The sequence below is a fragment of the Cotesia glomerata genome, linkage group LG8 (assembly GCF_020080835.1).
Source record: "Cotesia glomerata isolate CgM1 linkage group LG8, MPM_Cglom_v2.3, whole genome shotgun sequence".
Classification (NCBI taxonomy): domain Eukaryota; kingdom Metazoa; phylum Arthropoda; class Insecta; order Hymenoptera; family Braconidae; genus Cotesia; species Cotesia glomerata.
Genome location: NC_058165.1, coordinates 17892574 through 17961729, shown reverse-complemented (window position 1 = coordinate 17961729; position 69156 = coordinate 17892574). Strand labels below are relative to the sequence as shown.

The 69156-nt window shown below is 28.1% G+C and overlaps 5 protein-coding genes and 1 pseudogene across 7 annotated transcripts; 3 read left to right on the top strand and 3 right to left on the bottom strand.

The window, feature by feature from the left end:
• Positions 1-4729, bottom strand: part of LOC123270936 — a 22994-nt pseudogene extending 18265 nt beyond the window's left edge.
• Positions 4730-4856: 127 nt separating this feature from the next.
• On the bottom strand, positions 4857-18662 carry LOC123270939 (ADAM 17-like protease). Its single transcript, XM_044737125.1, has 5 exons — positions 18434-18662; positions 13990-14611; positions 9627-10774; positions 5835-5950; positions 4857-5512 (listed from the first exon to the last, which is right to left on the bottom strand). Exons 1-5 carry the CDS (start codon positions 18501-18503, stop codon positions 5210-5212), a joined length of 2259 nt encoding a protein of 752 aa, XP_044593060.1. The 5' UTR covers positions 18504-18662; the 3' UTR covers positions 4857-5209.
• A 149-nt stretch (positions 18663-18811) lies between these two features.
• On the top strand, positions 18812-28737 carry LOC123270938 (cysteine and histidine-rich domain-containing protein). The gene is made up of 4 exons (XM_044737124.1): positions 18812-19031; positions 21803-22365; positions 23178-23366; positions 28469-28737. The coding sequence occupies exons 1-4, from the start codon at positions 18959-18961 to the stop codon at positions 28658-28660; spliced, it is 1017 nt and encodes a 338-aa protein (XP_044593059.1). The 5' UTR covers positions 18812-18958; the 3' UTR covers positions 28661-28737.
• Positions 28738-28888: 151 nt separating this feature from the next.
• Positions 28889-38128, bottom strand: LOC123270934 (telomere length regulation protein TEL2 homolog). Of its 3 annotated transcripts, XM_044737122.1 has the most exons (3): positions 38080-38128; positions 30314-31822; positions 28889-30220 (listed from the first exon to the last, which is right to left on the bottom strand). In XM_044737122.1, the coding sequence occupies exons 2-3, from the start codon at positions 31817-31819 to the stop codon at positions 28916-28918; spliced, it is 2811 nt and encodes a 936-aa protein (XP_044593057.1). In that variant the 5' UTR covers positions 31820-31822; positions 38080-38128; the 3' UTR covers positions 28889-28915. The 3 variants fall into 3 exon arrangements, with proteins under 3 accessions (XP_044593057.1, XP_044593055.1, XP_044593056.1); XM_044737120.1 differs by having other exon boundaries at positions 28889-31822; XM_044737121.1 differs by lacking the exon at positions 38080-38128 and adding an exon at positions 37421-37461 and having other exon boundaries at positions 28889-31822.
• Positions 38129-45228: 7100 nt separating this feature from the next.
• LOC123270933 (BTB/POZ domain-containing protein 17-like) lies at positions 45229-58178 on the top strand. The gene is made up of 4 exons (XM_044737119.1): positions 45229-45694; positions 49663-49803; positions 51212-52024; positions 57711-58178. Exons 1-4 carry the CDS (start codon positions 45575-45577, stop codon positions 58161-58163), a joined length of 1527 nt encoding a protein of 508 aa, XP_044593054.1. The 5' UTR covers positions 45229-45574; the 3' UTR covers positions 58164-58178.
• Positions 58179-60647: 2469 nt separating this feature from the next.
• Positions 60648-64242, top strand: LOC123270677 (glutathione S-transferase 1). The gene is made up of 5 exons (XM_044736835.1): positions 60648-60925; positions 61057-61115; positions 61182-61323; positions 62766-62883; positions 63296-64242. The coding sequence occupies exons 1-5, from the start codon at positions 60791-60793 to the stop codon at positions 63535-63537; spliced, it is 696 nt and encodes a 231-aa protein (XP_044592770.1). The 5' UTR covers positions 60648-60790; the 3' UTR covers positions 63538-64242.
• The last annotated feature ends 4914 nt before the right edge of the window (positions 64243-69156 follow it).

The window sequence follows — 69156 nt, the reverse complement described above, 5'->3', positions numbered from 1 at the left end:
TTAGCGGGAAGTTGCACAGTTGGCCTTCAGGGTCTACCGTTTTTCTAATTTTTTTATTAATCATTAGCTTACGTAGATTAAATTTACAAATTTTCAGGAAGTTTTAAAAATTTGACTACTTTGCGTGGATCTTCTTAAATACTCAGATTTTAAAATTCTAACTATGAGAGCCGTAGCCACCTAGTGGAATTTTTAAAAATTATCTTTTTGATCTAATTTATTGTTTATTAATTAAAAAATTGTCAAGTGGCAGCTAAATTAAATATCATTGATTACCTGGATTGAAGAACTGTTGTGTTGGTGGATCTTTAAAGAGTAACTCTCTTTTGTGTCTAACTTCAAAGTTGTTCTGTTGTCACTCAGCCCCCTGATTTTTATTTCAAGGCTACAACCTTCATTTTGTTCTTGTTTGTTAACATTTCTTCCCAGTTTGTTGACATTTCTTCTCAGAGAATGGACAATAACCTTCAAAAGCTGGCCAATTTCTGAGTCTGGATGCGGCAAGTGGGAAAGTCTTATTTGTTTAGGGTTTATAACCCCCAGAGAATTACCTAGAGAGACATCTCCTGTGGGAATTGGTAACAAAGATCCTGTACCACAAAGAAGCTGACAAGCTTCTAGGGATCTTGGAGAACTAACTTCTGGAGTTAGTTCTGATTTTTTACACCGATTGTTTGTACATTGATAATGCCACGGTGAGCTGAAATTTTATTTGTTTTAATGAGAAGAAATATTTTTTTAATTTTATAAAAAAAAAATGACATTAAAGTTAGCGATCACTTAATCATTTTATAATAATAAGGTTAGCTGACATTTTTGATTTTTTTATTTTCCTTAATTTATTAAATTATAACTCAAAAATTTTTTTAAAAAATTGCACTTATAGTTTTTGAAGTTTTTAACAAATGAAAAAAAATTTTTTTTTTTTTTTGTTATAATTCTTTAATTAAAAAAGTAATACTAATTTTTAGATGTCGGCTAATTTTATTTTCATAATCATTTTTTATTTTATTTAACTTTTTTTTATTTATTTTTAATTTTTTTAAATTTTCTAAGTCAATTTTTTTGCAGTAGTTTATATCTTAAAAAATTATCAAATTTCTTTTCATGAAAAAAAAACTATTCATAATTATCAATTGAAGACCTGTCATTTTATAATTCTATTTTATAGTGCAGGTGTTTAATTGATAATTGCTAGATTTTGATTAATCACAAGTGATATTTGTAGTTATGTAGCTTACGTTAATTTACTTAGCTGGTAATGAGCATATTAAAATAGATTAAATACACATTTATTCTATTCATTAATAATTTTTTTGGTTCATTGTGAACAAAATCAAGGTTAAATCTGACAGATAATTTTATTTTGCGCCTAAAAGTTGTTCAAACAATCTTACCAGAAAATACTTACTATTTTTTATTTTTTTTTTATTTTTTTTATCAATCAGTAATCCACAGATTCGGTAGAATCTGGCGCCAAGTTCCGTGATTCGGTAGAATCTGGCGCCAAGTTCCGTTCAAATCTGCTGCAAACGGAGCGCCAGACTACCGACTGTGTTTACTGTAAGCAGAACGGTATTTTGAGGTTGCAAAATTTTATTTAATTCTACCGTACTTTTTTTTCCTAAATTGTATATTATAACAGTAATTCATACTTTATTTAACTGTTATTAATTAATTATATTCACTTATAACAATTAATCTAATTGAAATTATTAAATTTAATCAGCACAAACTATAGCAACGCAAAAATTTCGATCCTGACTTTTTTTCGATGGGCAAAGTGATCTGCCACAGACTAAATAATTTGAGAATGCATAGTAATCCTTCATTAGATGGGAAACTACAGTTAAAAAAAGATATTTCACAGCTTGCATCTACACCCGCCAGGGTGCGCTGGAATTATTTTTACATAAACTGTAGTTTCAAGGGGATAGTTTGCTATAAAAAATGCAACCAACGCCAGATTTAAGTTAGTACCAATTGTAAATTTTTATTATAATTATAAAAAATACTAAAATCCGAACAAAAACAGTTTCACTGTAAAAAAATCGCGCCAAGTCCACGTTCATAAGACTATTAAGAAAAAAAAAATTTGTTTTTTTCTTTACAAAAATATATAAAATAAAAAAATAAAAAAATTAGGAAAACGGTTGACCCTGAAGGCCATCCCTGCAACTTCCCGCTAATTCCATACTTAGGCGCTTAAAATTGCACCAATGATGTTTTTGAGCTCTTCGAGCTTAAAAATACAATTTATGGGTTATTTTGAGCTCTCCGAGCTCAAATAGATTGCTTTCCTATGCTTTTGAGCTTTTTGAGCTCAAAAGTCTGATAGAGATTTGATAAGACACTATTTTTTGAATTTTTAAACCGCAATAACTTTTGAATGAATAAACCAATTTTCACGCTGTTGACAGCATTCGACGCAGTTTTTTAAGCCTCACAAAGAATCTTAAATTTTAAATTGATTGCGCTAGGAATTTCGGAGTTATTCCGAAAAAACACTTTTTTCGGTTTTCTTTCGTTCACGATATCTCTCGAACGAATCAACGGATTTTGAGCGGACTGGTGGCGATCGACGTGGTTTTTCAAGCTTAAGGGCGGATTAGTTTTTGAAGTTTATCGATAAAGCCGTTTAAAAGTTATTCCAAAAAAACAACATTTAAAAAAAAATTTTTTTTCAGTTTTTTGAAGATTTCTCAAAATCTATTGATCTGAATCGGTCCAAATAGTTTTCAAAATCTGACAACCTCACGGGGATAGTCAGGGAAGCTTTCTGTGACCTTCAAACGTCGAGATCTGATGAAAACTCGATTTTTGCAAAACGGGGTGAAAACAATAACTTGCCAATTTTTGAAAATCTTCGATTTTCTTAGCGGGAAGTTAAAAATCCAAGTAACCGATATGATTGTTTATGATTTTCGGAAGTTAAAAAAAATTTTGTTATAAATTTAAAAATTAAGAAAAAAATTTTGGAACGTACTTGGTGTGCGTCATTGTGTATTTCAATTTTTTTAAAGTCCTAGTAAGGTAAACGCCCCAATAGATGATCATGTACCAGTATATGATCACTCCATGTATTTGTATACCTATATTTGTGAATATAGATATACAAATACATGGAGTGATCATATACTGGTACGTGATCATCTATTGGGGCTTTTACCTTAAATAGATTTTACGAATTTCATTAAAAGTAAAATATTTTGCAACCGAGCACACTAAATACGTTCCAAATTTTTTTTTTAATTTTTAAATTTGTAACAAAATTTTTTTTAACTTCCGAAAATCATAAACAATCATATCGGTTACTTGGATTTTTTTATTTTTTTATTTTATATATTTTTGTAAAGAAAAAAACAAATTTTTTTTTTCTTAATAATCTTATGAACGTGGACTTGGCGCGATTTTTTTACAGTGAAACTGTTTTTGTTCGGATTATAAAAACAATTTATGTTTTAAAATTTTTTAATGACAGTAAAGTCAACAGTCACTTGATAATTCTTTAATTTTATTTAATAGATAAATTTTTTCTAAAAAATTATTTTGAAAAAAATTTCATTTATAATTTTATCAAATTTCTAGATGTCAATTTTTTTTTCCATAATTTATTTGTTAAAAAATTCTAAAAATTATTAAATACCTGTTAAATTAATTTTCATATTCTTTTATTAAGATTTTTTGTTTAAAAAAATTCAATGTTTATATTGACATTATTAGATTAAGATTAAATTTCATTTAATGAAATAATTTTGACAGTTCTTATAATTAAATAAAATAAACTAAAAAATAATTTACAATTTATAAAAATTAAAAAAATTACAAGTGCTCATTTTTTTATATTACTAAAATTAGCAAGAAAATTAAATTAGCTGACATACAAATTTTTAGAATTTTTTTTATTGAAAAAAATTAATTAAAAAAATTGACCCAGAAAATTAAAAAAATTCTAGATGCAATTTTTTAAAAATATTTTTTTTTTCATGATACTGAAGTCAGCTGTCATTTTTTTTAATTAAAAAAAAAAATACTTGAAAAAATTTTTTCTAATTTTCTCTTGTGGAATTTTTTTTAAAAATTTTTTTCATAATAATTTAATTGTTATAAAATTATAAAAAAATTTCTTTCAGTTAACTAGAGCTTCATTTTTTTATGAAAATTAAATTAGCCTGTACCTAAAAATTTTTATAATTTTTTATACTACTATTGTTAATTTTTTTTTTAATTATTAAATTAGAACTAAATAATATTTTTAAAAAATTGCACTTAAATTTTTTAAAAATGAACTTTTTTTTTGTAATAATTTTTTTAATAAAAAAAAATTAGATGGCTAACTTAATTTTCATAATTTTGTTTATTTAAATTATTATCCAAAAAAAAAAAAATTTTAAATGTTAAGTACAATTTTTAATAAATATTTTTTTTTCTAATTTATAATAAAATAAAAAAAAAAGTTTTTAAGTCAGCTAATTTTAGTTTTATTATTTTTTTAATAATTAATTTCTAAAGTTAGTATCAAAAAATTTTAGTAATTAATTAAATAAAAAATTTACCTGAAGTGAGCTTCAACAAAACTTTGTAAAGCTAAAGTAATAATAATAAAATAAATCATTTTATGCAAAGATTTTTATTAGAAATATCTAAGACTTGTCGAGTAAACTAGCGTTTGCCGGTGTAGGGTATAATAAATACTTAGTCATATTTCTATAAATAATCTGAAAAATGGAGGGGATTTAAGTGAAGACAATTATAAAAAAAAAAAAAATAATTAGAGGCGGTGAAAATAATTTAATAGACAAAATAAAAATTTTAAAATGATTTATTCAATATATTATTTAAATATTTACACAGTTATTATATGAATATATTTTAAAATTTACAAAATTAAAAAATGAATTCTTAAAAAAAAAAGAAAAGTAACATTTGTTCTTCTGACTAGTTGAAGAAAATAACAATTACTAAGAGAGATCATGATTATTAATTCAGAATATTTAATTGGCAATTTGGAATGATGAGTCTGAAGGACAATTTTATCTGACTTGATCTTCAGATGGCAAGGAATGTTCTCTTATAATTTATAATAATAAATAGTAAATATAAAAAGAGTGAACACAATTATTTAATTAGGTAAAGAGAGAATACCTTGATCGAGTAAAGACTGACTAGATCTTGCTCTTATCTCTTTGTCAATGTAATAATAAAGTAACTAAGTAACTTTGGATTGCTCGAGGCGTCTTGGTAACCCGACATGAATCACTTGTCGCTGATCGTCTGGATGGATCAGTTGATCCGTGTTCTTCCATCTCCATTTTTTGTCGTTCTCTTTCGAGCGACGGCTGTCAATGTAACTGACCACGCAGCTCGCGGGGATCCATATTATAGCTGTGCAGATAATTACTGCTCCGACTATGTTGTCTTTTAGAAATCTTATCACTTTGTTGATGTTTATGTCTTCTATTATGTCCCAAAAACGCTCAACTACATCCTGGATTGTTTTTTCACAAATTCCCTGAAAAAAAAATTTTTTTTAATTTAGTTTTAAATTTTAATTGAGCCAAAAAAAATTATTATAAATAAAATTTTTAAAAATTTTTAAAAATAATATTTTAAAAAATTATTATAAATAATATTTTAAAAAATTATTATAAATAATATTTTAAAAAATTATTATAAATAATATTTTAAAAAATTATTATAAATAATATTTTAAAAAATTATTATAAATAATATTTTTTAAATTTAATATGAATAAAATTTAAAAAAAATTATAATTAAAATTGTTATGTATATTATATTAAATTTTATTTGATAGAAAATTAAAAATTTAATACCTTATTACAGAAACCTTGAATACATGGAGTACCATCAGGTAATAAATCTGGAGGATCAATTGGGAAGCACGTTTCATTAAGATTCATCCGACAGCACCTTTTACACGCATCACCAACTGCAAGTCAAAAATTAATTTTATTTATAAATAATTAAAAATAAATATTTTTATTAATAATATATATTATTAGAGAATAAGAAAAATTTTGTTTCTAATTATAATATGTATTTAGGCTGCATTTAAAAATCCTCTATCTCTAGATACATAATTAAGAAATGACCTTGTATCTTGTGAACTATTGATATTTTTAAAGATATAAGCTCATCCCGATATTACACTTATAGAGAGCTTTCATTTGAGTACCCACATCAATTTTTCATATATTTTATATATTTATATATTTCACAAATACCATATATAGAAAATATATAAAAATTGCCATGTGGGTACTTAAATGAAAGGTCTTGATGAGTGTGACATCGGGATGAGCTTATATCACTAAAAATGTCAATAATTAAGAAATGACCTGGCATCTTGTGAACTATTGATATTTTTAAAGAAATAAGCTCATCCCGATATTACACTTATCGAGAGCTTTCATTTGAGTACCCACATCAATTTTTCATATATTTTATATATTTATATATTTTACAAATACCATATATATAAAATATATAAAAATTGCCATGTGGGTACTTAAATGAAAGGTCTTGATGAGTGTGACATCGGGATCAGCTTATATCACTAAAAATGTCAATAATTAAAAAATGACCTGGCATCTTGTGAACTATTGATATTTTTAAAGACATAAGCTCATCCCGATATTATACTCATCGAGAGCTTTCATTTGAGTACCCACATCAATATTTCATATATTTTATATATTTACATATTTCACAAATACCATATATATAAAATATATAAAAATTGCCATGTGGGTACTTAAATGGTCTAGTAAGCTTATATGACCTGAAAATGTCAATAATTAAGAAATTACATTGTATCTTGTGAACTATTGACATTTTTAAAGATATAAGCTCATCCCGATATTACACTTATCGAGAGCTTTCATTTGAGTACCCACATCAATTTTTCATATATTTTATATATTTATATATTTCACAAATACCATATATATAAAATATATAAAAATGTGGGTACCTTAAATGAAAGCCCACTTAATGAACATCGGGATGAGCTTATATCTCTAAAAATGTCAATAATTAAGAAATTAGCTTGCATCTTGGGAACTATTGACATTTTTAAAGATATAAGCTCATCCCAATATTACACTTATCGAGAGCTTTCATTTGAGTACCCACATCAATTTTTCATATATTTTATATATTTACAAATTTCACAAATACCATATATATAAAATATATAAAAATTGCCATGTGGGTACTTAAATGAAAGGTCTTGATGAGTGTAACATCGGGATGAGCTTATATCTCTAAAAATGTCAATAATTAAGAAATTACATTGTATCTTGTGAACTATTGACATTTTTAAAGATATAAGCTCATCCCGATATTACACTTATCGAGAGCTTTCATTTGAGTACCCACATCAATTTTTCATATATTTTATATATTTATATATTTCACAAATACCATATATATAAAATATATAAAAATTGCCATGTGGGTACTTAAATGAAAGGTCTTGATGAGTGTAACATCGGGATGAGCTTATATCTCTAAAAATGTCAATAATTAAGAAATTAGCTTGCATCTTGGGAACTATTGACATTTTTAAAGATATAAGCTCATCCCAATATTACACTTATCGAGAGCTTTCATTTGAGTACCCACATCAATTTTTCATATATTTTATATATTTACATATTTCACACATACCATATATATAAAATATATAAAAATTGTCATGTGGGTACTTACATGAATGGTCTTGATGAGTGTAACATCGGGATGAGCTTATATCTCTAAAAATATCAATAATTAAGAAATTACCTTGTATCTTGTGAACTATTGACATTTTTAAAGATATAAGCTCATCCCGATATTATACTCATCGAGAGCTTTCATTTGAGTGCCCACATAAATTTTTCATATATTTTATATATTTACATATTTAACAAATACCATATATAAAATAAAGTTTGAAAAATCCAAAAGTACACGCCTCATAACGCTCATTCATTTTTAAGAAAAATAAATTGTGTAATTGATAAAAAAAAGAAAATTATAATTAAGTAATTTCTTACAGAGTATTTTTTTTTTTTAAATATCAGCGCCCTTTTTTCTTGTTATATGCGCACGCAGTCTAAAAAAATCTAGCTTTATCAATTGGCGCCATAGTTTTAACGTGACAAATAAGAAAAATTCGTTTGTCTTTGTACGGTTATATCGTAATAAATTTTAATAAAAATTCAATTAAAAAAAAAATACGTAAACTAGGCTACTGATATGAAATACGGACCCAGTTCATCGCATTCGTAAATTAATAAAAAAAGTCCGGTCTTGAAATATCAATTTGTTCGGGAGTAATCATTGGTACATCCAAAATGGGGTAACATCCGGACGTCCACGTAAAATTTTTTTCAAAACGTTTTTTTTTCAAAATAGCTACATGAAATGATTTTAGAAAGTAAAAGATGGTTTAATTTGAGTGTTTTCTCCGTGTACATCTACTTATATTATTGTATAAGTGTAATATGGTTGTGATAGAGACATTTAAAGATCACAAAATTGCTTGACCTTGACGAGTCGAGTATAAAGCACAACCTCATCGCGCTTCGCGCTATGAGGCGTGCAATAAAAATTTCGATGTGGGTACTCAAATGAAAGCTCTTGATGAGTGTAACATCGGAATGAACTTATATCATTAAAAACGTCAATATTTAAAAAAGTACATTGCAATTTAACAAAAGTGATTATTTAATAAAACAACATTTTAATTTCTTATAGTTCACAAGTCACATAGTGATTGCAAGGTTACTAGTAATTAATAAATTATTTTATCAGTGTTATAAAAAGTAAATTTGACAATAAATTAGATAAAAAGTTAGTTTAAAAAAATTCCACTAGGTGTCTATGGGTCTCATAGTTAAAATTCTAAAATCTGAGTATTTAAACCAATCAAAAAAAAATTCACAGAGGTCCAGAATTCGATTTGTAGACAAAGTAATTATTTTTTTTACGTATAAACACTGATACTATTTATTAAATTTTATGAATTTTTAATAAATAATTTCACTAGTATCATAAAAATTACATTTTATAATTAAAAATAAATTGGATCAAAAAGTTAGTTTTAAAAAAATCCACCAGGTGGCTACGGCTCTCACAGTTAGAATTCTAAAATCTGAGTATTTAAATTAACCAAAAGAATTTACAAAGGTCCAATGTTCGATTCCCAAACAAAGTAATTTTTTTTTAACTTCCCGCTATGAAAATCAATAATTTTTTTTTTCATAAACGCTGATATTTATTAATATATAATAAATTTTATGAATTTTTAATAAATAATTTTTTTACATTAAATCAAATAGGTCTACAAAATATTAAATTTATAATTCTTTAGAGCTTCTAAATATGAAATTTTTTAAATAAATTTTTCTTGCACCAATTTATTCCTCAAAAATTATTACAAAAAAAATTTTTTTTAATAATCAACTAGGTCTAAAAAATATTTTTAAAAAATTGCATAATTTATTAAAGCTTCTAAACACAAAATTTTTAAAATAAATTTTTTTTGCTCCAATTAATTACTCAAAAATTTTCAGTATCACAATAAAATAAATATAGAATAATTTAATGGATATACTTACTAATATCACACATGCAACTCTGCAACCCCTGAGTCTCGCAATAAGGAACACACTTCCCAAGCCTGCACTGTCCCCTCTCCAAGCAAGCAGTGCCATTCTTCATCGGCGGGGACCTAGGACACTCACTGGAAGCTCCAGTGCACCTGGACTCCTGCTCACAAGTAGCATACTGAGCATCCCTGCACTTAGTCCCGAGTCGCATGAACAGACAATTCTGACAACAAGGAGAATTCTTATCACTGCAAACAGCACCCTGGTTCCTCCTGAGCTTGCAATTTTTATCACAGCAAGCATCATTGTCCTCAGTGCCCAGCAACCCTGCATCACACTCTTCATCGCCTTCAACCCTCAAATTCCCACAGAAAGACTCCTCAGGCTCGCTGAAGCACCTTCCAGATTTAGCCTGGAGGACTTTCTTGATGGACCTCAAGCTACAAGGAGAGAATCTTTTATTGTTAACATCATACCCGCTGACACTGTAGGTGTACATTAAATAAGAGCCGCCTTGACTTGCACTGGGGCTGCATTCAGTGACATCTGGGTCGTGCTCGGAGCCCCAATTGTGTCCGAACTCATGAGCAGTCACTAAATCAGCTTCTCTGGTGATAACTCGCTGCCCGTAATGATTCCTGCTGGAGCTTAATCCGGAGTTTAAGTACAGAGTGTAGCCATTTTTAAAGTACTCCGGAGTGCAAATTCCTCCGACGGAATTCCTCCGGGGAGAGCCGACGTAAGCCAGCCCCAGAATTCCGCCCTCGAATTTTAAATCAGTGAACAAATGAGCCAAGCAGAAATCTTTGTGGCTGTACTCGCGGCTAAACACTTCCAACAAAGTACGGACGTCCCATTTTTCGCGGATCATGTTATAGTGGGTGTCTCCACCTCGGACTCGGGTCGGCTCGCTGTGGACTACTATCTTCTTTATCACAAACCCCATTCCCTTGAAGCCGTCCTGTTCTAATCTGTCCTGCCAGAGTGTGTCGTTGTAGATCTTGTGCACTCGGTCGATTAGGCTTATCAGGTAGTTTATGGTTGTCTTTGTGCTACTTGCGCCCATTTCTTGGTAGAATCTGTAGTCCGCTACTAGTAATAGAGGACAGCGGGTTTTTGTTGGGGTGTATTCGTAGGTTTCGGCTTGTCTTTTTGTTCTGAAATATTAATTTTGTGATAATAACAACGGTTGAATTAGATGAGGTTGAATAAAATAAAATTTCCTTTAAAATCATTACCCACATTAATAAATCGCCTTGAAAATAGAAACCCGCGAAAATCAAATTTTTTGCACGCCTCATAGCGCGAAGCGCGTGAGGTTGTGCTTTATACTCGACTCGTCAAGGTCAAGCAATTTTGTGATCTTTAAATGCCTCTATCACAACCATATTACACTTATACAATAATATAAGTAGATGTACACCGAAATAACACTTAAATTAAACCATATTTTACTTTCTAAAATCATTTCATGTTGCTATTTTGAAAAAAAAAACGTTTTGAAAAAAATTTTACGTGGACGTCCGGATGTCACCCCATTTTGGATGTACCAACGATTACTCCCGAACAAATTGATATTTCAAGACCGGACCTTTTTTATTAGTTTAAGAATTTGATGAACTGGGTCCGTATTTAATATCAGTGGCCTAGTTTACGTATTTTTTTTTTAAATTGGATTTTTATCAAAATTCACTAGAACCGTACAAAGCCAAACGAACTTTTCTTATTTGTCACGTAAAAACTATGGCGCCACTTGATCAAGCTAGATTTTTTTAGACTGCGTGCGCATATGACAAGAAAAAAAGGTGCCGATATTTAAAAAAAAGATAAAAGGCCATTCGGCAGCCGAAATGGAAGTAGATTTTTCAAATAAAGAAAATTGATTTTTAATAAAATAATATAATAACATCAATAATGTATAACTTATTTATGAATTAAAAACAAAATTCAATAATAAATTTAAAACTATTTAGAACAAATTTTGGAAAAAAAATTAACTTTTGAAGAAAAAGTTTCTCAAAGAATTGCAAAGATTATAAAATTTGAATTATAAATGACTAAATTTTAAATAACTGCTTAGGAACAACAATTTGCAAATCAATCAGATGTTTGAAACCGGATAAAATTTTAATTGAAGAAAACAATATATAGAACTAATTTGTGACATATTTACTGACGAATTACCTGAAAACTTTACACGAAAGACTAATCATTACCGTAATTATTGAATTTACATCATGATTAAGCTATGATGCAGACAATAATTCTAAAACGGCTGCAACAGTAAAACTGTTTTCTACGAATTCTAAAAGGAGTAATATTGAGACTATTACCACTTTTGAGTAGTGGAAATTGAAGCTTATTAAAAGAGCTTTACGATGCATTTTACCGAATTTTGATATCTTGTCTCGATCAGTAATTATATCAAGTTGAAGTAGTAAAACATCAATTTTACGATTTTCAAAATTTCAAAATCCTGTCATTTCCAAATTACTCGCCCGATTAAGCTCATCTTCGAACTTAACCTTGGTCTTGATCGATAGATAAAGCATGTTGAGTTTGAGAAGAATCGGTTATAAATTGAAAACGCTATCGTGCTGACAAGCCGCGTTATATCGTATAAATATATATATATATATATATATGTCGGAAAAAGCATTATTAGGGGCGTTATTACAGCAGTCCATTGAATTCGTTTATTCAATTATTTATTAATTTAGAATAATTAAAATATAACACATCTAAATTTTGAATTAAAATATACGCTAACTTGTATAAACAATACGACGATTAATTATCCAAATGTAATTAATATACAAGGTAAAAGTGCTGGGGAATGAGACCGAGAACGAATCCGGGGTCAGCAGGATATATTCGATGTCTTTACTTGATCAATGCTCAACGAGAACTGCTCGTCTCAGTACCCTAAGTACTCCTTCTCTCAAAAAATATTTCGACAGCCCTCATTGTCTGTCGATATCTTTAACTGTATACTTTTTACTTCTATCCTGTGACCTCAGCTACGTTTGGTGACCATTGTCACTCCGGACTCAAGCCCATTGCCATAACCATAAAAATTATAATCGGCTTAAGTTATAAATAATTATTAAATATTCTATACTTTACAATTTTGCTTAAAACTAACAGACAAACTAAAATATTGGGAATTTCTCTATCTCTAGGAAAACCTAGCTCGATATTATCTCCGACATATATATATATATATATATATATATATATATATATATATATATATATATATATATATATATATATATATACATATATAAACTTTTGAACTATATACATTTTCTGACTCAGCTCGACAAACTGAGTCAGAAAACGACTAAATTTTTTCAAAGTTGCGTCATGAGGACGGTTGCAATAGTTAGATTTTTATAAAATCTACTAAAAATACGTAAACTAGGCTACTGATATGAAATACGGACCCATTTAATCGAATCCTTAAACTAATAAAAAAAGTCCGGTCTTGAAATATCAATTAGTTCGGTAGTAATCGTTGGTACATTCAAAATGGGGTGACATCCGGACGTCCACGTAAAATTTTTTTCAAAACGTTTTTTCAAAAATAGCAGCATGAAATGATTTTAGAAAGTAAAAAGATGGTTTAATTTAAGTGTTTTTTCGGTGTACATCTACTTATATCATTGTATAAGTGTAATATGGTTGTGATAGAGGCATTTAAAGATCACAAAATTGCTTGACCTTGACGAGTCGAGTATAAAGCACAACCTCACGCGCTTCGCGCTATGAGGCGTGCAATATACATTTTACCAGTCCAAGCAAGTCAATAATTACAGTTTGATTTTTAGCGTTGCGTTTAAAATTTACCATTTTACTTTGTAAATATTGACGTTGCTTGTATTTGAAATTTACTAACTTTATTTTATACTTTTTACATATCATAAGATCATTTTTTAGGTACGAAATGATAAATATCAAAGTCTGAATTCTTAATTATTATACTTTAACATTTTAGATATTTATATAGCGAATATTACTGTTTGAAATAGTATTTTCTTCCATGTAAAGAGTAAATTGTAATGTTTAAATGGTAAATATTATAAAGTGAATAGTAATATCACGATTTTACTGTTTGAAATGGTAATTTTTAGCAGTTGATCATTACTTATTATAAATCGACTGTTATTTATTACAGTTTACTTTTTTCCGTGTAGAATTTCAAGAAAAATTTTTACTTCGGCCAATACAACTTCGGTCTTCCTTCAGACACCCGAAAATTTTCTTGAGCCAAGAATTTTGTTCTCCAGTCAAGAAATTTTTCTTTCTGTGCATAGTTACTACAGGTTGCTAATAATAATAATAATATTATTATAAATTATAATCAAACCTTGATAATTTATCCGAGTCGGTCTCATTATTATAATCCGTGTCTTCTTCTAACGTAATTTCAACCTTTTCAAAATCTTCACCCTGATCTTGATCATCATCCCCATCATCTACAACTTCTTTAATATACCCGCAAGTTTTTGGTACGCCATGAGTATGACCTTCTCCATTCTCGACGTGCTCCCAACTGAGCTTAACATCAGAAGCCTTATAAATAATCATCGAGTCGTTCCCGAGGTGTGGAAGATGTCTCCAGGATGGCTCAATGTGGTAAGTTTCATCTGAGATAGTAATACTGCCGGTAATAACACCCTCGTCAATATGAACCTGGGCATGGGAGTCCAGTTCTCCGAAGACGCGGCCGTGGTAGAAGCTCTCGTGGTCCAGGTGGACGGATTTTTCCTCTCCGTCGGCATTAACCTCGTAGGCTTTGAATTTTGAGTGGATCACTTCCTTCCGCGGGGTCAGAATCAGCCGAAAGTGACGACCGTGAGCGTAAAATTCTACCTGGTTTATTTTATTGTACGGGTGACTGCCGTGTTGGGTTCCTCGTTTGACTATGTTGTGCTCCAGGTGACGGACGTGCAATGTTTCATAATACTTTAGGTTTTGATGCAGTGTGTCTGGAAATTTTATTAATCTATATTATGAAGAGAATGAGCAAAATTTTGTGGCCAGTGTATTTATATGATAAAATGGGTTTTATGCCAAGTTAATTTTGCTCTCCAGTTGGAAGAAATTTTTCTTTCTGTGCATAGTTATCATATCAGGTTGCTCAATAATAATAATAATATTATTATAAATTATAATCAAACCTTGATAATTTATCTCGAGTCGGTCTCATTATTATAATGACCTTGTCTTCTTCTGAACGTAATTTCAACCTTTTCAAAATCTTCACCCTGATCTTGATCATCATCCCCATCATCTATATTTTCATTTAATATACCCGCATCAGTTTTTGGTACGCCATGAGTATGACCTTCTCCATTCTCGACGTGCTCCCAACTGAGCTTAACATCAGAAGCCTTATAAATAATCATCGAGTCGTTCCCGAGGTGTGGAAGATGTCTCCAGGATGGCTCAATGTGGTAAGTTTCATCTGAGATAGTAATACTGCCGGTAATAACACCCTCGTCAATATGAACCTGGGCATGGGAGTCCAGTTCTCCGAAGACGCGGCCGTGGTAGAAGCTCTCGTGGTCCAGGTGGACGGATTTTCCTCTCCGTCGGCATTAACCTCGTAGGCTTTGAATTTTGAGTGGATCACTTCCTTCCGCGGGGTCAGAATCAGCCGAAAGTGACGACCGTGAGCGTAAAATTCTACCTGGTTTATTTTATTGTACGGGTGACTGCCGTGTTGGGTTCCTCGTTTGACTATGTTGTGCTCCAGGTGACGGACGTGCAATGTTTCATAATACTTTAGGTTTTGATGCAGTGTGTCTGGAAATTTTATTAATCTATATTATGAAGAGAATGAGCAAAATTTTGTGGCCAGTGTATTTATATGATAAAATGGGTTTTTATGGTTAAATTTGGTATTGTTGGAAAAATCTTGACCTGGAGTAGGGTCTTTTCAAGGTATCATATCATTCTCACCAATAGTCAATTTATGATGATAGCTATTTATGCTGCATTCGAAAATTATCTCTAGATACATAATTAAGAAATGACCTTGTATCTTGTGAACCATTGACATTTTTTAAGATATAAGCTCATCCCGATGTTACACTCATCGAGACCTTTCATTTGAGTACCCACATCAATTTTTCATATATTTTATATATTTATATATATTATATATATGTATGTATAAAAAATATATCAAAAATTCATGTGGGTACTCAACTGAAAGCTCTCGATGAGCGTAACATCGGAATGAGCTTATAGCTTTAAAAATATTATAAGTTGACAAAATACAATATAATTTCTTAATTATTGACATTTTTAAAGATATAAACTCACCTTGAGATTACACTCATCGAGGCCTTTCATTTGAGTACCCACATCAATTTTTCATATATTTTATATACTATATATATCTCATAAATACCATATTTATGAAATATATAAAAAATGCCATGTGGGTATTCAAATGAAAGGTCTCAATGAGTGTAACATCGGGATGAGCTTATATCTTTAAAAATTTCAATAATTAAGAAATTACATTGTATCATGTCAACTATTGACATTTTTTAAGAGATAAGCACATCCCGACATTACACTCATCAAGACCTTTCATTTGAATACCCACATCAATTTTTCATATATTTATATATATTTTATATATGTATTTATGATAAATATATCAAAAATGCATGAGGATTCTCAAATGAAAGCTCTTGATGAGTGTAACATCGGAATGAGCTTATATCTTTAAAAATATCATGTTGACGAAATACAATATAATTTCTTAATTATTGACATTTTTAAAGATATAAGCTCACCCTGACATTACACTCAACGAGACCTTTCATTTGAGTACCCACATCAATTTTTCATATATTTTATATACTATATATATTTCATAAATACCATATTTATGAAATATATAAAAAATGCAATGTGGGTATTCAAATGAAAGGTCTCAATGAGTGTAACATCGGGATGAGCTTATATCTTTAAAAATTTCAATAATTAAGTAATTACATTGTATCATGTCAACTATTGACATTTTTTAAGAGATAAGCACATCCCGACATTACACTCATCAAGACCTTTAATTTGAACACCCACATTAATTTTTCATATATTTATATATATTTTATATATGTATTTATGATAAATATATCAAAAATGCATGAGGATACTCAAATGAAAGCTCTCGATGAGCGTAACATCGGAATGAGCTTATATCTTTAAAAATATTGTAAGTTGACAAAATACAATATAATTTCTTAATTATTGACATTTTTAAAGATATAAACTCACCTTGAGATTACACTCATCGAGGCCTTTCATTTGAGTACCCACATCAATTTTTCATATATTTATATATATTTTATATATGTATATATGATAAATATATCAAAAATGCATGTGGGTACTCAAATGAAAGCTCTTGATGAGTGTAACATCGGAATGAGCTTATATCTTAAAAAATATCATAAGTTGACAAAATACAGTATAATTACTTAATTATTGACATTTTCGGAGATATAAGCTCACCCTGACATTACACGCATCGAGACCTTTTATTTGAGTACCTACACCAATTTTTCATATATTTATATATATTATATATATGTATGCATGAAAAATATATCAAAAATGCATGTGGGTACTCAAATGAAAGCTCTTGATGAGTGTAACGTCAGGATTAACTTATATCTTTAAAAATCTCAATAGTTAAAAAAGTACAGTGCAATTTAACCAAAGTCATTATTTAATAAAGTAAAATTTTATTTACTTATGATTCATAAGTCACGGGACCACATAGTGATTGCAAGGTTGCTAGTTATAAATTATATTTAATAGAAAATAAAAAAATTATTTTTTGTAAGAAAACATGATACTAAAATAAGCAGATTTAAAAAAATTTTTTGATCTTTATTTTTTAAATTTATTAAAAAAATATTTTTGAAAAATTATAATTTTTCAAATTTTTTGGAAATAAAATTTTTATTAAATTTTTTTTTTTTCACGAGAAAAAAAAGTAAAAAATTTTGAAATTCTTCTTAAATTAATTTAAGAAAAAAAATAGATTTTTTAAAAATCAATATTAACTTTTTTTTTTTTATGCATGACAGGACTTTCTTCACAGAAATTTAAAGATCCTCTGAGTTCTAAGATATAAAATAAAATTATAAAACTAAAATATAAATTATAAAATAGAAATGAGACTAAAAATACTTATTTCTAAAAATTTGCACTTGTAATTTTTTTCAATTTCTAAATATAGAATTTTTTTTTTATTAAAATTTCACAATAATTTATAAAATCAAAATTAATTTAGCAGATATTGAATAATTTTAAGAATTTTTTTTCATAAATAAATATGAAAATAAAGTTAGCCGACATCTAAAATTTTTTATGATTTTTTTTATTGAAGAATTATTACAAAAGAATAAAAAAAAATTTTACATTTATTAAAAACTTCAAAAACTATAAGTGCAATTTTTTAAAAATATTTTTTAGTTGTAATTTAATAAATTGAGCAAAATAAAACAATTAAAAATGTCGGCTAACTTTATTATTATTAAATAAATTACTGCATAAAAAAAAAAATAAAAAAAATTGACATTTAGAAAATTTAATAAATTAAAAATGCAATTTTTTAAAAATAATTTTTTGGAACAAATTTTTTTGTTAAATAAAATAAAAAAATATTCAAGTGACAGCTAACTTTAATATTATTTTATTAAAAACTTGTAAAAAATTAGCAGTCTAGATAATTTTAGTGTCCTAAATAAAAATACAAATAATAATAATAAAAAATGACTCACGTGAAAATTGCAAAATCACAAAAAATTGCAATACACCATAAAAACAATAAATATTCCTCATCTTTAACATTATCTCTCAACTAGCCGCCTTAAATAAAAATTAAAACTAATAAATGCACATTGCGCTTAATAAATAAATAATTAATTAAAATTAAACAATAAAATCAAGCTAAAACACTTGACCCATTGTTTGGATTTTATATCGACAAATGACACATTATTATTACTATTATTGCACTATTATTATTATCAGCTGCCACTTTAAAACTTTCATATCCAGATGGCGCGTCGATCGTTTTTTCGAATCCCAAAAAAAATCTAATTCGCTGCTAAGTTCACTCTGCATGCTCTGCAGATTGAAAAAAATAAACTCGGAGCTAGAAAACGAGAAAATTCTAGAAAATTCTTTATTCTCAGAAAAACTATAAGAGCCGCTGTCTCGTTGATCACAAAAATTACTAAGTTTGCACTTGTGAAGTTTAATAACCTATAAATAATTTTTTTATTTTTATAAATATTGTAAATATGAGTGGAAAAAAATTATTGTGCTACCATCGAGGTTGTGGACAAGATTATGACCCAGATGACAACAAACCTGGTGAGTAAAAAAAATTATTAAAAATAATTTAGTACATATTTAATAATTTTAATGAAATTAAAGTTAGCAGTCACTTAACAATTTTTTAATTTTATTTATCAAAAAATTATTTTTAAAAAATTGCATTTTTTATTTTCAAAAATTTTTATGTCAATTTTTTTCCTGATTTTTTTTTTGACATAATTTATTTGCTATAAAATTTTTAAAATTGTTGAATGTATCCAAAATTAACTTTCATATAATTTTATTATAAATAAATTGTGGCGAAAAATTGACATTTAGAATTATTTAAATAAAAAAAAAAAAATGCAATTTTTTAAAATAATTTTATTGTTAAATAAAATATGAAAAAATTGTCAAGTGACTGCTAAAGTTTAATGTCAAAAAAATTAGTAAAATTTTAAATTAATAGTGTTAATTTAAATTTTAACTTGCTAAAATTTTTGATGAAAATTAAATTAGCTACCAGAAAATTTTTATAATTTTTTTTTTATTAAAAAGAATTTTTTGAAAAAAATTTGACAAGTTTTCAGTGCAATTTTTTAAAAATATTTTACTTATAATCTATGTTATTAAGAGAATAAGAAAAATTTTTGTGGCTAGTGTATTTATATGAAAAGTATTTAGGCTGCATTCGAAAATGCACAATTTCTAGTGCAAAATTTATAATTAAGAAATGACCTTGTATCTTGTGAACTATTGATATTTTTAAAGATATAAGCTCATCTCGATGTTACACTCATCAAAACCTTTCATTTGAATACCCACATTAATTTTTCATATATATATATATATATATATATGCATATATGAAAAATACATTAAAAATGTATGTGGGTATTCAAATGAAAGGTCTTAATGAGTGTAACATCATGATGAGCTTATATCTTTAAAAATATCATAAGTTGACAAAATACAATATAATTCCTTAATTGTTGACATTTTTAGAGATATAAGCTCACCTTGACATTACACTCATCAAGACCTTTCATTTGAGTACCCACATCAATTTTTCATATATTTATATATATTATATATATGTATATATGAAAAATATATCAAATATGCATGTGGGTACTTAAATGAAAGGTGTTGATGAGTGTAACATCGGGATGAGCTTATATCTTTAAAAACGTCAATAATTAAGGAATTACCTTGTATCTTGTCAACTATTGACATTTTTAAAGTTATAAGCTCATCCCGATGTTACACTCATCAAGACCTTTTATTTAAGTACCCACATCATTTTTTCATATTTTTATATTATATATATATATATTAGGGTGTGCCAAAATGTAACTCCCGTGGAGAACCTTTTAAAATTGGAATTTTTAGTTCCGCTTTTAACAGGGGCTGCGTTTGGGCATTTCCTGGATTTCCTGATATATTTTGGTGTGAGACAATGTATTTGATTTTCATATAATTTTTTAACAGAAGCTTAGTTTGGGTATTTCCGGTGAAAATTCAACATTTGGCCGGAAGTGCCCAATTAAATCTCCTGTTAAAAATCCTATAAATAATCAAATGAATTCTCTCAACCCGAAATATCTCAGGAAATGCCTAAACACAGCTGCTGTTAAAAGTGGAACTCAAAATTCCAATTTTAAAAGGTTCTCCACGGAAGTTACATTTTGGCACACCCTAATATATATATTATATATATGTATATGTGAAAAATATATCAAAAATGCATGTGGGTACTCAAATGAAAGCTATTCGTGATTGTAACATCGGGATGAGCTTATATCACCAAAAAAGTCAATAGTTAAAAAACTACAGTGCAATTTAACAAATATCTTGTGAAATACTGACATTTTCAAAGATATAAGCTCATCCCGACATTACACTCATCAAGACCTTTCATTTGAGTACCCACATCATATTTTCATATATTTATATATATTATATATATGTATATATGAAAAATATATTAAATATGCATGTGGGTACTTAAATGAAAGGTGTTGATGAGTGTAACATCAGGATGAGCTTGTATCTTTAAAAACGTCAATAATTAAGAAATTACCTTGTATCTTGTCAACTATTTACATTTTTAAAGATAAAAGCTTATCCCGATGTTAAACTCATCAAGATCTTTCATTTGAGTACCCACATCATTTTTTCTTATATTTATATATACTAGAAAATCGAACGCGCTTTGCGCGCTTCTGTCAAAATGTTTATTATCGACAATTTAATTAATCAATATTTTCACAAATTTTACTCATTCATATTTAACCGTTGCCATGGTAACTGTTGCTATGATAACCATTGCCAAAAAAGGTCACCATAGCAACGAAAAGCGACAACAATGAAAACGTCACATCAACTTTTTAATAAAAGTTATATGGTTATTTTCGTGGAAAAAATTTGCCATAGCAACGGTTATCATAGCAACGGTTACTATGGCGACGATTACTATAGCAACGGTTACTATGGCAACGGTTACTATAGCAGCGATTACCATGGCAACGAAAAGCGACAACAATGAAAACGTCACATCAACTTTTTACTAAAGGATTATATATATATATATATATATATATATATATATATATATATATATATATATATATATATATATATATATATATATATATATATATATATATATATATGTATATATTATATATATGGATATATGAAAAATATATCAAAAATGCATGTGGGTACTCAAATGAAAGGTACTTCAAAAATGTCACCAATTAAAAAAGTACAGTGCAATTTAACAAAATTCATTATTTAATAAAGCAAAATTTTATTTATTTAAGATTCATGTGTTCATCACCCGGGAGTTCCAGTGTTCCACGACGCCTACAAAGGCTGGTCGTGCTGCAACAAAAAGTGCACAGACTTCACTGAATTCCTGAACATCAAAGGTTGCACCAAGTCGGAGCACTCGAATGAAAAACCCCCGGAGCCAGAAAAGCCAGCTGTTGACAAATCTAAAGCTGCTGAGGTTATAGAGTACCGCGCGCCAGTAAACACTGAGCCGACGATAGAGAGACCACCTTTCGACACTCCACAGAAAACTATGCAGCCGGTGGTGTCCCAGGCGCTGATGGACCAGGTGAAAGGCTTCATCACGAATACTGAAAGTCTTCCTGAGAGCCAAATGGTTAAAGTAGGGCAGAGTTGTAAAAATAGGGGCTGTTCTGCTACCTTCACTGAGACTGACAGTGACAATACCAAATGTGTTCATCATCCAGGAGTTCCTGTTTTTCACGAGGGCTTGAAGTACTGGTCTTGCTGTCCCAGGAAGAAGATGACTGACTTTGACCAGTTTGAGAAACATCCTGGCTGCAGTGAGGGGACTCATGTTTGGATTGCTAAGGTATTGATTTTTATTTTTTTATTTATTTATATAATATTTTTATTATTTTGTTTATTGTAAAAATTATTATAAAAAAATTAAAAGAAAAAATTTCACATTAGAAAATTAACAAAAATTTTTTTTTAAGTATTTTTTTACTTGTAATTTAATTGTTGAAAAAAAATTTTATGTCGGCTAATTTTAGTTTTAGTAAAATTAACAATTTTTTGGATTTTTATAATTAAATTATTATAAAAAATTATCACATGTAGAAATTAAGAAAAATTACAAGTGTGATTTTAATGACATTTAAATTATCAGCTACTTGACCATTTTTTAATTTTATTTAACAAATTTTTTCCAAAAAGTTATTTAAAAAAAATTGAATTTTTAATTTTTTTCAATTTTTTTTTTCATTTTTATGTCATAATTTTCTGCTACAAAAATTTTTTCAATCATCAAATATTTTCTAAATTAATTTTTATCTAAATTATTACAAAAAAATTTCATAACTAGAAATTTACAAAAATTACAAGTTTTAATTTAAAAAAAAAAATTTTTTTTAACTAAAATAAAAAAAATTGTCAAGTGTCTGCTAATTTTACCGACATTATAGTCAATAGTTACTCGAACATTTTTTCAATAAACAAATTTGTTCCAAAAAATTACATTTTTAATTTTAAAAAGTTTCTACATGTCAATTTTTTATGCTATAATTTATTTATTACTAAAATGATTAAATATCATTTGAATAAATTTTTATTTGACTTTTGTACCATTTATTTAGCTCTAATATTTATCAATTAATCACAAAAATTATTTTATAATTTTAGAATACCGGTAACAAAGCTCCTTGCAGATTAGACTGGCACCAGACAGGTTCATTCGTCGTAGTATCAATTTTCGGCAAAAAATACCACCCAAATAAGTCTTACGTAAAACTGAGCCCTGTAAGACTGACAGTACAATTATTTTTCCCTGAAGATAACAAATATTACGACTTAGATATTGAATTACGTGGGGTAAGTTTAATTATTTTATCTTCAATTTTCAATCAAAGTCCTAAAGTAAATTACCCAGTACTTGAACACTTATTAAATAGAGCCAGTACTTGAACAGACTTTTCAAATTGTTGTAATACAAAAATCGTATATTTATTATGAATAATATGCGCATATTACAATTATTCAATGATACAATAATTGATATCTGTAAGTTTTTTCAATTATAAATAAAAACAATTATATTTTTGTTTACTTAAAAGTTGACATGTCGAGAATCGCCAATAGATGCTATTTTTTCATGAAAAAGGTATTAAACCGTGAACCGAACAATCAGTAAAAAAAACGGTATATCATTTTAAGTAAAAAAAAATTGTACCACCCAATGAAATAGTCTTTTCTGAATAATACATATTTTTTGCAAAGACATAAACTATCATTTTTATAATACTATAAATCTGAATTTTTTTGTTGGCTATCCAGTATATTGCACGAATTTTTTTATCTAATTATTTATCTAATAATTTATAATATCGCTCGCTTGTATTCCCTCCAGGCATAAACGATTTTAAAATTCGTATCCACAGATTCGGTAGAATCTGGCGCCAAGTTCCGTTCAAATCCGTTGTAAACGGAGCGCCAGACTACCGAGTGTGTTTACTGTTCCACAGATTCGGTAGAATCTGGCGCCAAGTTCCATTCAAATCCGTTGTAAACGGAGCGCCAGACTACCGAGTGTGTTTACTGTAAGCAGAACGGTATTTCGAGGTTGCAAAATTTTATTTAATTCTACGGTACATCTTGTTCCTAAATTTTATATTATAACAGTAATTCATACTTTATTTTACTGATATCAATTAATTATATTCAATTATAACAATTAATCTACTTGAAATTAATAAATTTTATCAGCACAAACTATAGCAAACTCAAAAATTTCGATCCTGACTTTTTTTCGACGGGCAAAGTGATCTGCCACAGACTAAATAATTCGAGAATGCATAGTAATCCTTCATTAGATGGGAAACTACAGTTAAAAAAGATATTTCACAGCTTGCATCTACACCCGCCAGGGTGCGCTGGAATTATTTTTACATAAACTGTAGTTTCAAGGGGATAGTTTGCTATAAAAAATGCAACCAACGCGAGATTTAAGTTGGTACCAATTGTAAATTTTTATTATAATTACAAAAAATACTGAAATCCGAACAAAAACAGTTTCACTGTAAAAAAATCGCGCCAAGTCCACGTTCATAAGACTATTAAGAAAAAAAATTTTTATTTCTTTACAAAAAGATATAAAATAAAAAATCCAAGTAACCGATATGGTTGTATATGATTTTTGGACATTAAAAAAAATTTTGTTGTAAATTTAAAAATTAAAAGAAACAATTTTGGAACGTACTTGGTGTGCGTCATTGTGTACTTCAATTTTTTTTAAAAGTCCTAGTAGATAGATTTTAGGAATTTCATAAAAAGTGAAATATTTCGTAACCACGCACACTAAATACGTTCCAAAATTGTTTCTTTTAATTTTTAAATTTACAACAAAATTTTTTTTAATTTCCGAAAATCATATACAACCATATCGGTTACTTGGATTTTTTAATTTTTTATTTTATATCTTTTTGTAAAGAAATAAAAATTTTTTTTCTTAATAGTCTTATGAACGTGGACTTGGCGCGATTTTTTTACAGTGAAACTGTTTTTGTTCGGATATAAATTTGTCATTAAAGGTAAATTTGACTGAAAAAATAATTCGGACGGCCCAGACTAGGACTCGAGCCTGGATCTTTTGGTATCGCGCCAACTGCTCTTCCCTTAAGCTATCCGAGACACTGTCCAGAATTACCATTCAGTCACCTCTTAAGACCAGGTTCGAGTCCTGGTCTGGGCCGTCCGAATTATTTTTTCAGTCAAATTTACCTTTAATGACAAATTTATATACGAATTTTAAAATCGTTTATACCTGGAGGGAATACAGGCGAGCGATATTATAAATTATTAGATAAATAATTAGATAAAAAAATTCGTGCAATAGACTGGATAGCCAACAAAAAAAATTCAGATTTATAGTATTATAAAAACCAGTGTTCAGAAAATATATTGTATAATTTTTATATTAAATTTTAGCGTCTAACTATACCTCGAAATTTTGAAAGCGGTACCCAGAACCTGAACAAGCTGAGGCCGTATAATTTTAACAGCACTCGAACCTCTAATAGGTTTATAGACTAGTGATCAGCATTGTCATTTGTATTAATTACTGCAAATTAAATAAGTTTTGAAGCTAAAAATTAGTGTAGTCAAAAATTATTGAACGTTTTGAATTGAGTTTTTTTGATTTATAATTGAAAATTTGCTTTGTCATTCATAAAAAATGTAATTAAAAAATTAAATACAAATATTTCTCATTTTTAAATGAACATATTAAATATTCACAGTATTATTTTTAATATTATTCAATAATATGTTATAATTCTTTAGATATTTCCATAAAACGTTGAAAATTTTTGGTGTGTTTGAAGTAAACTAGATGCTATTTTTTTCATGAAAAAGGTACTAAACCGTAAACCGAACAATCAGTAAAAAAAACGGTATATCATTTTAAGTAAAAAAAATTGTACCACCCAATCAACTAGTCTTTTCTAAATACAGTGTATACTCTATATAACGTTACTCTATATAACGACAAACTCCTAAAAGCGTCAAAATCACTTGTCTTTGGTTGGTTTAGCTTGTCTTTCATACAATGATACACTCAATATAGCGTTACACTCAATCTCAATAACGACAACAAGGAAGTGGCATCATGCATTCCGGACTTTCGAAGATATTCAGCTAAATTATCAGAAAAGTATCTCCTGTACGACCAAGATTCCTCAATATCGCAAGATATGAAAAAAATATCGACGTTCTAATTAACAAATTGTCTAACTCCATTTTAGACAATCTTCCATTTGTTCGAAGAAACAATTTGTGAAAATTTTATTATCACTTAAAAACCATTTAATATCTAATAGAGGTATAATATTTTGGTTTGGATCGTTCAAATAATTTATAATTGGACTATTGCAACATTAAAATGTTAAAAATTACCCTCTACAAAATAAGGAGTTAGACCAATTGCTAATTAGACTGTCGATATGTAAAAAAATACAACAAAATTATTGGAGCAGCAAAAGACGTCAGACAAAAATAACAGAATATACGCAATAGGGCTGTTAATAAATAAATAAATAAAATTGCTTTCTATGCACATAACTACAATAAAAATACGGTCTAAAGTAGCGGTATGATGGTCGAGCGGACTAAGTCATTATCCCGTTAGTTCGTTCGTGCATCATACCGTGAGGCGAGGGTTCGAGCCCCGACGGTTGTTCGAATAGTTCCAACACCAACCGTTGGGGGTCGCTCCGGTAGCCAAACTGTACTGGCATGGGCTTTCTCTGTGGTTTCCCCATCGCCACTATTCCAACACCGATAGAAAGGGGTGAGGAATAGGATGAATACAGTACAGAAAGCACAAGTCGGTCCGCAGCCGCATTGAGAATAAGGTTATGGGGGAAATGATATGTTGATGATAAAAAGTGGAAAACATGTTGGTGATTATAAAAACAGTGGAGGTTATGTTGATAATAAAAGAGTTGAAAGATTGTGTTGATAATATAGAGCGGAGTATATATTGATAATAAAGAGTTGAAAAAGAGACTACATGCGGAGATGCTGAGACAATTAGCCTTGTAAAACCATAAATCGGTATACAAGTGAAACTCATAATAATAATAATAATAATAATAATATGGTCTAAAGTAAACTTTTTTTTCTAATTCTAATTTTTTTCTCTCTATTTAACGTCAACTCTCTATAACGTCATAAAATTCACGGTCCCTTCAGTGTCGTTATATAGAGTTTACACTGTAATACATACTTTTTGCAGAGACATAAACTATAATTTTTATATTAAATTTTAGCGTCTAACTATACCTCGAAATTTTGAAAGCGGTACCCAGAACTTGAACAAGCTGGGGCCGTATAATTTTAACAGCACTCGAACCTCTAATAGGTTTATAGACTAGTGATCAGCATTCTCATTTGTATTAATTACTGCCAATTAAATAAGTTTTGAAGCTAAAATTAGTGTAGTTAAAAATTATTGAACGTTTTGAATTGAGTTTTTGATTTATAATTGAAAATTTGTTTTGTCATTCATAAAAATGTAATTAAAAAATTAAATACAAATATTTCTCATTTTTAAATGAACATATTAAATATTCACAGTATTATTTTTGATATTATTCAATAATATGTTATAAATCTTTAGATATTTCAATAAAACGTTGAAATTTTTGGTGTGCCTGAAGTCAAGTAGATGCTATTTTTTCATGAAAACGGTATTAAACCGTGAACCGAACGATCAGTAAAAACGGTATATCATTTTAAGCAACAAAAATTATAACACCCAATGAAATAGTCTTTTCTAAATAATACATATTTTTGCAAAGACATAAACTATAATTTTTATATTAAATTTTAGCGTCTAACTATACCTCGAAGTTTTGAAAGCGGTACCCAGAACCTAAACAAGCTGAGGCCGTATAATTTGACAGCACTTGAACCTCTAATAGGTTTACAGACTAGTGATCAGCATCGTCATTTGTATTAATTACTGCAAATTAAATAAGTTTTATAGCTAAAAATTAGTGTAGTTAAAAATTATTGAACGTTTTGAATTGAGTTTTTTTGATTTATAATTGAAAATTTGCTTTGTCATTCATAAAAAATGTAATTAAAAAATTAAATACAAATATTTCTCATTTTTAAATGAACATATTAAATATTCACAGTATTATTTTTGATATTATTCAATAATATGTTATAAATCTTTAGATATTTCAATAAAACGTTGAAATTTTTGGTGTGCCTATTGGCATATATTTTATTAGTTAAACTACTGCTCCTGGAGTGTTCAACTACTGCTTGTCAGAATTGATTGTTCAACTACTCCTTTGATAGTCTATCTTAAAAACGTTGTCAAAATATAAATATTCAATTATCTTTGTTATTTTGCGTTTCAATCAATTCAAAATTGTTTATATTTTCATGAAAATCACTAATTTCAGGTCGTTGATGTAGAGAACAGTGCAGTCCAAATGTTACCCACAAAAGTGGAGATAAAGTTAAAAAAAGCAGAGCCAGGTTCCTGGTCGAAGCTTGATATTCCCAAAGAAACTGCTTCTGCGAAGGAAGCGCCTAAAGAAGAAGACAACTCCATCACTGACAGAGTGGACGCAGTTGACCTAAATGACCTCTAATGTTCAAATAAAACCGCACAAATATTTTATACTTTCATTTCGTTAAAGTTTTACCAATAAAAAAATGTTGACACAAATTTTTTAATTTTCAATTAATCAATAATCATTAAAAATAAATTAGATCAAAAAGATAGTTTAAAAAAATTCCACTAGGTGGCTACGGCTCTCATAGTTAAATAATAATTTATTTAAAAATCAATTTCAAAATACATAACAAAAGTATTTTTACATATTATTTTATAGACATTATTTACACTAGAAGGCTCCTTGGACCTCCTTAAAGCTCTCTCCAACAACAGAATCAATAAGCGCCACAACATTCCTCGCCAAGTTCCTGCAGTTAGCATTAGGATCTCCCCTCACAGAATCCAGTGCCAGATCCACCAACCAGCTCCTGAACTCCAACATCAACTCCACAGTATCCCTCCCCAAGTTCTCTTTCTTCAAAGTAACAATTACAGCCGCTATGTTTTCAATCACACATAACCTAACCTTCGCTTCTTCATGGAACCTCAGCGTCCACACGAGTTCCATCAAATCCCGCGCAATCTTCCCCGCAGCTACACAATTTTCCGCCGCTACCATTATTACCGACAGAGTCTTCAAGAACTCTACCAACAAAATATTATCCGTGTCAACAAACTGGTCCGGGAGCTTATACAAGTACGCCCTCTTTTGCATCACGCCAAACAGTAACGGGTAGAAGAACCCAGTAGCGACATCATTGAATTTATTAGCAAAACCTTTAACTCTCTTAGACTCATGCGCAAATCTTCTAGTCTTAGACTCTATCCTTTTTTGCACTATTTCTTCCCAACCTCTGTTTTCTTCTTCTTCAACAACTTCAAAGTCTTCATCATACAAAGTCTCATTCTTTTTTCTTTCTATTATCAAAGAAATATTACAATTCTTTTTCTTTTTACCATTCCTAACCTCCTTAACCTCTTTATCGCCATTTTTATCATATTTATCATCTTCAAGCTTAACCTCAATCCTAGACAACCTTCTAGCGCCCTCTGCTAACACACTCAAAAAAAAAATCCTGTCGCTAATTGAAAACTCGCCCATACTCGCATGAAAACTCGCACAAAGAAATTCCGCAGCTTCTTTTGGATAAACAAGAACAATTCCCACGCATGCGCGGAACTTAAGCTTATAAAAATCCGCCGTATAGACTTCTTCTTTAAGAGTCATTAAAATTCTTAATAATTCAAGCCCTAGAGACTTATCATCGCTCGGAAGTTGTTTAAGAATTAATTCTTCTGCTACTTTCATTGATTCTGAAAATATATCCGGATCTTTGTTTGCCTGGTGGGTTATTAAATTGTCTCTTAAGTCTCTTAAATATGCTGGCTTTAATTTTTCTATTACTGGAGTGTCATTAGATAAATCATAAGGCTCTAAATCATCATCACTATCCAATTCTTCTTCTTTATCAACACTTTTTTCCATTTCATCTTTGTTTTCTTTAGAATTAACCTTAATTCTGTCTTTATTAAACGCTTTATCATCTTTTTTCATGGAAACCAGCCCTAATTTCTTAATTTCTTTAGAATTAACCTTAGTTTTGTTCTTATTAAGCGCTTTATCATCATCACTATCTAATTCTTCTTCTTTATCAACAATTTTTTCTATTTCTTCTTTAGAATTAACCTTAATTCTGTCTTTATTAACTACTTCATCATCTTCTTTCATGAAAACCAGCCCTAAATTCCCAGATTCTTTAGAATTAACCTTAATTATGTCTTTATTAGCCGCTTTATCATCTTCTTTCATGAAAACTAGGCTTAAGTTTTCTAGAATTTCATCTCCGTCGGTAAAACAGCTAGCTACTATATCATTAGTAGCTAAATTTCTAAATTTATCAACAAGTTGATGTTCAGGGTATTCATACTTTAATTTAGGGCCTTTTTCATTTAAAATTTCAAGGACTAACTCTCCAGTAATCATTCCTAAGATTCTGACCTCCAATAACATGGATTCTAAATGAACACTAGTCCCTTCAAATAGCAATCTTTGAAGTTGTTCTTTTTCTGCATTAGTCAGTTGATTTTGTAATTTTTTTATTGAAATTAAGATAAACTTGCTGATATATTCATGATGCTCTACTGAACAATGGTTTAAGGCGCTCCTGTCGCCCCAAATGTCCAAAAGTTTGAAGACTAAAGCTACTAAAGGCCGGTTTTCATGAATTGAAGATGATAAGTAGAACACTAAGTTCTTGATCAGCTGTTCGCTTTCTTGGAAAGACAACAAGGGGATTTTTGTGGTTAGGACGTAGCGCCACTGGTCAATTCTAAGGGAATCCCGGAGGATTGTTTCAATGTCGCTTGGATTATTTGTTTGCTTCAAAAGTAAAGTCGCAAAAGGTTCTACTGCAGATCTTTCCAAGTTTTCTAAAATTTTGTAAATAAATTCATTGATATTTAGGCTGTTTTTTAGCGACCAGGAGGAAAAAATGTCAACTAATGCCGAGAAATTAAAAGATCCTAAACTGTAGATGCTCTTGCTAATTAAAGAAGAAATAAGCTCGACATTAGGGCTGATATTCAATTCATTCTGGAGTTTATTTAGCAATTTTACCGCGCGGGAAATGTTATAGGTTATTATTTGCGCGTAATTGTTTAATTTAAAGCACTTCGGGACTTTTCCGAGGGTTTTATTCGCTAGAAGAGTCGGCAAAGATACTAGAAGCTGGGAAAATACTCTCCAGTTCTCCAAAAACTCGGATTGTTCGATTGCCGTTCGGGGAACGGGGCTACAAGCTGTTACTAGGGATAAGTACAAGGTGTCGCTACTGGTCAGTTCTTCTAAAAGGGTGATTAGAAGGCTGGTGAAAGGCTCCGAGGAGGTTTTTAGCTTTTCTATTATTACTTGGAGTGATTCGTTGATCATGGGGTACGCTGGGCCTTGGATGAGGTTGTGGGCTAGGGATATTAAGGACTGGTCTGGGCATTTTAAGAGGAGGTTTAGAGTATGCTCGATTATCTTGCTGTGGATAAAGCCGTCGACTTTTGGGAGGTTGGGGATAGTTTGAGGGGTTACAGTGGAAAATGGGGTTAGGTAGGCTTTGATGTTTGTTGATATTGTTTTTAGTGTGGTGGCGCTGGTTACTAGTTCTAGGTTTGATAAAATGGTTAGTAAATTTTGGGCTTCCATTTTCTGAAAAGTTAAAATTTTTTTTGGTTAAAAATTTAATGAGTATTTAGGAGATGTTTAAAAATTTTTAGAATTTTTTTTACAAGTGGCAAAAAAAATTGAAGAAATTTTAAAAAATTATAGGGTAAGTGTGGGTATTACTGCAGTTTTTTTTCGTAAGTCTCATTTCGAAAGCATTTTTATGAAATTTTCTCAAGATAATAATAACTTTTTTTTTTTTAAACAAAAGTTTGACTTATTATTAACCCAAAATGAAACCAACAATGAGAGAAACAAATATTTTCGTTAAATAATGAGCATTTAAAAAGAAGTCTAAATGCATGTATCACTGCAGGTCTTAAAGTAGCTTGCTCCTATTACTGCGTGTCCATTACTGCAACTGATCCAGTTACTGCGTACCTATTACTGCAGAACGACTATATTGTAGGATTTACTTAAAAATGAACAAAAACTTATCAAAAAGAAAATTTATTAGTTTAATGTAATAACAAGAATTCTTCATAATCTAAATAATAAGTAACACAGCCTTAACGTATTATTAATTGACCAGAATTCGTAAATTTTAATTGATGTAATCTTATAATCTACTGATTATTGCTTTCCTGGACTTGCCTCGACTTCTTATTTTTTTGTTTATTAACTTTTGATTTTTTATTAATTTTATCCATAGTTTATTTTTCACTTCGAGACAACTTGATTCACGCTAGGGATGGGCGATATACACGGAAAGAAAATTGAAGGAGTTTTTACTATTTTACTATTGTAATTTTTACTAAATAAAATAGTAACGGTGGACTATACTTCTCATTTAGTAATTTTTACGATCTACTATTGTAAATTTTATCCAGCAAATAAGACTAGCAAGAGTCTTAAAAAGTCGAATACTATAGAGCAAATTATACAATATGTGTTTGTGAACTTTACAATTCAACTATTGTAAAAATTCACAGTTGGTTTTTTTAAAAGAAATATTAGGGAGGGAGAGAGATAGAAGGTTGGACTAATTGGTACCTGTACAGTAATCGAAAAAAGAAACCGGCATTTTCGTCCTATCTGGGAATCGAACCCAGAACTCTGTGTTGGCAGCCAGAGACTCTCCCTCTACGCTATCCGAGGTAAACTAAGACCCATATCCTTTAACATTTACATAAACTCGGAGTCTAGCGCTGTGCACGGCCATCACTCACACTAATTGAGAAACATTCCAATTCAACTATTGTAAAATTTGCTATAGTTCTATTGGAAAGATACAGAGGCAGCACTGGAAATTTTCATCTCTTACTTTTTACAATAGTAATATCGTATTTTATCATGAATAAATAGTATTTCTTCTTCTAAAATATTTGACAATTAATAGTAATAAAAGTATAGTCCAGCTTTACAATAGTTGTATCGTAAATTTTCCCAGAAATTTTTTCCCGTGTACATCGATGTTTCGACTATCGATGTTTTTTGGAATCAAAACATCGATGGTCGATGTAGAATAATGAACCATCGACATCGAAATAAATTTCTACTAAAAAATTTTTAGCGCGCGCTAAAAATTTCAAAAAAAATCTGAAAATATCAAAAACAGATCGGAAAAATTACAGTTATAAATATGGGAAAAAAAATCTATTAAACACAATCGTTAATGACTTGCAAATGCATTTTCATAGCTGGAATATGATCTTAGAATTGAATTGACAAAATTTTTAAAAAATAGCATGTAAAGAGAAGGTACGAAATAACCATATTTTCGAATTTCAGACTGTCGTTCGATTGTATCGAATTTTTTTAATCTTTAAATGACCTACTCAGTGTTGAATAGATTTTTTTCTCTGATTTATAACTTTAATTTTCCCGATTTTTTTAAATTTTAATCATACTCAATCTGAATCCAAAAAATTTTTTTATCTCGATAATTTCGATTTTTCATGATTTATTGCCATTTTTTTGAGTTTTTTGCTATTTTTTCAAATTTTGACGGCTCAACGGACTAATTAACGTTCAAATTCAGATTCAGTGAATTGAAATACATAAAAATCATGCTTGATCTGGGTCCACAAAATTTTATTCATCGCTGTGGCTGCAGTTCTTCGCAATTTTTTTTGCCTTATTTAGGGTTTTTTGAATTTTAGCCAAAATTTTGAGGGTGTACGGGCAATAATAATTAAAATAATTAAAAATTATTTCTTTTTACGCCAAATTTGGTTGTAATTATAATTTTTTCGAATTTTCGCGCGCATTTTCAACATCGATGTCTACAATCGATGTTTCGATGTTTTTGTCAAAACATCGATGGTTCGATGGTGAAAAGTTTCGAAAATCGATATTCCGAAGTCGATTTTTTTGCGAAAATCGCCCATCCTTAATTCACGCACTTATTTACAGGTTAGAATAGCCGTGTTTATGTCCGCAGTAATAGGTACAGACATATACAAATAGAGGCGCTTCTATTACTGCAGTCGACTGAGAAAACTGCAGTAATACACGCACATGCGGTTTTCCGGTACCAATTACTGCATGCTTAATTAAATAAATTTTACTGATAAAAATGTAATTTTTATTAATTATTTGATTCTAAAAAAGGGTTATCTAACTTCTAAATGTAAAAGATATATTAATATATAAAAATATAATATTAATAATAAAATATTATTAAAATATAATTAAATATAATATTATTATTATAATATTATAATTAATATTATTATTATTAATAATAATAATATTATTATTAATAAAGATAGTCAAATCATCAAGGACGAAGCATTGGATGCTGAATTCAGCATGCTAGAGCTCAAGAGAATCCTTGGCACTCTAAAGAACTCCAAAGCCGCTGGAGAAGACAGTATAGCTGCAGAATTTATCAAGAACATTCCACGAGAAAGACGACCAGAGCTCCTAAACATAATAAACCAGATATGGACAACAGGTGACATACCGGAAGGCTGGAAAAACAAACACAGCGGTTATTGTCCCAATATATAAAACAGGAGATACTAATGACCCAGAAAATTACAGAGGCATATCTCTACTAGATACTGGATATAAGGTTGTAACTATGATGATGGAAAAAAGACTCAGTGCTTGGTTAGAAAATGAAGAAAAGATGAGAGAAAGCCAAGCAGGGTATAGAAGGAATAGAGGCACTAGAGACCATGTCTTTGTACTCAACTCACTAATAAATAACCAGTTAAAAAAGAAAAGTGGTAAGCTATATGTGTGCTTTGTAGACTACAAAAATGTCTTCGACGGAGTCAACAGGAAGACCTTAATGGAAAAGATACAAAAACTTGGAATATCAGGAAGGATGTACCTAATGATCGGCAGAATCTACGATAAAACACTAAACCAGGTACGAGTGGGTACAAAGCTTACAGAGAAGTTTGAATCTACAAGTGGGGTGAGACAAGGATGTGCTCTTAGCGCCATTCTTTACAATATATACACCGATGACGTCGACGACATCTGGAGTAAGTACAATATCGGCGGCACCACCATGGAGAAGCAAAGGTTCCATGTGATCAAATACGCAGATGATATGGCGATAGTTGCTGATACACCAGAGGGTCTCCAAAAAATATTAAACACATTAGAAACATACACTTTAAAGAACGACCTGGTAGTAAATAGGAAAAAAACAGTTGTGATGATAGTTAAGAAAGGGCGCCGAGATAATGAGACCATGAAGTGGACCTATGGAGGCTGTGTACTGGAGACAGTAAGTGAGTTCAAATACCTAGGGTATTGGTTTACCTGTGGCGGAAGCTTCAGGAAACATACCAGGTGGCTAACAGGCAAAACCCAACAAGCCTTAAACACAACCTGGGGTATAATCAAGAGATCTAAACGTTCAACACTAAAAGAGCGCCTCTATCTCTATAACTCGCTGTCGAATGCAGGTGCTATGTATGGCGTGGAGATCTGGGGGTGGGCCCCTAATGATATATACAGGAGACTTTATGCTAAAGCTCACAAACAAGCTCTGGGAGTTGCTAAAAACACACCAGAATACTTGTGGAGCACAGAAGCCGATGTGGAAAGTTATCTATATAACACTAGAAAAAGAGCTGCGAGATACCTGGTTGATATTATGAAGATGGACGCGAAAAGATGGCCCAAGATATGCCTACGCGAAGAATGCCGAGCAATCCTCAACAAAAATCCGTCAGCATGGGGAACTAAAATGATGGAAGCCTTCACAGACATGGAATGCCAGGATATCCTAACGATGGTCTGGAATAATGCAGACCAAGAAGCTATAGTCGAAAGATTGGAGACGGGACTGAAAATATATAAAGATAAAACAGCCAAAGAAAATCACAAGAAAATCATGGAATCTACATTCAGCCCGATTTTCAAATTCGTGAGAACATGTGATACAGTTGAGTCCTACTGGCATGACAAAACAATTGAAGGCTGGATGAAAGAAATCTAGACAAAGATAAGATGCGGAAATTTTGGAAAGAGCAACAAAAAAGGTTGTAAGAGCCAGTACTGCAGAGCCTGCGAAAGCGAACCTGAAACCTTGAATCATCTCATTTCCTGCAGGCAAGCTCTAAATTTATGCTCTAAAAAAATCCAGTCCGAGATTCAAACATTAACAGACGGAAAGTATGATGCGGATCTAGATGCACTTTGGAGAACACTCCTTACAGGCCCACCAGTAAGTGCTATCTGTGCCCTCTTTAAAAAAATCAACACGAAAGAAAACCAGTTGGTAGCTGAAAGAAATAACATCTAAACGAGTGTAGTAAGCAGTGCAATCTAGGTGACAAAGAATACTGTGATGTTTTTATACTTCCTAAGAAAAATGTTAAATGTAAAATGTTAGATTATAAACAAACTATCATTCCTTATTGAGTTCTTGATAAGTATATGAGATTGTCTATATAAACAAAAATGTAACAGAGTTTGTAGAACAGACTGTACATCTGGTAAAAATATAATAATAATATTATTATCAATATTATTATTATTATTAATAATATTATATTTATAAAAATATAATATTAATAATATATAAAAATATAATATAATATTATTAATTTATAAAAATATATTAATTAGGTCATTTATATAAAGAAAAATACTTTTTACGACCATCTCTTTTTACACTGAAGCTCTTAAAAAAGATAAAATTATTCACTTCTGTAACTACGTAATTTTTATTAATTAATAACAAATTGAATAATTGTCATACTTATAAAACCACTATGCAGTTATTTTCCGAAAGGTTTAAATTAACAGAAATAATTTTTTTTTAATCAAAAAAGTCATAACCAATTTATTGATAATTAAAACAAGAAAATCTGCAGTAATACCTACACCTGCAGTAATACCCACACTTACCTTAAATGCAATTTTTTAAAACAAATTTTTTTCTTAAATAAAATTTTTAAAATCTTTTGTCATGAAAAATTAATTAAAAGTGTCAATTTAAATTCTAACTTACTAAAATTATTGATGAAGAGATATTTAATAATTTTTTTAAGAAATAAATTAGTGCAAAAAAAAATAGAAAAAATAATTTTTCAGAAAAAATTTATTTGTTAAATAAAATTAAAAAATTATAGTGACTGCTAACTTTTTTATAAAAATTTATCAAACACTTACCGATCAAATTTTTGTATAATTATTCTTTCAATTTCCTGGAGAGTTTTTTATAAATTTCTGAAACAGAAAATTATTTATTAATATTTTTTAAATTTGAAATTTTAATTAGGTCAAAATTTATTTAATAAATTAGTGTGTAATTGTTTTTAATAATTAAAAACATAATTTTAATTATTTTATAATAAAAATTATAAAATTTTTATAATTTTTTTTGTTAAAAGCAACACAATGCTTTTAAAATATTTGAAAATTCTCAGTGCAATTTTTAAATAGTATATTACACACCTAGGGAAGTAAAGTAAGAAATGTCTCAGATCACATGTAATTGTTGGCCGAGGCGAAGCCGAGGTCAACAAACATGTGATCTGAGGCTTTCTTATTTACTTCCCAAGGAGTGTATACTATTTTTTTGTCCGACGAAGGCGGAAAGCGGCAACTTAGTTTAGCGCAGCGGGACGAAAGTTGCCACTTTCCGCCCGGAGGGCAAAAAAAATATTTTTTTACTTATAATTTTTATTAATTAAAAAAAAATCAAAATTTGTCAATTGTAAATTTTTTATTTTAAGATTCATGTGCTCATCACCCGGAAGTTCCAGTGTTAAAAAGATGTCAAATATTTTATAATAAAAATTTATAAAAAATTTTTACAAAACACTAACCTGTCAAATTTTTTATAAATTTTTTCAATAAGCTGAAACTCAATGCTGATAAATGCATCATTTTAACAATCACTCGAAATCAAAATCCTATTACTTTTAACTATAACATGTCCGGTAAAATTTTAAATAAAAGTACCTCAGTCAAAATACTTGGAGTAACGTTTGACAGTAAACTTACTTTTGCTATGCACATCAACAACATTATATCAGAAGCATGGAAAACCCTAGGGTTCATTACTCGAATTTCAAAAAATTTTAATAATCTTTATGCCATTAGAATATTGTATAATACCTTTGTTAGACCGAAACTCGAGTATGCTTCGTTGGTATGGTCTCCCACTCAGTCAGGACAGTCCACTAAAATTGAGAGAGTTCAAAGAAGATTTTTAAAATTTTTAATTTGGAAAAAAACTGGACATTATCCAGCTCGGGGAATCGCAAATCTAACGCTCTGTAATGAGTGCGAATATCTTACTCTTGAAGAAAGACGAGTATGTACAGAATTCTCCTTTGCAACTAAACTGTTCAATAACTTGGTAGACTGTCCTCAACTACTATCATTGTTTAAATTTAGGATACCAGTCTTAGGTATAAGAAGTCAAGTACCAATGTATATACCTATTGCTAAATCTAACTTATCTCAGGCAGCGCCGATCTATCGCATCTCTGGTGCAGTGAATCGTTTTTGTCAATTAGAAGCTTCACTCGATCCGTTTGATTGTCCTCATGGATATATAACAGCATTACTTGGCAAATTAGTAATTAAATGGAGTTGATGATGTGCAATTGTGTATTGGTAATAAGGAGTATTGTTATTTTATAAGGAGTATTGCTATTCTGTTTTATACTTTGTTTTTTTTAACTTCCCGCTAAAAATCTCAGATTTTCAAAAATCGGGAAGTTATTGTTTTCACCCCGTTTTGCAAAAATAGAGTTTTCATCAGATCTCGACGTTTGAAGGTCACAGGAAGCTTCCCTGACTATCCCCGCGAGGTTGTCACTATGTCTGTATGTATGTGTGTGTGTGTAAGTATGTGAATCACTTATAACTTTTGAACGGTTAAACCGATTTCATCGCGGTTGGTGCCATTCGAAAGGGCTTCGCCAAACTTAGATTTCCTGAGAATTTGAACCGATTCGGACCGATAGATTTTGAGAAATTTTGAAAAATCTCAAAAAAAATTAGAAAAAAATCATTTTTGAAAGTGGTTTTTTTGGAATATCTTTTAAACGGCTCGATCGATCAATTTCAGAAACTAATCAGCTCTTAACGTCAAAACCACGCCGATCGGCGCTAATCCGGTCAAAATCGGTTGATTCGTTCGAGAGATAGCGTGAACGAAATAAAACCGAAAAACCGAAAAAACTGTTTTTTCACATAACTTCGTCATTTCTTCTCGGATCGTTTTTGATGATATAGAATAATTTCAGAGGTTAAAAACCGCGTCGATTGCCGCCGAAAACGTGGAAATCGGTTGATTAGTTCGAGAGATATCCTCGACGAAATATTTGGAAATAAGGATTTTTCAACATAACTTCGACATTTTTGGAATAACTTTCAAACAGCTCTACCGATCGATTCCAAAACTAATCAGCTCTTAACATCATAAAACCACGTCGATTGCCACCAAGCTGGTCAAAATCGGTTGATTCGTTCGAGAGATATCGTGAACGAAAGAAAACCGAAAAAGTGTTTTTCAGAGTTACTCCGAAATTTCTAGTTTGACCAATTGAAACTTAGAAATTATTTATAAGGCTTAAAAACTACGTAGAATGCCGCCAACCGCGTAAAAATCGGTTCATTCATTCAAAAGTTATTGCGGTATGAACATTCAAAAAATAGTGTTCTATGAAACTTCTATCAGACTTTTGAGCTCAAAGAGCTCAAAAGCATAGAAAAGGTATCTTTTTGAGCTCGGAGAGCTTAAAACAACACACAGATTGTACTTTTGAGCTCGAAGAGCTCAAAAAAGCGGCCAGGTATTAACGTAATTAGCGGGAAGTTGCAGGGATGGCCTTTAGGGTCAACCGTTTTCCTAATTTTTTTTTTTTTTTTTGTTTTGTTTTTTCTTTCTTTCTTTTTGATTATTATTGTGAATGAATTGCAATAGCTAACTTATCGCTAGAGCATTCACTTAGTATTTTAGTATTTCAAAGTTTATATGTGAAATCACTAAGCTAGTTATAAGTCATCTTGTCATACATCAAAAATTATCTTTGTATACTAACTACTGTACCATTAACCCTGTTATTAATGGCCTAGGCTGTTGGGTTTGTTTATTAAATAAATAAATAAATAAATAAATAAATAAACAATTCACTCTTTTTATTTCTTGGTGAATTGTCAGTAAATTATTCGCTTTTAGTATTTGAGATAAAAAAAAATTTTTATACTTTTTTAAATTTGATTAATTATTTACTTGGTCAGTCATATTTTGTTTAATAAATAAGATGACACTGAAATTTTGACGGAAATTTTTTTTAGAATTTTATAGCAATAAAATTAATGAAAAAATGAATTAAAAAAAAAATTCTATGAAAATTAATTTAGCAGATATTTAATAATTTTTCTAATAAATAAATTACTGGATAAAAAATTGAGAAAAAAAAATTGAGATTTAGAAAATTTAATAAATTAAAAATGCAATTTAAAAAAAAATTTTTTTTGGAACAAATTTTTTTGTTAAATAAAATTAAAAAATTGTCAAGTGACAGCTAACTTCAATAAAGTAAAAGTTCTACGTATAAAATTGAATAAAAAATATTAATGGAAATTTTTATAATTGCTGTTGTAAAAATTAAAAAAAATTGACAGTTGTCAGCTGATTTTAGTATCATATTTCAATAATTAAAAAACAATAATGAAGTTATTTAATGACATCAAAGTTAGCAGTCACTAGATTATTTTTTTATTTTTTTAACAAAAAAATTTGTTCCAAAAAATTATTTTTGAAAAATTGCATTTTTTCTTATTTTAAATTTCTAGATGTCAATTTTTTTCTTAATTTTTTTTTGTCATAATTTATTAGCTATAAAATTTTTAAAACTATTAAATATATGCTACATTAATTTTCATAGTTATTTAAAATTTTTTATAATAAAAATTTATATAAATTTTTCTATAAAATATTAATTTTTCAAAATTTCTATCAAATTTTTAATTCTCAAAAAAAATTGTTTATTTAAATGTATTTCTTAAAAATAATTTTTAAAATTGAAAAAAAAACTCACCTAAAGTATAGGTTATACTTTTAAAAACATTAATTTCATTAAAAATTATAAATTTAGTAATTAAAAATTTTTAATACTCAAACAATTACAAATTAGCAAAAATTATTGATAAATTATTAAAAACTGTCATTAAAATAAACAATTATTCCAATAACAATCTCATTTTAAATTTATTGTTTATATACAACTGTACACTGTACATGCTCGTATTAAAACACTGTCGATTACACTGAAGTTAACTGACATTAAAAATATTTTTTTTTAATTTTACAATAATGAAATTATTGTGAAAAAAAAATTTAATAAAGAAATTCTAAATGTGAAAATTAGAAAAAAAATTATTGTTGAAAATTTTTTAGTTTTTTTTTGTAATTGATTTTTGTTGTAAAAATTAAAAAAATTAACAGCTGTTAGCTAACTTCATGAAAATTAAGTTAGCCGCCATGTAAAAATTCTTAGAATTTTTTTTTATTGAAAAAGCTATTACGGAAAAAAAAATGTTCACTTATAAAAAACCTGAAAAACTATAAGTGCAATTTATAAAAAATATTTTTTTGTTTTAATTTAATCCCATAATAAAATTGAGATGAAATGTATGTGAAACCAATCTATTCGTGATGTGATTGGTTGAAAATATTTATTCTCATTCTGATTGGTTGAAAGTGAATATAATCCGAACAAAAACAGTTTCACTGTAAAAAAATCACGCCAAGTCCACGTTCATAAGACTATTAAGAAAAAAAAATTTTATTTCTTTACAAAAAGATATAAAATAAAAAATTAAAAAATCCAAGTAACCGATATGGTTGTATATGATTTTCGGAAATTAAAAAAAATTTTGTTGTAAATTTAAAAATTAAAAGAAACAATTTTGGAACATACCCTAGCGGTTTTGTAAATGCCGAAAAATGTCGCAATTATACAATATTAATGCGGTATTTTTTCGGTTGTTTTGGTCAGTTTTTATCGAAAAATTACGGAAAATTTACCGTGAAAATGCGATACATTTACGCTGAAAATGCGGTATATTTACGGTAATAAGGCGGTAAAATGACTGTATTAAAACCATATTTAAAAAATAGTGTCAAATTAATTAACGCTCGGACTGGGATTCGAACCCAAAACCTTCTGGGGACATGTCGGCTACTCTACCATTTGAGCTACACGGTCTATACCATATTGTTTTTGCTTATTCTTTATTCATTAAACCACACCGTTTTTATTACGATAAGCATATATAAAATTAAATAATATAATTATATATGTGAAACAATATAACTTTTCGATTTTAAAAATTTGCAATTTTCTAAGTGAGAAATTAAAATTGAAATTAAAATTAGAATATATTTACTTAACATATGTATTATTTTATATTAACTATCGCTAAATACCTAATTAAAAAATAATATTCTACATAGTTTTTATTCAAAAACAGTATTTGTTTTTGCAAAGTAGCGATGGAGAATAAAAAGCAAAATTTGAAATTTTTCATTTTATTCATTTCTAACATAGAAGTGAACTAAAAATAAAACTAAATCTTTAATAATTGTCCATTATGTCAGAAAATATTCGGCAAAAATTACTGTATTATTACGGTAATTATTTGGAATTTTTTGGGTAAAATTTGGGCATTAATGCGGTAATTGTATAGTATATTTTTGGTAACTGTACAGCATAAGTACAGTATATATACTGGATAACTACAGTATAAAAACTGGCCAAAACAACTATAGTTTAACCGCATTATTACCGAATTATAACGGTAAATATACGGCATAAGCATAAATGCCGAAAAATTTCGGTATTTTTACGGCATTATCAAAACCGCGAGGGTATTTAGTGTGCGTGATTACGAAAAATTTCACTTTTTATGAAATTCCTAAAATCTATCTACTAGGACTTTTAAAAAAAATTGAAGTACACAATGACGCACACCAAGTACATTCCAAAATTGTTTTTTTTAATTTTTAAATTTACAACAAAATTTTTAATTTCCGAAAATCAAATACAATCATATCGGTTATTTGGATTTTTAATTTTTATTTTATATCTTTTGTAAAGAAATAAAAATTTTTTAATAGTCTTATGAACGTGGACTTGGCGTGATTTTTTACAGTGAAACTGTTTTTGTTCGGATTTCAGTATTTTTGTAATTATAATAAAAATTGACAATTTTAATTTAATACATTTCCGGTGGCAAACTATCTCCTTTAAGCTATAGTTCATGTAAAGTTATTCTTGCGCCGCCTGGCGTGTAATTGCAAGCTGTCAAGCATCTTTTTCACTGTAGTTTCCCATCTATTATAAGATTAGCATGCATCCTTATATTATTTAGTCTCTGGCCGTCCGCTTTTTACATAAGAAAAAAGTTAAAATCTAAAAATCTGGGTCGCTATAGTTTGTGCTGATTATTTTTAATAATCTTAAATATAAATTATAAAGATAATTGATAATAATCAAGTAATACGCGTAATAAAAAGCATGAACTACTATTATAAAATATCATATAAAAAAAAAATCAAAATAAATTTGAAAAAAATTAGTAAAACGGTTGACCCTAAAGGCCATCCCTGCAACTTCCCGCTAATTCCATACCTGGGCGCTTAAAATTGTACTTATGACGTTTTTGAGATTTTTGAGCTCAAAATATAATTTATGTGATATTTTGAGCTTGCTGAGCTCAAAGAGATAGTATTTCTATGCATTTGAGCTCTTCGAGCTCAAAAGTCTGATAGTAGTTTCATAGAACACTACTTTTGAAATTTTCAAACCGCAATAACTTTTGAATGGATCAACTGATTTTCACGCGGTTGGCCGCATTCGACGCAGTTTTATCAGCCCCATGAAAAATTTTTAGGTTTTAATTGAGCGAACCAAAAATTTCGGAGTAATTTCGGAAAAACACTTTTTTCGGTTTTCTTTCGTTCACGATATCTCTCGAACGAATTAATCGATTTCGACCAGCTTGGTGGCGATCGACGTGGTTTTTTATTGTCTAGAGCTGATTAGTTTTTGGAATCGATCGGTAAAGCCGTTTAAAAGTTATCCAAAAAAAACCCCATTTGAAAAAATTTTTTTTCTTAGTTTTTTTAAGATTTCTCAAAATCTACTGATTCGAATCGGTCCAAATTATACTCAAAATCTAAGTTTGGCTAAGCCCTTTCAAATGGCACCACCCGCGATAAAATCGGATGAGCCGTTCAAACGTTATAAGCGGTTCACATACTTTCACACACACACACACACACACACACACACACAGACACCGTGACAACCTCGCGGGAGTATTCAGGGAAGCTTCTTATGACCTTCAAACGTCGAGATCTGATGAAAACTCGATTTTTGCAAAACGGGGTGAAAACAATAACTTCCCGATTTTTGAAAATCTTCGATTTTCTTAGCGGGAAGTTAAAAAATTTGTAACCTCAAAAAACCGTTCTGCTTACGGTATATACACACTCGGTAGTCTGGCTTGAGAACGGAACTTGGCGCCAGACTCTATCGAGTCTGATGATATACATAAATTACACATAAATATATCATGATCATAAATATGAGGCGCGCGCTTGCGCGCGCAAATTTGAATTCTAGTCCCATAATAAAATTGAGATGAAATGTATGTGAAACCAATTTATTCGTAATGTGATTGGTTGAAAATATTTATTCTCATTCTGATTGGTTGAAAACAAATATAATATACATAAACGACACATAAATATATCATGACAATAAATATGAGGCGCGCGCTTGCGCGCGCAAATTAAATTCTAGTTTTTAAAAAAATTAAAAACGTCAGCTAACTTCAGTATCATACTTTGTCACCGGTAAAGTAGGAACTACTTTAAATTTTGAATAAATTTTCTACTGTGGCGCCATCTGTTCTATATTATTATTAAACTGACATTCAAACTCGCAAAACTAAAAAAAATAAAACAGCTGACAACTTAACCTGAAGAATTCTGAAGCTGGTGATTGCAACTCCATTGTCATCTAGGTTTTGAGTTAAGCAGGAAATCGATTGAGGTTGAAAATTGGAGATTGAAGATTGGAAATTAAGAGAATAAGTTTGTTTTAGTGTCTGGAGTGTCCTGGTAGTGCTGGAGAAGTATGCGGTGTAAATAGTTTAATGGTAAAGATATAAATAAACATACCTGAAGAGAAGATTGGATTGAACAGTATGAGGGCTGATGAGTGCTATGATGAAGAGTAGCCCGCACTAGCTGCTGGGCACCAAGGCTGAATCACGACAAGTAAACATGTGCAGATGCTACGTAGTACTATTAGGTGGATGACAGGTATGACAAGTGTTGAAATGGATCAGAAACCAGTTGTTGATGAAGGCGGGCCCAGTTCTGATGTCCCTAAGACACCAGAGGCGATTGAGGTATTTTATTTATTTTTATTTATTTCATAATAAAATTAACAGCTATGGCACGCCGTTTTATTATTTAATAAAAGAAAATAAAAGATCTTAAAATCAACAACTAAAAAGAAAGATGCATTTAACATTTTATGTTAAAGCATAATCAAAATATAATAGATTAATTTTATGTTTATGCTTATATTTTTTAAGGAATAATTATTATGTAGGGACATAATAATATATCAAAGAATTAAAATTCTGAGTTGAGCTGGTGACAAAAAGAATATTTTTATTATGTGTCATGATAATTAAAAATAAGAGTTTAATAATTATGTGAGGACATAATTTTAACTAACAATTTTTTTTATGTAGTGACATAAATTAAATTGGCTCCTGTAGATTTATATTTTTCAAGTGATTATTTATAACTTTTTAATTTCTTTTAATATCAAATTTAATACAAATAAGAATTAAAATTATGTGCATAATAAAAATGTTATAATTAAAATTATGTACATAATGAAAATTTTATAATTAAAATTATGTACATAATAGAAATGTTGGAATTAAAATTATATACATAATAAAAATGTTATAATTAAAATTATGTACATAATGGTAATTCAGAATTAAAATTATGTACATAATGGTAATTCAGAATTAAAATTATGTACATAATAAAAATGTTATAATTAAAATTATGTACGTAATGGAAATGTTTAAATTAAAATTATGTACATAATAAAAATTCAGAATTAAAATTATGTACATAATAATAATTCAGAATTAAAATTATGTACATAATAATAATTTAGAATTAAAATTATGTACATAATAAAAATTCTGAATTAAAATTATGTACATAGTAAAAATGTTACAATTCAAATTATGTACATAATAATAATTCTGAATTAAAATTATGTCCATAATAACAATGTTATAATTAAAATTATGTACGTAATGGAAATGTTTAAATTAAAATTATGTACATAATAGAAATTTGGAATTAAAATTTTATACATAATAGAAATGTTTGAATTAAAATTATGTACATAATAATAATTCAGAATTAAAATTATGTACATAATAAAAATTCAGAATTAAAATTATGTACATAATAATAATTCTGAATTAAAATTATGTCCATCATAACAATGTTATAATTAAAATTATGTACGTAATGGAAATGTTTAAATTAAAATTATGTACATAATAGAAATTCAGAATTAAAATTATGTACGTAATGGAAATGTTTAAATTAAAATTATGTACATAATAATAATTCAGAATTAAAATTATTTACATAATAAAAATGTTATAATTAAAATTATGTACATAATAATAATTCAGAATTAAAATTATGTGCATAATAAAAATTCTGAATTAAAATTATGAAAATAATAAAAATTCTGAATTAAAATCATGTACATAATAGAAATTCGGAATTGAAATTATGTACATAATAAAAATGTTATAATTAAAATTATGTACGTAATGGAAATGTTTAAATTAAAATTATGTACATAATAATAATTCAGAATTAAAATTATGTACGTAATGGAAATGTTTAAATTAAAATTATGTACATAATAATAATTCAGAATTAAAATTATGTACATAATAATAATTCAGAATTAAAATTATGTACATAATAATAATTTAGAATTAAAATTATGTACATAATAAAAATTCTGAATTAAAATTATGTACATAATAAAAATTCTGAATTAAAATTATGTACATAGTAAAAATGTTACAATTCAAATTATGTACATAATAATAATAATTCTGAATTAAAATTATATACATAATAAAAATGTTATAATTAAAATCATGTACATAATAGAAATTCGGAATTGAAATTATGTACATAATAAAAATGTTATAATTAAAATTATGTACGTAATGGAAATGTTTAAATTAAAATTATGTACATAATAAAAATGTTATAATTAAAATTATGTACATAATAATAATTCAGAATTAAAATTATGTATATAATAGTAATTCAGAATTAAAATTATGTACATAATAAAAATTCTAAATTAAAATTATGTACATAATAAAAATGTTATAATTAAAATTATGTACGTAATGGAAATGTTTAAATTAAAATTATGTATATAATAGTAATTCAGAATTAAAATTATGTACATAATAAAAATTCTAAATTAAAATTATGTACATAATAAAAATGTTATAATTAAAATTATGTATTGAGATAATATTAATTGCTTAATATCATTATGTTACAAGATCATTTTTATTTATCATTATTATTTTATTTACTTTTAGAATAAAAAATTTTAATTAAATTTATGTTACTAGATAATTAAAATTCGTTATCGGCATAATTAATTATGGTGGAAAATAATAAAAATTGTCTGAATTTTAGTTATGTTGTGTCATAAATATTTTTGAATTATTCATTATGATTTGACTTTTTACTAAATTCTGTGAATTTTTAGTATGACCAACCATAATAAAAATTTTGCAAAATAAAATTAATCCATTTTTTTTTTATGCAAATACATCATTTTAATATTTTTTATTATGCTATTTATAATGAAAAAAATATATTTTATCTTTAATCATAATTGAATTGTATTCATTATAATTATGTCACAAGATAATAAAAATGTATTTATTTTTTCTAAAGAATAATTTCTATTTATTATAATTATGTCGTTACATAATAATAATTCGTGTCTTTTAGTATCTCTTCCTATGCATAAGCATTTAATTTTATGTCGGGACATAAAATAATTATATTTTTATTATGTCAGTACATAAAAAGAATTCACTGAAAAAATTCTTTTCCAAATTAAAAATAAATTTCTTTTTTTTATGTTCTGCAAAAATATTACCTGATTAAATAGTAAAACAGCATGCCAAAGCTGTCAGTTTTTTTTATTAAAATTTAATAATTTTGAAAAATTAAAATAATTACAAGTGATGAAAATTAATTTAACAGATATTTGATAATTTTAAAAGTTTTTGCATTAAATAAATTATTTCAAAAAAAATTGAATTGTAGAAAATTAAAAAAATTATAAATAATTTTTTAGAATAAATTTTTTTGTTAAAAAAAATTTTAAAAATTTTGAAATGACAACTAAATTTAATGTTATTAATTAATGAAAATTAATTTAGCAGAGATTTGATGATTTTTAAAATTTTTTTAATAAATAAGAATTATAAAAAAAATTGACATGTAGAAATTTTTAAAAATTAAAAATAATTTTTAGAACAAATTTTTTTTTGTTAAAAAAATTTTTTTAAATTGTGAAATGACAGCTAAATTTAATGTCAATTGAGAAAATATTTAATAATTTTAAGAATTTTTGTAACAAATAAATTATAACAAAAAAAATTAAAATGTAGAAAATTTTAAAAATTAAAAATAATTTTTTAGAAAAAATTTTTTTTGTTAAAAAAATTTTTTAAATTGTGAAATGACATTTAAATTAATGTCATCAATTTAAGAAAATTAATTTAGTAGATATTTAATAATTTACAAATTTTTTTTAACAAATTAATTATGACAAAAAATTGACATGTAGAAATTAAAAATCCAATTTTTCTAAAAATGATTTTTTGGAACGAATTTTTTTGTAAAAAAAATGGTCAAATGACAGATAACTTTAATGTCATCAAAATTAATTTAGCAGATATTTGATAATTTTAAAAATTTTTTTGACAATTAAATTATGGCAAAAAAAAGTTGACATGCAGAAATTTTAAAAAATTAAAAATGCAATTTTTGAAAAATAATTTTTTAAAACAAATTTTTTTGTTAAAGAAAATTGAAAAAATTGTAGTGACAGCTAAAATTAAATTGAATTTACAAGAGCAAATTTTTGAAAAATATTTTTTTTTTTTTATAATTCATTTCTGATAAAGATAATAAAAAAATGATCAGATGTCTGATTTTAGTATCATCAAATTTTATTCGTCATTAGTCATTATTGACCAGTTATTTATTGCAGGTGGATAATTCGCAGACGATTCTGTTGAAAATAGCGACTTTGTATGCTGAGCGGTTGATGAATGATATTTGCTTGGTGGTTGATGGTGTAGAGTATCCAGCTCATCGTTTAATTTTATGTGCTTCTAGTGATGTATTTCAGGTAATAGTTTTTTTTATTTCAAGTAAATTTTTTAATGATAATAAAAGTAGCCGACGTTCAACAATTGAACATGTAAAGTTTTTTGTTTTAATTTTTTTTTTTTAATTATTGTTCAATAAAATAAATTATAGAAATTTTCAAATGTTGGCTCAATGTTATAAAAATTAAAAAAAATACTGAGATGTTTTCTGAATTTAGTTTAATTAATAAAAAACCAAAATTGTTAGATTATAATAAAAAAAATACATTTTCCAAAATTAAAATCAAACTTTTAAAAAAATTACAATAAAAACTTTTCTTAAGTATATACAATTAAAATTAACTAGCAACCTTGCAGTCACTATGTGACTACCGTGACTTGTGAACTATAAACAAATAAAATTTTGCTTGATTAAATAATGACTTGTTAAATTGCACTGTACTTTCTTAAATACTGCCGTTTTTAAAGATATAAGTTCATCCTGACGTTACACTCAGCAAGAGCTTTCATTTGAGTACCCACATGCATTTTTAATATATTTTTCATATATACATATACATAATATATATAAATATATAAAATATATTAAAAATTGATGTGGGTATTCAAATGAAAGGTCTTGATGAGTGTAACATCGGGATGAGCTTATATCTTCAAAAATGTTAATAGTTCACAAGATACAAGGTCATTTCTTAATTATTGACATTTTTAAAGATATAAGCTCATCCCGATATTACACTCATCAAGAGTTTTCATTTGAGTACTCACATGTATTTTTGGTATATTTTTCATATATACATATACATAATATATATAAATATATGAAAAATTGATGTCGGTACTCAAGTGAAAGGTCTCGATGAGTGTAACATCGAGATGAGCTTATATTTTTAAAGATGTCAATAGTTGACAAGATACAAGGTCATTTCTTAATTATTGAAGTTTTTAAAGATATAAGCTCATCTCGATATTACACTCATCAAGAGCTTTCATTTGAGTACCCACATGTATTTTTGATATATTTTTCATATATACATATATATAATATATATAAATATACAAAATATATGAAAAATTGATGTGGGTACTCAAATGAAAGGTCTCGATGAGTGTAACATCGGGATGAGCTTATATCTTCAAAAATGTTAATAGTTCACAAGATACAAGGTCATTTCTTAATTATTGACATTTTTAAAGATATAAGCTCATCCCGATGTTACACTCATCAGGAGCTTTCATTTGAGTACCCACATGCATTTTCATATTTTTTAATATACACATATATATATATAAATATATAAAATATATGAAATATTGATGTGGGTACTCAAATGAAAGGTCTCGATGAGTATAACATCGGGATGAGCTTATATCTTTAAAAATGTCAATAGTTCACAAGATAAATAAAATTTTATTAAAATTAAACAGGTGATGTTAATGAGCCCGCAATGGACAGAATCCCAAGAAAGCCGCGTAACTCTCCAAGAAACTCCTCAGTGCGTTCCAATATTTAGTGAATTTCTCCGCTACTTCTACACCGGACAAATCCGTATCAGCTACGAAGTAGTTCTGCCGATCCTCTCACTAGCAGACAAGTACAACGTTCGAGACCTGATAACCCTGTGCCTTGAGTACATGCAGAACCACATCGCAGTAGCAGCAATCCACGGAACTCTAGTGTCCTGGCTGGACTACACCTCGAACTGCGGACACCACGAGATCACCCAGACCTGCCAGAACTTCATCAAGTGGAACGTCGAGCTGGTAGCTAAAACCGCAGACTTTGGGAACTTTGAACTGGATGTCTTAGTAACACTCTTGCACCAGAGCTCGCTGGTCATCCGAGACGAGATGACGCTGTACAAGTGTCTGGAGTCGTGGCTGGACCACCAGGTCCAGAGGCTCAGGCACCAGCTGACGCCTACCGAGTACGAGATGACATTAAAGCAGCTGGTGATTGCTGTAATGACTCCAATTAGGTTTCCCATGATGTCTCCGAGACAACTCGCGGAATTGTTGCTGTCGCCTTTGACTAATAAGTACAAAGAATTCTTCGTTGAGCGAATGGCTATTGGAATGTCCTTCCACTCGGGACAGCATGATCGGGTCCAGGATGTCATCAAGAATGAAGAAGATGGTGCGCTGCTTTTTGAACCCAGGCTTTATACTGTTGATACCTGCAGCAGTCTGCTGACCATTGAGAATTTTCATAGTTTGCCTTCGTACCATACACGGACGCTGGTAATTATTTTTAATATTAATATATTAATCTATGCTTAATTAATATTAATTACAAATCGGCAGTCGCTACGCGACTGCCTCTATAGTAAAATTTATCTTATGATATAGAAAAATAACTAATTAACAACATCCCTTTGTCAAAAACCTCCATTACTTTTTAAGTTTCTCGTAATTATCATTTCGCGTGCCAAATGCCAAAGGAGCGTATTACAGCAGTTAGATAGAGTTCCATGCCAAAAGAGCGTATAAAAAAATTTTTTTTTGCAATTCTCTTTAGAATCGCTCGAAATGTAAAGATCTGCAGAAAAAAAAAATTTTGACGTACTAACGTACTAACTATATCTTAAGATATACGCTCTTTTGGCTTTAGGAAGTTATCGGTCTAAAGCCAAAAAGGGCGTATAAAAAAAATCAGGATTTTTCATTATTTCGAACCATAGTCTTCCAAATTGCCCGGAGAAAATTTGTGAAAAAAAAATTAGAAAAAAAGTAGACCCTGAAGGCCATCCGTGCAACTTCCCGCTAATTCCATACTTAGGTGCATAAAACTGCACTAATGACGTTTTTGAGCTCTTCGAGCTCAAAAATACAATTTATGTGTTATTTTGAGCTCTTCGAGCTCAAAAGTCTGATAGAAGTATCATAGAACATTATTTTTTAAATTTTCAAACCGTACTAACTTTTAAATAAATCAACCAATTTTCACGCGGTTGGCAGTATTTGACGCAATTTTTTTAGTTTTATGAAGAATCTTCAAGATTGAATTGATAAAACTAGGAAATTTGGAGTAATTCCAAAAAAAACACTTTTTTTGGTTTTCTTTCGTTCATGATATTTCTTGAACGAATTGACCAATTTTGACCGGCTTGACGGCGGTCGACGTAATTTTTTCATGCTAATAGCCGATCAGTTTTTGAAATCGATCAGTGCAGCCGTTTAAAAGTTATTCCAAAAAATTTCGGTGTTATGTTAAAAAAACACTTGTTTCCAAATATTTTATCGAGGATATCTCTCGAACGAAGAATATATGGCGAGGCTTTCGCCTACCTCCGAAGAGGCCGTTTCCTGGGCTCAAAAGAGCTATACACACACGTATATCTATCCTACCCTCACATAGGAAATACACAGCCAAGTTTGCCGGCAAGGAAAAACCCTGCCCTCAAGCATTTACGCTATCATAGGACAGATATGAATTGAGTTGAATTTAATGTCAATCTGTCCTCGTACTCAGTTAACTGTATCAACCCATTCAGCGACAGCGTCAGCCTGATCGGTAATATAATGACAACCCGACCAGTTACCAGCGGGGCCCATGCGGGGAGGTACAGCCGTAAGACCTGTTTGAGCCATAACACTTATCCCTCCTTACAAGAGTCTCGTTCGTTCGTCTGTCTTGTTTAGTCCCCAAATCTTTGAGCTTACCTGCGTTGCCAAATAATTTTGACAACGTCACGAGGCCTTGCTCAGATATCTCTCGAACGAATCAACCGATTTTGACCGGATTAGCGACGATCGGCGTGGTTTTTCAAGCTTAAGGGCGGATTAGTTTTTGAAGTTTATTGATAGAGCCGTTTAAAAGATATTCCAAAAAAACCACTTTCAAAAATGATTATTTTCTTATTTTTTTTGAGATTTTTCAGAATTTCTCAAAATCTATCAGTCTGAATCGGTTCAAATTCTCAGGAAATCTAAGTTTAAGGAAACTCTTTAGAACGCCGTTTAGTACGTTCCGATCGGTTCAGTCGTTCAAAAGTTATAAGCGAGTCACATACATGACACACACACACACACACACACACGCGCGCGCGCGCGCACACGCACGCACATACATACATACAAACATAGTGACAACCTCGCGGGGATAGTCAGGAAAGCTTCCTATGACCTTTAAACGTCGAGATCTGATGAAAACTCGATTTTTGCAAAACGGGGTGAAAACAATAACTTCCCGATTTTTGAAAATCTTCGATTTTCTTAGCGGGAAGTTAAAAATCTGGAAAACGGTTGACCCTAAAGGCCATCCCCGCAACTTCCCGCCAATTCCATACCTATACTTTTCATATTTTTATAAATTTCCTTCTTTTTCGTTGTGTAAAATTGTACTTAAAATCCATAATATATATATATTAGGGTGGCTCAAAAAAACCGACTATTTTTTTTTTTTAGTCTCGAGTGAAAAAATGTTAGTTTTTGATGTTTTAAGAGCCCTCTCCAAGAGACAGCTTAAAAAAAAATTTTTCAGAGGTCACTCCAAATTTTTAAAATTTCAAAATCGTCAAAAATCGAACTTTTTTAATTTTTTTCTCGTTACGGTATAATTTTATAGACTAAAAAGAAATGAGATTCTGAAAATTTCAGTTCAAAATTTAAATTTCGAAAGGTCGCTCATAATTTTTTTATTTTTCTTTAATTAGTCATATCGCCGACTTTAACTGTTGGGAGTGGTACGGTGGGGTTTTTGGTTTGTAAAAATCTCAACCTACGCGGCAAGGGTCAAATCTCAACCAAGCTGGTTTCTAATATAAGACCAGCTTGGGATTCGCATTCCCGCTTGGAAGTTTATTAAATAAAATTATTAAATTAAAAAAAATTATTTTTTCTATATTGTGCTTGATTTTTAGTTCATCTCGTGATGTATTTTTATTGATTATGGTACTAAATAAAAAAAAAAAAATTCATGGAATTTTAATTTAAATAGTAAAAGGTCGCTCGAAAAAATCTAAACTAATGTACTAATAAATTGAAAAAAATTATGAGCAACCTTTCAAAATTTAAATTTTGAACTGAAATTTTCAGAATCTCATTTTTTTTTAGTCTATAAAATTATACCGTTACGAGAAAAAAAATTAAAAAAAAAAAAATTCGATTTTTGACGATTTTTGAAATTTTAAAAAATTTGGAGTGACCTTTTAAAAATTTTTTTTTGAGCTGTCTTTTGGAGAGGGCTCTTAAAACATCAAAACTAACATTTTTTCACTCGAGACTCAAAAAAAAAAAATAGTCGGTTTTTTGGGCCACCCTAATATATATAGAATGAAAAACACATTATTATAAGTAAGAAATTATTAACTAATCGTTAAAAAATTTTTTGAGCTGAGTATAGTTGAATATAGATGTGATGAAAACTCTATTTTTGAAAAACGGAGTAAAACCCATATAATCCTAATTTTAGAAAGTTTTTAATTTTCTTAGCGGGAAGTTCAAAATTATACGCCCTTTCGGTTTTAGATCACTGAATTTTTATTGTTATAAAGCCAAAAGGGCGTATAACTCGCAACATACGCCCTTTTAGCTTTGGAAATTTTTTTTTCATTTTTAGGCTTAGAACATGTTTACAAAAGGATTGACACAAAAAAAAAAATTATACGCCCTTTTTGCATTTAGCACGCGATATAAGCTCATTCTGATGTTAAGCTCATCAAGACCTTTCATTTGAATACCCACACGAATTTTTTCATATATTTTATATATATGATATTTCTCATATTTGTGAAATATATAAAATATATTAAAAATTTGTGTGGGTATTCAAATGAAAGGTCTCGATAAGTGTAACTCCATGATGAGCTTATATTGTTAAAAATATCATCAGTAGACAAAATACAACATCTTTTCTTAATTATTGACAATTTTTAAAATATAAAAGCTCTTCCTAATGTTACGCTCAAATGAATTTTATCAGCAAAAATTTCTTAGTATTAATCTTATGAAGATGTTAGTCTACGAAAGATTGAAAAGGCACAAATTTAGTTTAAGACCTTTTCAATGACACTAAATATAATTTTAATAATTCATTTTATTAAATAAATACGCTGGAAGCAAAATGTTTCTTATTTTCTTAATTATATGAATTTATTGGAACTTTTTATTAATAATAAGTTGTTGGTTTTACCGCTAGGTGGCTACGCCTTCTCGCTATTAGAAAAATCTCTTTAGGGAGTATATATAAAGACAAAATTTTCTTCTATTATTAAAATGAATTTTCTTAGTAAAAAATCTTTAATATTAATTTTATGAAGTCTTATTATATAAAAAATTAAAAAGGCAAAAATTTAAGTTAAAATCTTTCCATTGATACTAAATATGAATTAAAAAATTCATTTTATTGAATAAATACACTAGAGTCAAAATTTTTCTTATTCTCTTAATCACATAGATTATTTGGTGCTTTTTATTAGAAGTTAGTTTTTGTTTTTGCCACTAGGTTGCTACGCCTTCTCGCTAGCAGAAAAATCTTTTTAGGGGTTATATATAAAAACAAAATTTTTTTCTAATAAAGACAAAAAATCCTCAATATTAACTTTATGAAATTTTATAATCATTGGTCCACAACAACTTGAATTAATTAATTTATTATTTAATATAAAAAATTATAAAATCACAAATTCAAGTTAAAATCTTTCTAATAATACTAATTTTTATTTAAAAAAACTTATTTTATTCAATAAATACGCTGGAGGCAAAATTTTTCTTATTTTCTTAATTATATAGATAAATTGGAACTTTTTATTAAAAATTAGTTCTTGGTTTTGCCGCTAGGTGGCTACGCCTTCTCGCTATCAGAAAAATCATTCTAGAGTGTATATATAAAGACAAAATTTTTTTCTATTATTAAAATGAATTTTCTTAGTACAAAATCTTTAATATTAATTTTATGAAGCCTTATTATATAAAAAATTAAAAAGGCAAAAATTTAAGTTAAAATCTTTCCATTGATACTAAATATGAATTAAAAAATTCATTTTATTGAATAAATACACTAGAGTCAAAATTTTTCTTATTCTCTTAATAATATAAATTATTTGGTGCTTTTTATTAGAAGTTAGTTGCTGGTTTTGCCGCTAGGTGGCTACGCCTCGCTATCAGAAAAATCATTCTAGAGGGTATATATAAAGACAAAATTTTTTTCTAATAAAGACAAAAAATCCTCAATATTAACTTTATGAAATTTTATAATCATTGGTCCACAACAACTTGAATTAATTAATTTATTATTTAATATAAAAAATTATAAAATCACAAATTCAAGTTAAAATCTTTCTAATAATACTAATTTTTATTTAAAAAAACTTATTTTATTCAATAAATACGCTGGAGGCAAAATTTTTCTTATTTTCTTAATTATATAGATAAATTGGAACTTTTTATTAAAAATTAGTTCTTGGTTTTGCCGCTAGGTGGCTACGCCTTCTCGCTATCAGAAAAATCATTCTAGAGTGTATATATAAAGACAAAATTTTTTTCTATTAGAATAAATTTTCTCAACAAAAAATCCTCAATATTAACTTTATGAAATTTTATAATCATTGGTCCACAACAACTTGAATTAATTAATTTATTATTTAATATAAAAAATTATAAAATCACAAATTAAAGTTAAAATCTTTCTTATAATACTAATTTTAATTTAAAATAACTCATTTAATTAATTAAATACGCCGGAGGCAAAATTTTCCTTATTTTCTTAATTATATAGATGAATTGGAACTTTTTATTAAAAATTAGTTCTTGGTTTTGCCGCTAGGTGGCTACGCCTTCTCGCTATCAGAAAATCTTTCTCGGAGTATATATAAAGCCAAAATTTTTTTCTATAAATAAAATAAATTCTATCATTAAAAAACCATTAAAATTAATTTTCTATCCATAAAAAAATGATTAAAATTAACTAATTAATTATATATTTCAGGTATTCTCCAGCCATTCATTCCTCGCAGAGCACGCGGGTGACAGAGCTTGCGAGTGGGTGGTAGACATTTACCCCAAGGGTGTCTGGTTCAAGAAATTCTTCCTAATCGTCTGGCAAGGGACCGTCGAAATGCCCGAGCACGTCATTAGGTCCGTCAGGCTATCGCTGACCTGCAAAGAGCCGCCCATTGAAGCCGACAACGACATGCGTGTAAAAATAGGAGTCCTTATCTACGGACTCCAAGATGGCGTTGAGCACATCGCCAGGGTCACCGAAGTGATTCACAGATTCAATAAAACAGACCGTGTCCTTAATTTAGACGATCTACTGCCGTTTGAAGAATTGAACCCCCAGCAAAGCGCTAGATCTCTTGTTAATCCCGTTTCTCCGTACTTAGTCGGGCCCAACAAAGACATGCTTAAACTCCACATTGTTATTTCACCGGCTAATTAATTTTTTTTTATTATTTATTTTTTTTTTTATTTAAATTTATTATATGAGGAAGGTACTGAAGATTTTTAAAATTTCTGAAGGCTGGTGAGTGTTGAGTTTAATTTATTTTTAGATATTTAAAATTTTTATTCATTTATTGCTATTTTTTTTTTAGGGTCTGAGATTAAGTGCCGAGCTTGTGTCAAATTAAAAAATTAAATTTTTTATTCCTAATATTATTATTATTATTATTTGATATAATTATTAATTATTATAGATGAAAATTAAATGTTAAAAAATGAAGAAATAAAAAATATATATTAATGTATTTATGTAATTAAAAAATTTTTTCTCCAGGATATCTTTAGATTCATAGTTAAGAAATGAACTTGTATTTCGTGAACTATGGACATTTTTGAAGGTATAAGCTCATTCCGATAATACACTCATCGAGACCTTTCATTTGAGTACCCACATCAATTTTTTATATATTTTATATATTTATATACATTACATATATGTACATATGAAAAAAATATAAAAGATGCATGTGGGTACTTAAATAAAAGGTCTCGATGAGTGTAATATAAATATGAGTTTATATTTTTGAAAATTTCATTAATTAACAAATGACCTTGTATTTTGTCAACCATTGACATTTTTTAAGATATAAGCTCATCCCGATGTTACACTTGTCGAGACCTTTCATTTGAGTACCCACATCAATTTTTCATATATTTTATATATTATATGTATTAATATATAAAAAATATATGAAAAGTGCATGTGGGTACTTAAATGAAAGGTCTCGATCAGTCTAATGAGGAAACGAGTTAGTATCTTTAAAAATGTCATTAATTAAGAAATGACCTTGTATTGTGTCAACCATTGACATTTTTTAAGATATAAGCTCATCCCGATGTTACACTTGTCGAGACCTTTCATTTGAGTACCCACATCAATTTTTCATATATTTTATATATTATATATATTAATATATAAAAAATATATGAAAAGTGCATGTGGGTACTTAAATGAAAGGTCTCGATGAGTGTAATAAGGAAACGAGTTTATATCTTTAAAAATGTCATTAATTAAGAAATGACCTTATATTTTGTCAACCATTGACATTTTTTAAGATATAAGCTCATCCCGATGTTACACTTTTCGAGACCTTTCATTTGAGTACTCACATCAATTTTTCATATATTTTATATATTTATATATTTCACAAATATCATATATATAAAATATATCTAAAATGCCATGTGGGTATTTAACCCTTCAGTACCCTCGCTATGAGAATTTTTCTCACGCAACAACATTCAACTTATATGATGTCGCTGCAGTGCAAGTGAAACACTAAAATTAACGTGGGTACTGAAGGGTTAAATAAAAGATCTTGATAAGAGTAATATAAATATGAGTTTATATCTTGAAAAATGTCATTAATTAAGAAATAACCTTGTATTTTGTGAACCATTGACATTTTTGAAGATATAAGCTCATCCTGATGATACACTCATCGAGACCTTTCAGTTGAGTACCCACATCAATTTTTCATATATTTTATATAATTATTTATATTATATATATGTATATATGAAAAATATGTCAAAAATGCATGTGGGTACTCAAATGAAAGCTCTTGATAAGTGTAACATCAAGATGAGCTTACATCTTTAAAAATGTCAATAATTAAGAAATGACCTTGTATCTTGTGAACTATAGACATTTTTAAGGATATAAGCTCACCTTGACATATTTATCAAGACCTTTCATTTGAGTACCCACATCAATTTTTCATATATTTATATATATTATATATATATATATATATATATATATATATATATATATATATGAAAAATATATCAAAAACGCAAGTGGGTACTCAAATGAAAGCTCTTGATAAGTGTAACGTCAAAATGAGCTTATATTTAAAAAAATGTCAATAATTGAGAAATGACCTTGTATCTTGTGAACTATTGACATTTTTACAGATATAAGCTCATTTTCATGTTAGACTCATCAAGAGCTTTCATTTGATTACCCACATGCATTTTTGATATATTTTTCATACATATATATATATATATATAAATATATAAAATATGTGAAAAATTGATGTGGGTACTCAAATGAAAGGTCTCGATGAGTATAACATCAGGATGAGCTTATATCTTTAAAAACGTCAATATTAAAGAAAGTACAGTGCAATTTAGCAATTGTCATTATTTAATAAAGCAAAATTCCATTTAATTATAAGTTACTACAGCAGTCACGAAGTGACTGCAAGGTTGCTAGTTATTATTATTAATAACTTTTTTTTATTATTATTGATTATTATTATTATTAAAAAAACATTAATTTTTTTTTTTTCATTCAATTTTATTTTTTTTTTTTCTGAAAAAATTAATTTTTTTTTAATATAAAAATTGATATATTAATAAAAGTAATTGGGTCAATTTTATCTACCGATAGCCTTGATAGACAGTGAAAGGCGGAGTTTGAGATCCAGCAGTGGGATTGCCATAACATTCCTCGTTTATATAATAACTCAATCTAATAATACAGCACGCAATTTATCTTAGTCTTCTTTGTTCTTCAGCATCTGACAGTTTTATTTTGCTAAAAACTTCAGCAATATGAAACTTTACGCTGTTTCTGATGGCCCACCATCTCTAGCTTGCAGACAAACATTAAAAGCTCTTAATATTGATTACGAATTGATACCTGTTGACTATTGCAAAGGAGAATTTTTAACTAAAGAATATGAAGAGGTAATTTAATTATTAATATAATTTTTTTCTGTAATGTTTCTAATAATAATTTAATGACAATTGAATAAATGATCCATAATTAATATTTAATAATAATTATATTGAGAATTTTTATTAATTAAAAATTCTAGCTGAATCCGCAGAGAGAAATTCCAACTTTAGTCGACGGTGATTTGACAATGGGCGAAAGGTAAATTATTATTATTTTTTTAGTACTTGAATTTGTAATTAAATTAATTATTGATAATTATTTTAGTCATGCAATTTTACAATATCTTTGTGATAAATATGATAAAGAAGGTAAATATTATCCAAAGGATCCTAAAGCTCGTGCTTTAGTTAATCATCGACTTTGTTTCAATTTAACAACTTATTATCGCAATATTTCAGAATATGCCGTAAGTTCATTTATTTATTTAATTATTATTATTATTTATAAAAATTTATGCAAAATCACTTCTAATTAATTTTATGAAAAGTATAAAGTATGAATTTGGAAAAAAAAATAATTTTTTCAATATTTTTTTCTAGTTCGCGGTTTTCCGGTAATTGATAAATTGCATTGTGCTTTCTTAAATATTGATGTTTTTACAGATATCAGCTCATCCTGACATTACACTCATCAAGAGCTTTCATTTGAGTACCCACATGCATTTTTGATATATTTTTCATATTTACATATATATAATATATATAAATATATGAAATATATGAAAAATTCATGTGGGTACTTAAATGAAAGGTCTCGATGAATCTAATATCGGAGTGAGCTTATATCTGTAAAAATGTCGATAGCTCACAAGATACAAGGCCATTTCTTAATTATTGACATTTCGAAAGATATAAGCTCATTCTGACGTTACACTCATCAAGAGTTTTCATTTGAGTACCCACATGTATTTTTGGTATATTTTTCATATATACATATATATAATATATATAAATATATGAAAAATTGATGTGGGTACTCAAATGAAAGGTCTCGATGAGTGTAAGACCAGAGATGAGCTTATATCTTGAAAAATGTCGATAGTTCACAAGATACAAGGTCATTTCTTAATTATTGACATTTATAAAGATATAAGCTCATTCTGACGTTACACTCATCAAGAATTTTCATTTGAGTACCCACATGTATTTTAGTATATTTTTTATATATACATATATATATAATATATAAAATATATTAAAAATTGATGTGGGTATTCAAATGAAAGGTCTTGATGAGTGTAACATCGGGATGAGCTTATATCTTTAAAAATGTCAGTAGTTCACAAGAAACAAGGTCATTTCTTAATTATTGACATTTCGAAAGATATAAGCTCATTCTGACGTTACACTCATCAAGAGTTTTCATTTGAGTACCCACATGTATTTTTAGTATATTTTTCATATATACATATATATAATATATATAAATATATATATATATATATATATATATATATATATATATATATATATATATATATATATATATATATATATATATATATATATATATATATATATAATATATAAATATACAAAATATATGAAAAATTGATGTGGGTACTCAAATGAAAGGTCTTGTTGAGTGTAACATCGGGATGAGCTTAGATCTTTAAAAATGTAAGTATTTCACAAGATACAAGGTCATTTCTTAACTATGTATTTAGAAATAGAGCATTTTCAAAATTTTTCGGACTCTCTTAATAATATAAATTATTATTATTATTAAAAATTCATGTAAAATTACATCTAATTGATTTCATTATTTTTTTGTAATTATTATCATTATTATTATTATTTTTTTATTAAAATGCATATAATTAAAAATAACAATAATTTATAATTATAGTTTGGTCCAATGTTCTTTGACTACGAGCGCACAGAAATGGGCTTAAAAAAATTAAAAATGAGTTTGGATGTTTTTGAAAAATATTTCACTCGTACCAATTTTATCTACTGCGCTGCAAGTAAGTCAGAAAATCAATTAATTAATTAATTATGAGTTAACTAATTAATTAATTATGAACTAATTAATTAATTATGAACTAATTAATTAATTATGAACTAATTAATTAATTATGAACTAATTAATTAATTATGAACTAATTAATTAATTATGAACTAATTAATTAATTAAATATGAACTAATTAATTAATTAATTTTAAACTAAGTAATTAATTAATTTTGAACTAATTAATTAATTAATTTTGAACTAATTAATTAATTATGAAATAATTAATTAATTATGAAATAATTAATTAATTATGAACTAATTAATTAATTAATTATGAATTTATTATTTAATTAATTAATTAATTAATTAAATAATAAAAATTAAGTAATTTAATAACTAAATAATTATTAAAAAATTTTTGCAGATACTTTAACAATCGCTGACTTTGCAATGATAACAGCAACGATTGGACTAGAAGCGATAAATTTTTCGCTCAAGCCCTGGCCTAAGGTCAACAAATGGTACAATGACTTCAAAGTAAAGCACCCTGAATTGTGGGAAATCGCAGCTGGAGGTTTAAAAGAGTTGAGCGATTATGAAAAAAATCCTGACATGACTATGACTTGGGTGCATCCTATTCATCCAATGCGTAAAAGCAAAAAATAAGACATTCCTTGAAAAAAAAAAAAAATTTTATTATTTTGTTTTTATCGCATATTTTATTATTAATTATTAATTATTAATGATTTTATTACACATACTTTATAATAAACAATGCAATTAAAATAAAATTTAAAAACGACAAAATGTCAGTCGTAACCAATTTTTTGAGCATTCAATTTAAATAAATATTTTTATGAAAATTTAACAACAAAAAATATTTTTTAAATTTATGTATAAATAGTTTTTAAATCCAACAATTATATTTTTAATAATAATAATTATTATTCGGATAAATATATTTTATATATTTATATATTAAGTATATTTGAATCACAGCTTCATATTATCTTCGACGATAAAATTTATACTCATATATTATATAACACAAATAATATATACATAGTTTATATTTATATATATGCAATGATAGTTAATCTCCATATTAATTAATTATGTAATGTACTTATTAATAAGAAATACACTTGCGAGGGTATTTAAAATTGATTATATAGAGATTAAATATCAGATAAAATTGACTGACATTTTACAGAATTTTTTTAATAATATTTATTACAATTATAATTATTATCTTTATAAGTTTCATTAGACTAGAAAAAAACCCTGTGGTCTATCCTCGATTCAATTTAGCGCTTAAATGCCGTGACAATATTTCAATAAACTGAGATATTGTGTGATAATTGCCAAAAAGATAATGAAAATTTTTTTGCCAATCTTTACAAGCATATTTTAATCTTAAAAAATAAAAAAAAATTTTTAAAAGTCAAAAGAGCGTACACAGAAAAAAAAATTTTCTTGAATTAAGTATTTAATTTTGAAGAACTTAATATTCTTGATTTAAGTAGAAAAATTCTTAATTTAAGGAAATTTTAGTCGATTCAAAAATTTTTCTCTTAAATTAATTTAATTTTTTTTCAATGTATAAATTTTTAATGGATCTAAGATTTATAATTAAGAGGATAAGAAAAATTTTGTCTTTAAAGTATTTATATGATAAAAGTTTTGTCTTGATTTATATACCCTAGAAAAGTTTTTCTGATAGCGAGAAGGCGTAGCCACCTAGCGGAAAAATAAAAAACTAACTTCTAATAAAAAGTACCAAATAATCTAGATAATTAAAAGAATCATTAAAATTTTGTCTCTAGTGTATTTATATAACAAAAAGAATTTTTTAAATTAAATTTAGTATCATTAGAAAGATTTTGATTTGAATTTGTGTTTTTTAAATTTTTTATGTAGTGAAATTTTCATAAGATTAATATTCAGGATTTTTTGGTGGTAGAATCGATTTTAATGATAAAAAAAAACCATTTTGTCTTTATATATACCCCCTAGAAACATTTTTCTGATAGCGAGAAGGCGTAGCCACCTAGCGGCGAAAACAAAAACTAACTTCTAATAAAAAGTATCAACTAATCTATATAATTAACAAAATAAGGAAAATTTTGTCTCTGTCGTATTTTTATAATAAAATAAGTTTTTGAAATTAAATTTAGTTAATTGAAAAAGTCTTGACCTGAATTTGTGTATTTTTCATGTTTTATATGCTTTTCTAAAATAGTTCATTTATTATGATAAATTTCCGAAGTAGTTCTAAATAGTCTTTGGTAATAGCCTTCTCAATTAATTATAGGTACTTTCTACTCAATTTTCAAACCCTGATTATTATTTTGATCTATCTTTATTTCTCCACATTTTGTAATGAAAAATCTACACTGAGAAAAAAAGGTACTACTCTTGAGAAAATTTTCTTGTTACAAGAATATATATTCTTGATCATTTTCAAGAATATATTTTCTTGTCTCAAGAATTGATCGAATTATTTTTTGTTATTACTTCAAGTAAACCTATTCGTTTGTTAATCTATCAAAATTAATGCCAATATTTTATGCGCTCTTTTGGCTTTAGTATTTAAAAAATTTTTTTTACATCAATCCTGCACGGAAAAAAGTAAAGTGTAATATTCACTCGGATTCCGGTTAATTTTTATAGTTTCAAACAGTAAAGCGGACATCGGGGTGGCAAAAATATAAATATTACAGAACTTAATGTAGAAAGTATAAAAGCCACAATTTATCCACAGATTCGGTAGAATCTGGCGCCAAGTTCCGTTCAAATCCGTTGTAAACGGAGCGCCAGACCACCGACTGTGTTTACTGTAAGCAGAACGGTTTTTTGAGGTTGCGAAATTTTATTTAATTCTACGGTACTTTTTTTACCCAATTTGTTTATCATAACAGTAATTCATAATTTATTTCACCGTATTAATTAATTATATTCACTTATAACAATTTATTTACTTGAAATTATTAAATTTTATCAGCACATACTATAGCTCGCTCACAAATTTCGATCCTGACTTTTTTTTGATGGAGAAAGGTCAGCGCCACAGACTAGATAAAATAAAAATGTGTAGTAATCCTCCTATAGATAAGCAACTACAGTTAAAAAAAGTAATTCACAGCTTACATTTACGGCCGCCAGGGTGCACTGGAATTATATCTACATAAACTGTAGCTTCAAGGGGATAGTTTGCAGTAAAAAATTCTGCCAACGCGAGATTTAAGTTGGTACCAATTGTAAATTTTCATTATAATTACAAAAAATACTAAAATCCGAACAAAAACAGTTTCACTGTAAGAAAATCGCGCCAAGTCCACGTTCGTAAGACTATTAGGAAAAAAAAAATTTTTTTTTCTTTACAAAAAAAATACAAAATAAAAATTAAAAATCCAAGTAACCGATATGATTGTTTATGATTTTTGAAAATTAAAAAATCTTATTGTAAATTTAAAAATTAAAAATTTAGAACTTACTTGGTGTGCGTCATTGTGTATTTCAATTTTTTTAAAGTCCTAGTAAATAGATTTTACGAATTTCATCAAAAGTAAAATATTTTGCAACCACGCACACTAAATACGTTCTAAAATTTTTTTTTTAATTTTTAAATTTACAATAAAATTTTTTTTAATTTCCGAAAATCATAAACAATCATATCGGTTACTTGGATTTTTTAATTTTTTTATTTTGTATGTTTTTGTAAAGAAAAAATTTTTTTTTTTTTTTCCTAATAGTCTTATGAACGTGGACTTGGCGCGACTTTTTACAGTGAAACTGTTTTGTTCGGATAGTCCATATTATGAAGAGAAGGAGAATTCAGATGAAAGAGAAGGGGGTCTCACTCTGAGAGAATTTAATATTTGAAACAGTAAAAATTATACTTTTAAAATATACATTTTACCAGTCCAAGCAAGTCAATAATTAAAGTTTGATTTTTAGCGTTGCGTTTAAAATTTACCATTTTACTTTGTAAATATTGACGTTGCTTGTATTAGAAATTTACTAACTTTATTTTATACTTTTTACATATCATAAGATCATTTTTTAGGTACGAAATGATAAATATCAAACTCTGAATTCTTAATTATTATACTTTAACATTTTAGACATTTACATAGCGAATATTACTGTTTGAAATAGTATTTTCGTCCATGTAAAGAGTAAATTGTAACGTTTAAATGGTAAATATTATAAAGTGAATAGTAAAATCACGATTTTACTGTTTGAAATGGTAATTTTTAGCAGTTGATCATTACTTATTATAAATCGACTGTTATTTATTACAGTTTACTTTTTTCCGTGTACCTTCTTTCTAATTAATTTTTATCTCCTGATTATTATTTTCATCTAGCTTTATTTCTCCACATTTTGTAATAAAAAATCTATTTTTTATGCGCTCTTTTGGCTTTAGTATTTAAAAAAAATTTTTTTACATCAATCTTGATAGTCTGTAATAGCAAAAAAAAATTTTTTCTTACCCACCTTTTTCGGCATTTATCACTCAATATCTTCTTCCAATAAAAAAAACTTACAATTACACCATTACTTCTTACTCACTTATTAAATTTATTCCAATAGTTAATTAACTACAAATTCCGAGGATCTTCATTCAGCTGACATGCTCGTCTGAACACATCGGTTTAAAATTTTTGATTACCTATTTCCCTATAAACCCGGTAATATAAAATTAAATCTAACCTCTAGAAAAATCCACAAAAAGTTTTTAGATTTTTTTACACGCCCTTGATTTATCGATAAGTTTTTGCTTAGAATAATATCGCTCGAGCGAAAACAGTCACCTCACTCTTCCGGAAGGTGATCTAAGATGGGATTTAATATAACCCGTCCGATAATCGATCACGTCCCTGGCAGCGCCGCCGGGAATCCCGTGCCTGTGTTTTCTGCTCCATCTGCAAGAAACAAACTGTATTAACTCCATTGGTCTTACAGTCTAGCCAACTTAAAGTCAGTAAATAAAATATTTAAATTGCAAGCATGCCCATTATTTTGTCCTTAATCTATCACACGGTTTATCGCTGACATAAAATCATATAATAGAAGATAATTAAAAAATATATATGACAAATAACATTTAATTTACACACGTTCAATGCTTCATTCCAGATTTAAATATATAATATAAAAACATTCATTATTTATAAATATATATAATAATTAATTTAGTTATTACGGAAGAAATATACAAAAAAAAATCAATTCACTACTTACGAATGCACATGTACATATTTATAATTATTTACTCCTAAATTTACATTTTAATTTCCTATCTCTGATTTATCACAAAGTTAATTACGACAAATTAATTTAAGGTAAAGTACCCAGTACTTGAACACTTATAAAAATGGGACAGACTTTTCGAATTGTTGTAATACAAAATCCGTAAATTTATTATGAGTGATATGCGCATGTTATAATTATTCAATGATACAGTGATTGATTTCTGTAAGTTTTTTTAATTATAAATCAAAACAATTATATTTTTGTTAACTTAAAAGTTGACATGTCGAGAATAGCCGATAGATGGTATTTTTTTCATGAAAAAGGTACTAAACCGTAAACCGAACAATCAGTAAAAAAAAACGGTTTATCATTTTAAGTAAAAAAAATTAGGAAAACGGTTGACCCTGAAGGCCATCCCTGCAACTTCCCGCTAATTCCATACTTAGGCGCTTAAAATTGCACCAATGACGTTTTTGAGCTCTTCGAGCTCAAAAATACAATTTATGGGTTATTTTGAGCTCTCCAAGCTCACAGGGATTGATGTCCTATGTATTGGACCTCTTCGAGCTCAAAAGTCTGATAGGGATTTGATGACACTATTTTTTGAATTTTTAAACCGCAATAACTTTTGAATGAATTAACCGATTTTTACGCGGTTGGCAGTATTCGACGCAGTTTTTCAAGCCTCACAAAGAATCTCAAATTTTGAATTGATCGCGCTAGGAATTTTGGAGTTATTCCGAAAAAACACTTTTTTCGGTTTTCTTTCGTTCACGATATCTCTCGAACGAATCAACGGATTTTAAGCGGACTGGTGGCGATCGACGTGGTTTTTTGAGGTTAAGAGCTGATTAGTTTTTGGAATTGAACCATCAAGCCGTTTAAAAGTTATTCCAAAAAAACCACATTTGAAAAAATATTTTTTTTTTCAGTTTTTTGAAGATTTTTCAAAATCTATTGATCTGAATTGGTTTTAAAATCTGAGTTTGGTCAAGCCCTTTCGAATGGCACCAACCGCGATGA

Excerpts from the sequence above, each read along its gene's own strand:
- LOC123270934 (XM_044737120.1), bottom strand. The coding sequence starts at position 31,819 with ATGGAAGCCCAAAATTTACTAACCATTTTATCAAACCTAGAACTAGTA.
- LOC123270939 (XM_044737125.1), bottom strand. The coding sequence starts at position 18,503 with ATGTTAAAGATGAGGAATATTTATTGTTTTTATGGTGTATTGCAATTT. Across the intron at positions 14,612-18,433 it reads TGTGATTTTGCAATTTTCAC|ACACACTGCATCAAAACCTA; the intron begins GTGAGTCATTTT and ends TAAAATTTCCAG. Across the intron at positions 10,775-13,989 it reads GACTCGGATAAATTATCAAG|AACAAAAAGACAAGCCGAAA; the intron begins GTTTGATTATAA and ends TTAATATTTCAG.
- LOC123270938 (XM_044737124.1), top strand. The coding sequence starts at position 18,959 with ATGAGTGGAAAAAAATTATTGTGCTACCATCGAGGTTGTGGACAAGAT. Across the intron at positions 19,032-21,802 it reads CCCAGATGACAACAAACCTG|ATTCATGTGTTCATCACCCG; the intron begins GTGAGTAAAAAA and ends TATTTATTTAAG. Across the intron at positions 22,366-23,177 it reads CTCATGTTTGGATTGCTAAG|AATACCGGTAACAAAGCTCC; the intron begins GTATTGATTTTT and ends TTATAATTTTAG.
- LOC123270933 (XM_044737119.1), top strand. The coding sequence starts at position 45,575 with ATGCTACGTAGTACTATTAGGTGGATGACAGGTATGACAAGTGTTGAA. Across the intron at positions 45,695-49,662 it reads AGACACCAGAGGCGATTGAG|GTGGATAATTCGCAGACGAT; the intron begins GTATTTTATTTA and ends TATTTATTGCAG. Across the intron at positions 52,025-57,710 it reads CGTACCATACACGGACGCTG|GTATTCTCCAGCCATTCATT; the intron begins GTAATTATTTTT and ends TATATATTTCAG.
- LOC123270677 (XM_044736835.1), top strand. The coding sequence starts at position 60,791 with ATGAAACTTTACGCTGTTTCTGATGGCCCACCATCTCTAGCTTGCAGA. Across the intron at positions 61,116-61,181 it reads GATTTGACAATGGGCGAAAG|TCATGCAATTTTACAATATC; the intron begins GTAAATTATTAT and ends TAATTATTTTAG. Across the intron at positions 61,324-62,765 it reads GCAATATTTCAGAATATGCC|TTTGGTCCAATGTTCTTTGA; the intron begins GTAAGTTCATTT and ends TTATAATTATAG.